The following is a 70889-nucleotide window of genomic DNA, read 5'->3' on the forward strand; positions in this document are numbered from 1 at the left end:
TACAATTTATCACATGGCTCTGCAGTTTATCATATGGCTCTCACTGCCACATATGTGGTGTCTGTACAGCTATATAATTACAGAGTTGATTTCCCACCAAGGTTAGTACTGCTGCAGAAATGTATGTTAGAGGTTTTGAAAGCTCCAGTTCAAAAATAGAGGAAGAAGTTACATTTTTGCAGTAAGAGAGGGTTTTGTGACAATACTTCATAGAACGACTTCTGATCCTAGTTTCCCTCACCCCCTATTGGGTGCCTTGCTGTAAAAAACCTCAAGAGCCCTTGTCTTATTATAAGCTTATTATAAGTGGGAAGGGACCACCTTTTTGTTCTGTTTGTACAGCATCTAGCACAATGGAGTACTGGTTCATGACTAGGGCTCCTAAGTTCCTCAGTAATTCAAATAATAAGAGCAAACATTACTCCAAGGTGTAGTTATTTCAACAGAGAAAAGAATGAGTAGATGAAAGAAAGGGAATGTTATCTTTATCTGCTGAAATACACAAATCACACTAGCAGGGAACACCCACCTAAGGCAATAGAGAATCTGAAATGTAAAGACAATAAGTCATGGATGTTCATTTCAGATTGTCACGATAAATAACAGGTGTCAGATGTGTTCACCTAATACTAAAGGACGCTAGTTTTCAACACTCATTGTTCTAAATCATAGAATTGACCAAGGGCAGGTCTACACTACCCCTTAATTCAATCTAATTTACATCACTCAGGGGTGTGAAAAAGACACCCCGAGTGATGCAGCGACCTAAGTGCTGTACACACCGGTGCTATGTCGAGGGGAGACGCTCTTCCATTGGCATACAGCATCTTCACCAGATGCGCTACAGCAGTGGTGCTGCACCCATGTAGCGCTTCTAGTGTAGACCTGTCCTGAGTATGGTCAAATAGATTGCGAGTCAATGCATAACTTGGTGTTAGATGTGCTGGACAAATACAGTATATAAAAACTGACAAGGAGGGAACTGGCCATTGCTGGTCTCACACTGAGATTGTATGGTCTTTAAAATCTAAAGATAATAGGATGAAATTCAGAAATGGAAAGCTAAAGATGAATGCCTCTGGGACATCTACACTTAGATGGTACAAAACACAAGAAAACAACCGGTGGGAAACCTTGGAAGAGATATGGACCTGATGATCCAGAGGTCTCCTCCATATTCTAATACTAATTTCTTAAAAGGATATGAATGATCATATCTCCACTGGTTAATCTAATATTACCAATTAAGGTGCAGTGCCTTATTTTTTCCAATTTGGTCATATGATTAACACATTCAGTAGTAGATTAGAAGATGAGCTTCGCTTTTAAGAATGATTTATTTACACTGACATCAAAAGACCTGGAAGTGTGTGCTTGGAAGCGGACATTCAGCTGGTAATTCCCATAGATTTCCCCAAGGAACAGTTCCACTATTCTTTACTGAATCTTAAATACATTTTGGTTTCTCTCCATTATTTCCACAGGTAAATAATGAAGAAATGGTAGAGAAGAATCAAGGACCGGGACAGAGTTTGTTCGCAAGATTTTTATGTTCTTGGTCTCTAGATTTTTGTGAGTGATCTGCAATCTACAGATTCTTCTGGTGGGGTGTTTTTGGCACTTTCTCCTATAACACTGATGGGGAATTTCTGCATGACTGCATTAATAAAGATTAATTCTCACCTGCAGCGCTGAGTGCCCCTCCTTAAGTTTGTTTCACTGAAGGGGAAACTTTGCTTTTAAATGCTGCTATTTTAATCACTTCCCTCCTCTGTGCAGGTCTCTGCTAACCCCTTGCAATTCTGTATTCCTGATGGTTTCCCTGTGCTGACAGGAAAAGACGACCAGTGTTCAAAGAGTTACAAAAAGTATCTTCTTCTCAGTTGCTAACGGAAAAACATTGGGGGTACGGAACTCTGCAAGGTACTTGTGACTAAATTTACTAAGTTAGCTACCCTCTATGCTAAAGGTTAGAGTACTCAGTCAGCTTGCTCTCAAATAAACAAACAAACACACAGCTGAATACCTCAGGGCTACTTTCTCTCCTTTGCCTTCATGCTATTTAAGTGTCTCCAGATATTCCATTCCTCTTGGCCTGTGCTTTAGTGATATAATTAAGCAGTTTCTCCCCCAGTCCAAAGCTTTTACCTTTTTCATCTCTCTCTAGGCTCTATCATGTGAGGTGCTAATGTTAAGTCAACAGGAATCAAGGGTGCTCAGCATCTCATGTGATCAGGCCCAGAGATATTTTAGAGCCTGCCTTTTTACTCACCCACCTTATCTTTTCCTCCAGTTGTATCCTCTCTTTCACCTTATTTAAGCCCTGAGCCTGCAACAGAATTAGAGCTTCTGTTGTTCAGAATTTATTAATTTCATTGTTGGGTTTTTGTTTTTAAAAAGCACTGAGATCTATGTAGATATAAAAAAAACCAAACAAACTGGGGTTTCGGGGCTCTTTTATATACTGTAATGAGTAGGACCCTACCAAATTCACAGCCATGAAAAACACATCACGGACCATAAAATCTGGTCTTGTGTGCTTTTAACCCTATACTATATAGATTTCACAGGGGAGACCAGCATTTCTCAAATTGGGGGTCCTGACCCAAAAGGAAGGTGCGGGGGGGGGGGATCACAAGGTTATTTTGGGGAAATCATGGTATTGCCACCCTTACTTCTGCACTGACTTTAGAGCTGGGCGGCCGGAGAGCGGTGGCTGTTGGCCTGGCTCCCAGCTCTGAAGGCAGTGCCCTGCCAGCAGCAGTGCAGAAGTAAGGGTGGCAATACCATATCATACCATACCATGCCCCCCTTACTTCTGCGCTGCTGCCTTCAGAGCTGGGCAGCTGGACAGTGACGGCTGCTGACTGAAGGCCCAGCTCTGCAGGCAGCGGCACAGAAGTAAGGGTGGCAATACCATCCCATGCCATCCTTACTTCTGTGCTGCTGGTGGTGGTGGCTCTGCCTTCAGAGCAGGGTGCCCAGCCGGCAGCCGCCACTCTCCAGCTGCTCAGCTCTGAAGGCAGTGCCACCACTAGCGGCAGTGCAGAAGTAAGGGTAGCAGCAACTCCTCAACAATAACCTTGCGATCCCCTCATAACACCTTTTTGGGTCAGGGCCCCTAAAATTACAATACTGTGAAATTTCAACTTTAAATAGCTGAAATAATGAAAATTTACAATTTTAAAAATCCTATGACCATGAAATTGAGCAAAATGGACCGTGAATTTGGTAGGGCCCTAGTAGTGCGTGTGTGACTGAGGGCTCTACTCACTGGTGGATGGCACTGCCTTGTGGTGGTTCTGGGGATTAGCTCTGCCAGGTCAACAGCCCATCCGGCATGCTATCTCTTCTCCTCTCTAGTCCCAGGAACCGCAGCCTCCTCTTTGTGACTAAGACCAGGTCGCTACATTGTTTCCCTTTCCGGGGGTGAGTCAAAGTCTCTTCTCACCAGCAGTCTCAGGTCTGGTCTATACTACCCGCCTGAATCGGCGGGTAGAAATCGACCTCTCGGGGATCAATTTATCGTGTCCCAACGGGACGCGACAATCAATCCCCGAATCGGCACTCAAACTCCACCAGCGGAGGTGGTAGTAAGCGCCGCCGACAAAAAGCGGCAGAAGTTGATTTTGCCGCCGTCCTCACAACGGGGTAAGTCGGCTGCAATACGTCGAATTCAGCTACGCTATTCACGTAGCTGAATTTGCGTATCTTAAATCGACTCCCCGCTGTAGTGTAGATGTACCCTCAGACAACCTTCCCATTCACTGCCCCAGGTGCCACTCCCTCAGTGGCTGGTAGCAGAACCCAGGTCCACCCTCTACTCGGGGTTCCAGGGCAGGGACACTAGTCAGCAGTCATCTGTTCCCTCCTGAACCTTGCTGCCTCCCCGAGCTGCTTCTATACCTTCTAGCTCTCCCTACTCCTCTGGGTTTGCAGCCCAAACTCCCACCTCCCAGGGAATAACCATAGGTTACCTGCCTCTGTAGCCCCAACCACACTTCCCTTCTCCCAGGGAGTGACTGCAGACTACTTCCCTGGAGCCCTTTTCTGTTGCCAGATTCCTGGCTTTATAAATCTGGCCCAGCTCCTCCCACAGCTGGACTTCCTCAGCCAATTAGGCCTTAGCACTCCTTGGCTTTCCTCCAGGTGCTGCTTATAGGTTAATTGGCCTAATTTACTCAATCAAGCCTTGTATGGGGTGGACACCCCCCATTAGTGTCAAAAAAGAGTGCTTCAGGATTTGAGAAACATCTACAGCTTTACACTTGGTGGGAGAAAAGTGTCTGGCTCCAAAAAGAGAGAGGGGTGCCATGGTTTAGGCTGAAAAGGGATCAAGGATCCAGAACCTTGACAATCATCTGGTTGAAACAAAAAAAGCTAGCTTGCCTGTAACCTGCACTGCCCTGGACCTGATGCAGGAAAGCTGAGAGCTACAGTACCAACCATTTATTAAGTAAGAGTAGAGAGAGAACTTGGCAGAGTCTTCTAGGCAATAGCAGCTCCTCTGCTTTTTCAAAGGGGGAGAATAGCAGCTCCTCCTTCTTTCCTTTTGACCCAAGCAGACAAATGTTCCGGTAAGGGTTCAAATGCCTTAGCTCTTAAGAAGAAAGGGGAAGGAAACAACCAGAGAAAAGTTCCCACCAAGGAAACTAACATATCTGGGGGGGGAGGAGGAAAAAAACAAAAACAAAAAACCACCCCACCACAGATCAGGTCACGAACTAGCAACTAGAAGCTCTCTGGTTACTCAGCTCTGCACAGAAGAATGCATCGTTCTCTTGGAGTAGATATTGACTCTATTGGGACATTTTGGGGAAGGAAGGAGGCATCACCATTCTAGACATTTTAGGAACAGAGGGAAAGGAACTACCAAACAACATGCATCAACTGACATTTCAGGTTGATTGTAGCTTTCTGGTATCACAGACATACCTACCCTCCTTTCATTTTGTAAAGATCCCTGCACTGATAATAAATCATCACCCCTACAGGCACAAGGATCAGCGCACCAAATTTACAACACAGCACTAACAATGATTATATCACAGATTTTTAGTTCTATATCCCATAATGGCTGTTCTATTAGTACTCGCAGTGCTTCATGGGTGCTATGTGTTAACATTATTGCTGCAAAAGGCTTTGGAAATTGATACTAGCCTTAGCTGACGGCTGGCAGAATTCCAAAGCCTGTTCTGTCCATTTCTCAACTCCATAGTGAACACTCATGCTGGGTGTATGGTACCTTTGGATAGAAGTATGGATGCTGAAGTATACACAATTATATACAGGCACTCCTTAGCAGTTGGTTTGATATTGGTGCATCACAGTAGATGAAGGTATTGCACATGATCAGCATGTCCTTCCAACTGTCATTTTTATTTTTTTAAATTTATCCCTTTACACAATAATTTGCTTTGAATAGAGACAACTGTGCAAAAATCTTTCAAATGATTAATTCCAAAAGGGTGGAGAGGCACTGTAATGTTTAGCTGACATACACTGCTACTCAGCACATGCCAGTTTGAAGCAGCAGGATGTATCAGTGTACACATGTTTAAATACTACACTTGCTTCTGCTGAAGTGCTTTCTTCTAATGAACACAAAATAACTTAATCTCTTCATACTCTGACAGTTGCGATCAGAGTAATAGAAAGATTCTGTCTGCCCAACAAAGGGCCAGGAGCTAAATTCTGCTGTTATCAGATACACCAGTGTAAATCCAAAGCAACTCTATTGAAATGGAATTACTGTACTTACACAGGTGAGAGAGACAGAAGAATCCGGTTCTGTGTGATTCACTGAGTCAGCAAATGCAATCCTGATGGGTACTCTTGTTCAGAAAGTTGTTACAACTCAATTCACTTTCAATTAGATGTTTCTTTTATCAAACCAGCAGCAAGCAAGGAAGGGGGGGGGGGGGGGGTTAAAGCTTGTTAACCAACTGGGAACAGAATTATTTACTCTCTGAATGTTGGGCTTGTTTTCCTCCAAGACGTACAACAAAGGCTGAATGGACTCTGAGCAATTGAAGGGCAGATTTCTATATGGGATGAGCTAACTGGGAACTAGTTAGACTCTCTTCCTCCGTTAAAGAGTCCCTAAGGCAAAGAGAAAAAAAACTTTGTATAGAAACTGGTCATCTCTCTCCCATACTTGAGTACTATGAACAACAGTGACCAGACAAGATTGTATTAATCTGTCCCAGGCCATTTCCTTTTTCAATCAAATTCACAACAACTCTGATAAAATTGTTGAGCTTTTACTCTGGTTTATTTGTGTTTTAAACAGGTGTGGGGCAAGGTGGGAAACAAGCAGCACATTTTTAAAAAACTTGTTGTGTGCTACATTGGTAAATAAATAAGCTTTAAAAAAAGTTAGATTTATGTATGTATGTACACACACCAAATTAAATCCAAACCTTGCATGAGGCCTGTCTCTTCAACACAATAAAGGAGGGGTCCTATTTTACAGCAGGCACAAAAGCTACAGCTGACTGCTCCAATTACATCAACCTGGTCAGAAGAGGCTGAGAGGAGAAACTAATGAGAGTAAGAGAAAGAAAAACTAGGTAACAACACAGATGTAGCTATAACATTTCTACACACAATTCTGCACATCCATCTCTGCTTGGTGCTCTTAGGGTGCATCACCTGCTGGGATCTCATAACACATAGTGCCCAATTCTCCATTATTCACACTCTGCAGTTCTCTCATTCTTCTCCTGCATCTCCCTCTTTTCTTCCCCTATTCATCCTGTGCCCCACAATGCCTCTCCAGTTTTTTCAGATCAGATTTAGATCGAGTGTCCAGTTAGGGTAGTATAATTAAAAAAGGGGGATGAGCTCTTAAGACTATTTCCACAAACAAAACAAAAAGGGGTTTTTTTTATTTTTTTTTTAATTATATTATAAAAGTCTGTTAAAATTCTGCAGACTTCTGGCAAGAGAAAGCTGTTCAAGTTTGGTAATTTGGCCCAGAGGTCTTTGTCTTCAAAACCTACAGACCACTGAAACTCAACTGGCAAGAAGCACGCAGTGCATGGAGCAAATACCTGACCAAAAGAAGGATGGGATATGAATGGGAAAAGGCCTATAACATTGAAACAAAATACTGTGAAGCAGCAACTGGCCATGAATGAAGTGTCCTATTTATGCTACACGGTACGCTTTCAAGAGCGTGAATTCCTTCCTGTTGGTGCGGGCCGCCCAGATGAAGAGGGCAGCTGCCATAAACTGTAAAGGAGCAGATACACAAGCCAGGCAGAAGGACCAGCCAAATTCACCCTGCACCTCATCAGGTGGGTGCAGCTTCTTGTGGAGCAGCTCAATTCCAGCTACGTAGCAGCCGACTGAGCCCAGCGTACACAGACCTGGGGAATAAACAGTAAAGGACAATCAGCTCACCGTACAGATGCCCTGGCTGACACGGTCAGGGAAGTTACACTGCTAGGAGAGAGAGAGAGGGGACCGGAGCACAGAACAGGACCTACCTGCAAGGAAATGTAGGACTCCTATGGCAATGGCAGGGTAAAGGCTTCGACAGGCACAAGCACAAAGGCCAATCAAAGCCCCAAAGCACATCAGCCCTAGGCTGACAAAGGGCAGGAGGAACTGCAAACGCCAAAGATCTGTGTATGAGAGACATCCACAGGTATGTTAAAAACATGTCAGTGTCTGGCATTCTCCTTGCCCATCTATGTTCATTCCCATACACTACGCCATCAGGGACCTTCAACCTGAGCTAGGAAGGACCCACTGCCTCCTGTGAAAAGAGAGAGAGGAACCTGAATGCGTGTTCACTTACTGAGTTTTCCCACAACAGTGTTCTCTAAATTAATCCTTTCCTACAGCAAACAAACAAATCTCCTACCCTTGCCTTCAAGTCATGACTAAAACCCAGGATTATTATATGAAGTATTAGCTGAGGTGGGCAGATCAAAATAGAGTTACTTCTCTCCTTATTCTCTCACTAATGATTGAATCTGGAAATGAAAATGTCCTCTTTTCTTTTCCTTCCCAGCCTCCTTTATCCCGCACATCTGCCAGAGGTGAAAGGCACTTACAGGTCCGGTTCAGGTCACTACCACTATTGTGGTTCCCAGGCTCCATGTACTTCTCCGCAAATTGATCAGAGAGGGAAAAACTGACGCAGTTTCTGACCATATCAGTTTCTGGAGGGAGGGGGGGAAAAATGCAATAACCACCATCAGTTTTATTCCTTATTTTCATTTGACAATGCTGCTTCATCCAGTATCTGCTGTTCTTTTTACATGAGAAATCCCTTTACTTCTGAGAACTGTTCTCACCCTAAAAATAGTTAATCTTTATAGAGACTAGCCACTCCCCCTTATCCCACTTCTTCCTGGATCAATTCACATCACACATTTACAGCCAAAGCAATAAATACCATAACTCCTTCACAGTTCAGCACTCGCAGTGCTCTTAAATCAGGAAAGAAATATGTCCCCTTGTCAGAAGGATAAACAACTTTGTCATACTCTCATTTTAATGAGTCATTATTAGGAGTTACAATAGTAAACTGCATTTACTAGAGATTAATTATTACATCAGAGGAATATTGAAAAATTGTGCTGGCATATACAGGTCACTCAAGTTGTGTGTCAAGCTAGCTTTACAGCCAGCTGCCTCATCCCTTACATGACACCTCAGGAAGGTTGTTGTGGTAGCTGAAAATAAAGTATCTAATATGCGTGAGTGCTGACCAAATTATTATAGTGAGTGCTTAACTATGCAACCAATAACTTTTTCTTTATACTGATATTCCATTAAAATAAACGTATTGTGCATTTATTTCAATGTGTGACATAAAATTAAAATATGCCGCACCCCCAAGCAATCTAGAGGTCTACGCCAGCGCTTATTGATACAACAGATTGAAATAAATGTGATGCAAGATACCCAAATATTGTATGGTCAGTGCTCTCCATTCTTTAAATTAGACATCCTAACAAAGCAGCTGTGTTTAGCTCAATGCCTTGTTAAACATTTCATGGAACATAAGTACACTTTTTAAACACTTCTATTTCTGTTTGGTTTTTTTTTAAACAATTTTTTTTTTAATATTTCATGGTATTTATTCCCACTGAAAATTTGTCCATCGCCACTTTGAAGTTCTAAAAGAGGCTTTTGAGTTGAGCTGGTTGAAATTTCCATCACAAAGATCCTTCATTAAAAATGGGGTTTCACTGAAAATGATTCCATGGGAAAACGTTGTGACAATTTTTCATAAAAAACAGTCTCTAAATGAAAATTTTCAGGAACACACAATTTAAGCATATTCAAAATTTTTCATTTAGAAACTGTGAGAAAATGCCAACCTTTTCAACCACAATGTTTCCTCTAAAAAAGTGGGAAAAACAATAAAAAATTTTTTTTAAAGTGTCAGAAACAATAACATTTTCACTTTTGCAAGGAATATTTACTCTCACTTTTTAAACTTTAAGAAAAAGCAACAATGATATTTCTCTCAATTGGAAAACAAAGTGCAGAAAAAACCAAATTACACTGGACTCACTTTAAGATGAAACTGAGGCTTGGTCTACACTACCACTTATGTTGGTATAACTACATCACTCATGGGTGAGGAAAATCCACATCACCCGGTGTAGACAGCACTATGCGAATAGAAGGTATTCTCCCGTTGACATAGCTACCGCCTCTCAGGGAGGTGGAATCCCTACACTGATGGGAGAAGCTCTCTTGTCGGCATCGGTAGCATCAGTGCATCTGAGCCACTGTAAGTGTAGACAAGACCTTAACATATCAAATCCTGGTTCTCTAAACACTCACTAGCAGCTGCATAAGGCTTTCCTTTTGCATCTTCAAAACTTTATATTTGCCGTAACTGCTTATTAACCAGAGAAGCTTTCTGGAAAAGAGATCCATTTTGAGGAAATACTGTTTGATATCCAACCCTTAAATTGCAGCTCAAGGCAGGAAAGAACAGGGAAGGTGGAGGAAAATGCTATTTGGAGGATGGACTAATTTACCTGGTGGGCTATACCAGTGAGAGTTTTTGGGAACAGTGATACATCTCCGCCACAATCCAACTGTGCCATTGCACCGGAACAGTGCATCTGTATAAGTCTTCTCATCTGCGTCCATACTGATGAATTCCTCCAAAATACTTCTGCCAAGTTCGCTGGCATTTCCAGCTGGGCTATGATACTCATACCAGAAATCTGTACCGATTGAGGCTGCCATATAAATGGTGGAAATGAGGCAGAGCACGCAGGCAATTACTAGAGCTGTAGCAAAGCGGTTATCCATCATAGTGTTCCAACTGCGGGGGGGAGGAGGAGGGAGAGAAAGGTGAGAAACTCAGAGGTTCAATTAATAATAATGGTAACCCCCCGAGACCAAACGCAAGGTTGACCCTGCTGGGATAAACTGCTCCCTTTATCCATCGACCAATCCCTCCCTGGATGCATAACAACATCTCTTCCTTTTCTTGTTCAACATGCAGCAACGAAGAAGCAATGTTTCCGTCCAAATCCTGAACCTTCAGTTGATTATAAACGGCTCAAGTGTTCAGTGACCATTTAAGATGAAATATTAACCAAGGTCCCTTCTACCACAGTAATCCTACTTCACTTGTCTGTCCGGCCCATTACAATGCCCACACCCAATGCAACTTCATTTGCAAAAGACATCCACTCATGTTCAATTACCACAGGTGCATTCGTTTACAGAAAAGAAACTGTCATGCTTCTAGCCCCAGGCAAGACTCAGTAGGAGTAGGAAGCAGACACAGTAAAATAACTGCTTGGGAGAGAACACGAGGAGTACAATGCACACTTTTAAATATTTATGTCATACCATAAAATCCTTTACAAATGGTCAGTTATGTGCCAAAGCATATAGGAAGTGCTTTAATTGAGATTTAAAGATAGGAAGGGACTAAGTATATGTCTACACTGCAATTAGACACCCACAGCTGGCCAATGACAACTGACTCAGGCTAAGGAGCTGTGTAGTTGTGGGGGTGTTCAGGCTTGGACTAGAGTCTGGGCTCTAGGACCCTGTGAGGTGGGAGGGTCCCAGAGCTCGGGCTGCAGCTCAAGCCTGAATATCTACACCGCAATCAAACAGTCCTTTAGCCCGAGCCCCGTGAGACCGAATGAGCTGGCACCGGCCAGCTGTGGGTGTCGAACTGCAGTGTAGACCTACCCACAGTGACTGGGAGAGTGGAGGGAATTATTACGATTTATAAAGCTTGGTAGTGATGTGTCTCACTTTTCTCTTTTGTCCACAAGGATCTAAAATTGCTTTACAGAAGGTATATTTAGTAGCACTGAGTGTGTCAGTGTTCTTGGTTCTATACAATTTGGGTAGTGGCAAGAAGTAATAAGTGAGCTTAGAGTCTAAAAAGGGATGATGGACACAAAACACAACAACACAGCAGCATATGGACCCTTAAGTACAAATGCTCTGTCAAATATTGTTTTGTTTTTATGTGTTTTTATTAAAGTAGGTAAGGGAGATTGATGTACACTGATTACAACAATAAGAGAAGTGAAGTGAGAGAATGCCCAAAGAATGGAGTAGGTGAAGGAGAAACTGCACACAAGGAAAAAAAAAAAAAAGCTATTTTCACAGCAGTAAGTGATGAAACCAGGGATGAGGTGATCAAGTAAAGAATGGAGTGAAAGCTTTCAGCAAGCAGCAGCTTACATTTCATATAGTAGAAAAGGGAAAGTCATCCTAGAGAGCTGAAAAAAGGGGGAAGTCACAGTCAGAGTAACAAGAAAGGAAGAGAATTTTACGAAAACATTTTAGTAGGACTGGCGGATAGGAAAGATGGGAGCATGCAAGGCCAAAGAGGAGGTGAAACCAGCCTCACAACCTGGCAGGGTTCTAAGTGAAATTACTCCTGGGGGAATTCTGCACTGCTATGCAGCTTTCCTCCCCACCCCACAAAAACAACATTCTGCTGGGGAGGTCCTGTAATTACAACTGTTGCCCAACAGGGTCTGCTGTGGTGCCAGATGACAGAGCAGGAAGCTCCAGGCTGGAGCAGCCAGTCACAGAGTGGGAGAAGGAAAGGCTGCTTTCCTCAGTGCCCTGCCAGTGGGACCAGGTGAGGAGGTACTGGATAAGGGTGGGGTCAGACAACGCAGGGCAAACAAGGCTGCTGTGGGGGTCACATAGACTAAGTTCAAAAGGGCAAGGGGGGTCGGAGGGGACAGGTGGGGGCACAGGAACTAGTAGGGTGACAGCATTGAGCCAGGATCTGAATGGGAGTGGAGATGCAGGGGCACAAGGAGACAGGATATTGGGGGGTTCAGGGACACATTGGGATGGGGGAGAGGCTGAGTGGGGGTGCAGGGACACACGGGAACATGTGTAGATATGCCTGACAATGCGAGAGACTATGGATTAGCTAGGGTCTGCATGGGGGAGGGTCCCCAACTCCCTAACAATCCCTCCCCCTCCAAAAAACCACTCCATACGTCTCCCACCAACACCCAACAACCCTCCAGATTCACTCCCAGGCTCCTTCCCAGCAATTACTTCCCTCTCCCTCAGCTCCTCTATTGCTCCTGACTCTCCCATGCCTTTGCACTGCTTCTGAGTAGTGTAGGAAATTGAATAATACATTTCAGTATTGTATTTAATTTAAAGTTCTATATTAATATTCCTGTTAAAGAATATTTGTAAAAACACATTCCTGAATCTTTATCATCTGTATTATTAGACATATTTGCTGATGGGTATTTTGAAATGAATTACCAAAATAATTGAAACTGGCATGATTATATTGTGTTATTTTAATAAAATATGCAGAATTTTAAAATACTGTGTGAATTTTTAATTTTTTGGTGCAGAATGCCCCCAGGAGTAAATAATATATCCAACTGGAATAGGGAGAACGTAAATGCCCTAACTGAAATTTGCTCAGGACACTAGGGAAAAATATCTTGGGTATTGATCAGGGCCTTAGTTTTACACCTGTTAACAAAACAGTCAGAAAGTGGGGGGGAGGTTCTCTTGGTTTTTTCAATGGTTTGCATGCAGAGGGGGTGGGACTCAGTTTCCCTGGGTGTTACTGGTTTAATGAGGTGATGGAAGAGGGAGTTTGTTGTTACAGAGGACTGGCGATGGCACTTGGGACCCCAGCCAATGGCCTGGAGAATGGATACCCCAGCAACTGGTGACCCAGCTCGGGAGTCACAGCAGGTTCTGGCCAGTGGGGTGCAAAGGATAGCTGAGAGAAGAGGAAGTCCAGACAACCCTCTTTACCTTGATGGAAGACAACGGACAGAGATGGGGCTTGGGGGAGGTGATATCAGATGCCCAGCTGGAAAGGACGGGGATTTGGGACTGGAGAGGGAGAGCAGGCAGAGCCCACCTGGATGCAGGAGAGACTTAGATGTGCTGTGGGAGGCCAGGCCTGAGGGCCCTGAGAGTTTCCTATGCTGTGTTCAGACACTCAATAAACCCTCCTGTTTTACGCTGGCTAAGAGTCACTCCAGTCTAGAGAACAGTGTTGCATTATTCCCTCTCAAGAGTGGAGGCCCCGGGGTTCCAGAGTGAGTGGACTCCCTGAGGGGGCCCATGGCGAGAGACAGGTGTGCTAGGGCTCAGAGAGGTGTGGTTCCAGGAGGTGGAGGGGGTCTAACCCCCGAAAGAGAGTGGACCCCTGAGAAGGGCTGTCACACTGAAGGGGGTTCCCTCCAGGGGCTGTATGGGCCAAGAGTGGGCATGACCTGTGAGTTTGTGACAGACTGCACTGAATCTCATGGGACCAAAAATCCAGGAAAATAGCACTCAAGAGAATTTAACTGAAGGCAGATAATGAAAGAACTCAAATTAGCATTGACCCCCCCCCCACCCTTCCCTAGCCTCCAATTAACAACTTTCTCCTGTTTCCTCTATTGCACTAAAATCAGCATGCCTCTTTCACATTGCAGCATCCAATTTACACAAAATCTGCTTCTTTTTGGAAGTGAGGGAGGAAAATCCCAGAATACCCTATTTACCCTTTTGTACTTTCTTCAGAAGTCTTACAGTGTGGTGATCCTCCCTCTGTATAAGGAGGAAAGCAGTGCCCTGTTTTTAAGACCCCAAGAGGAAGGGAGGTTATTCAAAACTAACTTAAAATTCTGCCCCTGAACTGCCCTGGGATCACTGGTGCTGAGTTCACTGTGGAGCAACTTATTTATCGAAGGTACTGAGCATTTTGTTTGTTTTTTTGTAGCAAGCAGAAAAATGTAGCAAGTTTCCCATCTGCCCTAACGGCTCCATTCATTCAGCTTTCTTTTATACACCATCATTTCACAAATGATGATCTATTTAGAGGGACATAAATGAGGTAAAAAGCAACAGAGCCCTGTGGCACCTTCTAGACTAACAGAAATATTGGAGCATAAGCTGTCGTGGGTGAATACCCACTTCGTCAGACGCATGTGGTGGAAATTTCCAGAGGCAGGTATAAATATGCCGGCAAGAATCAGTCTAGAGATAACGAGGTTAGTTCAATCAGGGGAGGATGAGGCCCTCTTCTAGCAGTGGAGGTGTGAACACCAAGGAAGGAGAAACTGCTTTTGTAGTTGGCTAGCCATTCGCAGTCTTTGGCATCAACCTCCACTGCTAGAAGAGGGCCTCATCCTCCCCTGATTGAACTAACCTCGTTATCTCTAGACTGATTCTTGCCGGCATATTTATACCTGCCTCTGGAAATTCCCACCACATGCGTCTGACGAAGTGGGTATTCACCCACGACAGCTTATGCTCCAATACTTCTGTTAGTCTAGAAGGTGCCACAGGACTGTCACTTTTTACAGATCCAGACTAACACGGCTACCCCTCTGATAAATGAAGTAGTTTAAGCCTACCATTTAACTTCTATTTTAAATAACTAACCTTACAGAATTGTTAATTTAAAAAAAGTCAATGAAAACATTTGCTTGAATACAAAAATTCCTGTGTGTAGTCCTAATATTGCACCACCATGCTCACACCCAGGAAGCAGGAGGTGAAAGTAGCCAGTCCAGTTTCACTGACCAAGATACATGAACCATAAATGAGTGAGTGAATAGCTAAGTTCCTCAAATTCTGTCCTGATGATTTCTCAGATAATCAGTGACGCTAGTAAGGAAATTTATGAAAGTTAACAAAAGGAGAGAATACAACTTTTAACCTGACAGTGTCCTTTATCTCACACAGGTGGCTAGCAAGGGCAATGGTGGTGTTGAGAGGTATTTCATTATATTTAATTGGCCAGGGAGGCAGGGTAGAAGGAGAAACATGACAGGCACCAGCCTCTGAGAGAAGATTATTGTAGGGATTTGAGAAGGGGTATGACTCAAAGTGAAAATAAACAAATAAAAGGGAATAAAAATCAATATGCACAAAATCATCAGAAGAGGAAAAAACCCATTACCGCCCCCCCCCGGGTGCCCTGCCCCGCCCCTCTTAAAATAAATAAGTAAGTAATGGAAATATCTCATCTCCTAGAACTGGAAGGGACCTTGAAAGGTCATCGAGTCCAGCCCCCTGCCTTCACTAGCTGGGCCAAGTACTGATTTTGCCCCAGATCCCCAAGCGGCCCCCTCAAGGATTGAACTCACAAACCTGGGTTTAGCAGGCCAATGCTCAAACCACTGAGCTATCCCTCTCCCCCCCCATGCCCTTCCCTCTGTCCTCTCCCCCCCCTCCCTCTGTCCTCTCCCCCCACGTGCCCTGCCCCCACCTCCCTCTATCCTCCCCCAAGCCCTCCTCGGTGCCCTCCCTTTGTCTGCCCCCACTTCAGCACCCTGCCCCCCTGTCTGTACTCCTCCTGTTACCCCCTCCCCCGTGCCCCAACTACCCATATCCCTCCCCGCCCCGCACTCACCGTCCACCTCCTCATTCCCTCCTTCCGACTCTGCGCTGCCGTTTCCGTCTCCCACCCCCGCACCACGCGGGGAGAGGGAGCAGCCTGGAGATGCTCATCCACCCCCCGGCCGCCGGGCATCCTGGGACTTGTAGTGTCCCGTTGGCTCCTCGGCGCTCCCGGCGGGCCCGGCGCGGGGCATCCTGGGCCTTGTCGTTCACCTGGAGGGTTGTTCGCAACGCATCCCGGGAGTTGTAGTCTGCAGAGCGCTCGGCATCCTGGGAGTTGTAGTCTGTCACTGCCTGGGCAGTGCGCCCCCTAGGCGCTGGTGGGGCAGGGAGCAGCTACATTTGTGTCTGGGCAAAGCAGAGTTAGGGACTCCTCACATGCATCTGGTTGGCTCTTCTCCTCACCCCTGAGGAAAGAGAGCAAATCCTCTGCAATCCCCCAGTGTGGCTGGGCACCTGCAACTCACCAGTCAGCATGGTAAAAATCATAATTAAAAAACATTCCTTAGATGATGTCACGTCTCCCAGATGTTCCCTACCCCATTCACATGGAAGCTGATTCTCACACACTGCCCTGGCTGCTTGAGTTGGTGCTTTAAGGAAAACAACAAAGTGTGTGAGACCAGCAATAAATTCACAAGTGTTGACAACAATTACCTCCCCAACCCATTTAATAAAATCCCCACCCCTCCTATACATCCTGCACAGGTTAAATGAGGGGCCTATAATGGGCAAAGGAATCCATATGTTAAGTGTGTTTTGATTAGAAACCTAGAATCTAACTACTCCCAGCTTTGGTTTTACAAAACCAAAGCTGACCAACACAATTGTGCAAAACTAAAACAGAAGCCTCCATCAGAGATGCGTTGTGGGATTGGTGGGAGGGGCGGCACATGAGGTCAGATGCCCCCAGGATTTCTGCCAGGGTGTATATGCCCTGCCCTGAACCCTGCTGAATAGCACCAGAATCTTTAAATTCTCCCCCCCTGCCCAATCAAAAGTGCCTGTCCTTCCTGCCCTTCATCCTGGTTTTCCTCATCTCTAATGGCTTTTCATAGGACAGTCCCATTCAACTCCACCTCTTGACCAGCTGGAAAGCCTTCCACAGTCCACATGACCCAGAAAGCTGTTGACAATGGGGGAGAAGGGGGGAGAGAGAGAGAGATTGGTTTCAAAATAATATTTGAAGCAGAATTTTATTTTTTACAAAAGTTTTCACACACATTTGTTTCAATATTTTAACATTGATTTTCAAACATTTTTGTTTAGCATTGTTCATTTTTTAAATGGAAATTTTTAAAAAGGATTTATTTTAAATTTTGAAACATTTTTTCAAATCCCATCCACATGGGATTTTTTCAAATCCCACCATTAAGATGACATAAAAATTACACGGATGACAACAATTTTTTTTCTTCTCTGTTTTTCATTTTCTCTTATTTCCCCCTTTCCCCTCTGTATAATATTTGATTGGTCATTTTAGCCACATAGCAAGATTTTTAAAAATGTATTTAAAAATAAAAAAAATTGGAACATTTGCTATTTTTAAAATAGTAAAAAATGATTTTTTTTATAATAAACAGTGATTAAAAGTTTTGCATAAATTGGTCTTTTAAAGAAAAATACAGGTTCTGAATAAGATTTGTTAATACTTGTATGGTAAGATAATGAAGGCTAATACAACAGTTTTATAAAAAATAGCAAAAATAGATTTTTAAAAAAAATATCTATATAAAAAGAGCATTTTTAATCAAAAAAATTTGGTTAAAAAATTGTAACCCACTCTAATGACCATCATTTCAAATCCCCCTAAGCCACAGTAGAAACGCCAGTAGACTCCATTAGAATTTTTCAGATAGACTCTTGGATTTTACTGCTCACTGTTGGTTTCTTCTGTCCTCTTTATTTTTATCAGTGGCCCAGGACCCAACCACCCAACAGATTGATTCTGTTTTTCCAAACCCTAGTTGTCAAATGTAATTTCCACTAGGAGAGAAATCCAATGGGGGAGAACGTGCCCTACATCTGCCACAACCATCCAGAAGAATAGCCTTGGTTGGCACCTCCATCCACAAAACTACCCCCTTGCCTATATATTGACTCAGTGCCTGCAGTTCTTACCCTAACTAGTGTTACAGCTTCCCCAGTGTTGCAAGACCCTACGGAGGACAACATGTCCTACATCTGGCATAAACAGCATTTCAGGTATCCTAAACTGGTACCAGAGAAAATGACCCCTCTCAGCTGGCATGCCTCTTGCTATTACAATGACAAGTGTTAAAGAGACCCCAGGCTGGAATCTGTATTAGCTGGGTGCCTGCAAACTTGCCATAATCAGCGTCAGCAAGACTATAAATTCTTTCCTTTTTAATGGGTGGGCAGATCCTGCTGTTTTTCCCCTTAGTGCAGGCTTCTGAACTGTATCCGGTTATGAGTTATTGCATTCTGTTTTATATCTGAATTTACCTCTGTTCCCCTCATATTATCTCACTGTTTATTACTGTCACTTTTTATTTGATGTATTTATTATTTCATTTTATATAAACACCCTGGGGCAAAAAGCTTGAGGCACATGTAAATTTACAAGAAAAGCACATTTAATAAGTAAATATAAATAGAGAGACTATCAGCCGATTAAAAATCTTGATGTTGGAAATGCTGAATCATGAATCTAAGATTACAGAAAACTTTATTTGCATTCAAGAAATTAAAATCAATATTGCCTTAGACTTCCTATGCCGATAGTGTGGCCATGTATCTCATTTCTGAGTTTATCACAGAATCAGAAGGCTAGTATCACAAATGTACTATCAGCCTTTCACCATTGAGAACAAGGAAATCAACTGGTATGATCGCTATTTTCTGCAAAGCTGCTGCAGCTTTAGGGGAAACACAATTACACTTCAACTTACAGCCATCATGCTTAAGAGCATCCTAATTTTGCCTTAAATTTCCTTGTTTTTTCCCATAGGGAAGACTGGGAATACAGTACTGCAAATATTGAGGTAATATTAGTTCTATATCTAAGGCAATTAGTACATTTTAAGCATGACAAACGTATGTAAAATTGTCCCAAGATGCCTTTTTGAACATTGCAAAAATATAACCATTAAAGGAGAATGGTGCTAATTCAAACTAGTGCGTAGAAATGACTGAATTTAGGGCCAGATTTCAGAAGACTTCAGCTCCCATGTGGCTGCATTTTCAAACGATCTTAGCTGGTCACAATGGTGGCTCAGAAGTACTGAGCACATTTGAAAAATCTGGTCCTAATTTAGGTGCATAAATGGGAGCTAAGCTCTATTGAAAACCTGGTTGTAGCTGTGGGTGCCTGAAAATCTGGCCCTACATGAATAAGAGTCTTTACTGAATCAACACAATACAAAAGCAAGGCTAATACATTCAAGATACCTTTTTGCTGCCTTTTTGACAATTATAGATCACTTTTTAATTATTTATGGTAATACTTCACATTGGACTTGTAAATGTTCTGAATTATTTGTAAAATAATTGTTAGTAATATGGTAACTCACAACAGCACCCAGAAAGCTTGCTAGATACTCTACAGAACAAATAGAAATGAGCCCTGTTGCAAACAGCATACACTCTAATTTTTAACTTAACAAATGTGCTTAACAAACTGTAGGGAAGAGATGGAGTGTGAAACTATAAAGGTACAACTATGTAGTTTTTCAATTTGGGCACATGCATATCTTGATGACTCAGTTAAGGTCTTTTTAAATATTTATGACTGATTCACTTCTTGTGAGCATTGTGGAAAAAGTTAATCTTAAGGAGAAACTGCTATTAAATCGTTAATGATGAGAGATGGGGAGAGAGCCCTGCATACATTTATGAGCGTCCCCTGAATCTAGTTCTAAATACACTATAGAGGAATATATCATATGTATTTGCTAGCATGCTGGAATTATTGTGGAGCTAATTTTAATTTAGCATATTTCCTGACACAGTGACTGAAGGGAAAGGAATGCCCATCCCATCCCATCTGGGTATACAATTTTGCAAGTGATTTTTGAAGGAAAAAGTCCCTTTGAATAGAAATGAATGAAACTGGCTCAGTTCTCAACTCACTATTAGAGCTGGTTGAAAACTTCTGAATTTAAACATTTTTAAAAGAAATACGGGGACAAAGTTTTGTGAAAATTATTCTTATTTTTCAGCCATCTCTAGTCACTGTGCCACAGAATCACAGAAATAAGAGATGGGAAAGATCTTTTATCTTGTTCAGTCCAAGGGGTCTCAAACCTTTCTATTCTATGATCACTTCATAACAGAGATCTTTTCACAGACCATCTCATATCCAAAAAACACCAAATCCCAAATCAGTTGGCTCTCAACATCTTTCATTCAGTGGACCAATGGGAAAGTTCCCTGGATCACTGATGATTCATAAATCTAGTCTATCCTTGTGCCTGGGAAGGACAGATACTACACTGTAACTATACTTTGTGGAGTTTGTGCACTATAATTTTAAATGTTCTAAGCTATGAGGCTTAGCCCATTTCTCTTGAAAGACGATTTCAGAATCCATGGGGCCACTGCAGATTTGAGGGTACTGGTCATCAGGCCTAAGGTGCATTGACAGAGTTGTGTGGTGGTGCAGGGCTGGAAAAGCTGGGGAGTTTGCAGATCTAAAGCTGCAGGGCTGAGTGGAGGAGAATGTTGGAAGAAGACAGAGGAGAGTGGCTGGAAATCAGAACTGAGATTTATTGGCTGGAAAGATTAATAGAATAATCAGATGTGTTGCTGTTTAGGAATATTGGCATTGGCAAAGCTGTACTGGAATCAAGGACTAAATCGAGACTAAGCAATGCTGACAGGGCTGTATGTGGGGTAGCTTGGAATTGGAATAGCAGCAGATGTTGCAGATAAGAGATTAAATGAATTAGCAAAGCTTTCAGTATGACAGCAAGAGAGAATAACATAGGAGCTACGTACCAGAACTGCATGGAATTTGTAGTGCCAGGGGGAGGCAAGACTGGAATAAACAGGCATTTTGGAGGTCAGGAGTGAGGTAGTTAGGCAGAGCTGGCGATGGGGAAGGAAGAGCAATTTTAGACTTGAAATTGCAGCAGAAAATGGAAACAAGGACCCTTTCTGATTCTGAGCCACACAGAGAGGAATCCAGAAATGGAATAGCAGGTAGTGCTGCAAGTCAGGACTGATATGCATTGACAAGACTCTGTGTGCAGATCCAAGGGCTGGAATAGCAGGATTTGCTGCTACAGATCAGAATGGAGAAGGCAGGGTTTTAAACAGCTTTTCCTTAGTCACATTTATATAGGTGATAGTCACTGTAACCAGAAAATCAGTTGACAAAATAAGCCAAGGTATAAACCTCCAAGCCTTAGAAAAATATATAAACAGACTAACAACAAGTTAGTCAAGAGAGAGGGAGAGAGAGAGAGAGAGAGAGAGAGAAAACAACATAATGCTGTATTAACCACTTCCTGGTTTCTCTCCATCATCTCAAACCTTCTCACCTATAATAATATCCCGCTTAAAGAGAAAGAAAGAAAAAAACCTTACCCAAACAGTTCAAAACCTTTAAAAAAAAAAAAGCCAACCTTAAAAGACATCATGGTCAAATGCAAAATGCAGATAAAAATCAGTTAGACAAAAAAATACAACTCAACCCATCAACTCCTACAGAACGTCTGACTTGAGTGGGTTTGACTAATCAGACCCTCCTTTTGCTTGTCTTTATATGATTGGCTGAGAGGGATGCAGAATTGTGAATATTAAAGTGTGTGAGGGGGTGTGCGGGGTGTGTATGGGGGTGTGGTTTTTTTTAAGATGTTTCTTAAGATCTTTCGGAAAAAAGAAGAAAGATCAACACTGCTATCTCTGATGATAATAGTAAGGGTGGTGTCAGCTCGTCCAGAGACGGGCTTCGATCATTTTTTTTCTTTAAGATGTCTGAGACACCTTTCAACTATAACGATAGCTATGAATATTTCTTTCCCACTGAGAGTCCTGAAGAGTACTGCCAAGCTCTGCACATGCCATATATGGGCATTTTCCTTCCTATTCTGTATACCACTGTGTTCCTGGTGGGAATCGTCGGCAATTCCATCCTGATTGGAGCCCTGGTCTTCAAATTTAGAGTCCGCAGGCTGATCGACACCTTTATCCTCAACTTAGCTGCCTCTGACTTTGTTTTCCTCCTCACATTGCCACTCTGGGTACACAAGGAGATCTGGCTGGGGGTCTGGAGGTCAGGCTCCTTTCTCTGCAAGGGCAGTTCCTACATCATCTCAGTCAACATGTATTGCAGTATCTTCCTCCTCACTTGCATGAGTGCTGATCGGTACCTGGCCATCATGTACCCCTCTGTAGCCAGGAAAGTCAGAACAAGATTCTACACTAATGGACTTTGCATCTGTGTCTGGATTCTCTCCTGCCTCCTAGGGCTTCCCACCCTTCTGTCCAGAGAACTCAGGCAATATAATGGCCAGGCTTACTGCACAGATGTGGAGCTCACACCTGCTAAACGGATTGTGTCACTGGTAACGTTAATTCTGGCCTTCTTTTTCCCCTTGCTGAGCATCTTGACCTTCTACTGCTCCATCACCAAGAAGCTCTGCATGCATTTCCAGAAATCTGGGAAACATGACAAAAAGCTGAGGAAATCTATCAAGATTGTCTTCATTGTAGTGGCTGCCTTTGTTTTCTCCTGGATTCCCTACAACATTTTCAGGCTTCTGGCTATCATCTCTGGGCTCCAGGACCTGAAGCCACCTTTCTGCCTTCCTTATGTCCTTGCCCAGGCGGGCATGGAAGTGAGCAGCCCCTTTGCATTTGCCAACAGCTGTGCCAACCCTTTCATCTACTACTGCTTCGATGGCTATATCCGCAGGAACATCTCACAGTGCCTGTGTCCATGCGTGAAGGGCCACAGCACTGGGAGCAGTTCTGACACCCTGGACACTCGCATCAGCTACTCTTTGTCCACTTTTATTCATGGGGAGGATGCCATTAGGAAACGGAGGCGCTCTCTGTCATTCTGAGAGGAGCGGGGACTTTGGAAGGAGACATTTCTTCCAATGGAGAGATGATGCGGGGAAAAAGGTCCACAGAAAAAAGCATGAAGGCAAAAAAAGAAAAAGAGTGTGAGAGTGTAAGGGGTAGAGAGAATGAGTGAGAGAGTGTAATATGGTAGAACTTCTAGTTACAGAGGAAAATATCATGTTAATTTCCTTTAATTATATAGTTATAATTGGAATATAACACTGTAACTATAGAGTAACTACAGGGTTCTGCAGATTACTGTGTAATTACATTGAGCAGATCTAAAACTAGCCTACAGAGAAATACACACAAATGCTTAAAATCAAAATCCCAATGCTCTGCACAAATAACTACAAACTATAGAGCAACTCACCAGATTCAGAACTAGCTTGTCACACTCAGGAAGCCTGTGAGCGGAAATGCTCATTAGAGTGAAGCAAATAATTCAGAAAAAATAATGTGTTTATTGAGTTTATCTTCTTTTTTGTTTGTGGAAAATCCAAGTAGTCATGATTTTCTCAACATGTATTTGTTATTCAAAATTTGTTGAGGTTTTTGATTTTGTGCATTTTGTTTATTCATTCCAGTGTTGTCAGCTCTCACAGTTTTATCACGATTCTCACAATATTTGATGTTTTTCTTAAAGCTTCAGCTTCTGGAAGCATGAAATTATGGGAGAATCCTAAATTTCATTTAAAATAAGTTTCTAGCCCTCACAGTTGCAGAGAAAAACTGGAAAATGTGACCCAAGTGTAACTTGGAAGCTCAAAGCTAAATGGCAAATAAAAAGAACCCAACATTTATTATTTTCATAAAATATTGATCTTTTGGGGCTTGACTCATGATTTTTGAATGCTTGAGTTGTCAATGCTGTATTGTTTGAAATCCAAAATTCAGCTTGTGTTGCTTACTGCAGTTAGTAATTTCAGTCACCTGGTATTGTTACAGTTCACACATCGGAGGAGTGCAGCTGCTGCAGTCAGGTTTCTGGTGCAGATGTTCGTGGAAAGCAAAATTAAAATGTATGTCCCACAAGTATTTGAATGCTTGAGTTTGGAATTTGTTTTCTGTGAGCATTCATGCTAGCAAGATTCAGTCACATGAATGTTCATAGAAGGGAACACAAAAGAGGGGAAAGTCTTAGTTTGTTAAAAAGGTGAGAGAATATTCACAGAAAACAGGTTTGCAGCAATTTTTGCTGGTGGTTAAACCACCAGTGATCTTTTAGAAATGCCTATGCCATAGAACTGTACATTTGATATGCTGTAGCAAACACATCAATTGTCCAAATAGTGCCAGCTCTAATGGCAAATAGGATTCTTTTTATCACTATGGGCAAAACTGGAGGAGCATGTAAATTCCACAGATTGGGACTGTAAATTCTGTAAAGCCAACTAATTTCATGTTTTTTCATTTTCTCCCCCTTTTTCAATTTTAAAAGCCCAGTCATGTAAATACTCACCCCTAAAAGCTAGCCCAATGTTAGGTTTATACAGTTAAAATGCTGAGAACTAAGGTTCTACCAGAAATGTTAGCTCAGTTGTGTTGCAACATGTCCCATACTCCTGCTTTACTTGTTAAATATGTAGCTTAATCTACTATTGCTTGTCATAAAAATAATAAATCTATACCATAAAGCATCCAGGATTTGCAATGTTTAGAGATTGCCATTTGAAAGATTAGATACTTCCCTTTTCAATTTCCTGAGTTTTTACAATTTTATCTTTCTTTATTCCTTTTTTTTTTCTTTTGCATTTAGCCTTTCTAGATCCAAAACTAGTTATTGCAAAACCCACAATAGGGTTTAGAGGACAGAAATAATTTGATAATCATCACCATATGATAAAATGAACATGTTGCAATTCATGATTTTCAATATAAGTAAAGAGATCTTATAGATATTTGTAACTATTTAAGGTGAAGAGATGCAGCTCTGCTATGGGAGGAAATCCTCCTGCACATGATGTGTTTAAAAACAACAAAAGTTTCTACGCTATTCCTCTGCTATGCTGCAAGCGGTTGCAATTAATGGGGTAGCAGTCATTAAGTTATTTGTTTTGGGTTTTTTTAAACAGTTTTCTCATCCCTAAAATGGAAATTTATGCTAAGTTTTGGGATGGAAAAGCGTGCCAAAAATTAAGCCTGTACAAAAGTGTGCTCTAGTTGCCTGGGGGATTAAGCCATATATGTGTGGCTAAAACCCCTAGACAGCTTTGAAAAATATCAACAACTGAATCAACTTCTTTTTCTATTAGAATCTGTCTCTCTCTTCTTCCTCTCTTTCTGATCTCCCTACCACACACATTCTCCCTTTCTCTGTGTCCTTCCCCTCCCCACAATTGCTTCATTTTGCATCCTATTCTTTGCATTTGATTTTCCCCCCCCTTGCTCCCTTTTTCAGACTCACACAGAACGAGTATGAACCCTATTATTCTCTATTTTCAAACCTACAACGGTTGAAATCAGGCAAAGCTTCCCTTCAGATTCTAATCCTGTCACATCAGAAATTCCTGGAGAGCACCGTATCTCTTATCTCTAAACAAGACTTCTACCTCACTGCATGACCCTCCCATGAGAAGGAACAAATGTAGAAACGTGAAAACAGTAGACCAGTCCAGATTTCTCAACAATACCCCTGCTTTTATCAACTCATTAAATGATGTAATTTATTATTAAAAAAAAAAAGAAGGATGAAATCTCTAGACCAGGAAGTCTATTCCTTATTTATATTCCACAAGAAGTGTCGGTGATGTTTTAAAGGAGGATTGCCTTAAAAAATCAATACAGGTAATTCTTTATCTCAGATCCCTACAATACCAATTATTTCCCTTAGCCTCTTTACCCACATTAAGCATAGAAATCTCTCTAGAATAAAATTAGACTAAGAACAACTAATAATTTTAAACTTTAGGTTACTATTTTTTTTCCTCTTGAAAGCTTTAAAAAAATGTCAGAGTTGAATACACTCTACCTACAAAATCTTACCATGGCTGCCTCCCCAGAGAATGCAGCATTTGTCTCTAACACAACTGAATGAGCTCACAAAACATTACAAAAGTTGAGCAGGGTCTTTCACAAAAGCCACAGTGAAAGCTTAGTTTAGAGGAGGGGTCGGCAACCTTTCAGAAGTGGTGTGCCGAGTCTTCATTTATTCACTCTGATTTAAGGTTTCGCGTGCCAGTAATTCATTTTAACATTTTTAGAAGGTCTCTTTCTATAAGTCTATAATATATAACTAAACTATTGATGTATGTAAAGTAAATAAGGTTTTTAAAAGGCTTAAGAAGCTTCATTTAAAATTAAATTAAAATGCAGAGCTCCCCGGACCAGTGGCCAGGACCCAGGCAGTATGAGTGCCACTGAAAATCAGCTGGTGTGCCGCCTTTGGCACGTATGCCATAGGTTGCCTACCCCTGGTTTAGAGGAATATAAAAGGGAAAAGGGGAAAAAAAACTAGTCCAACAAAACAAAACACTTTACACTTATAACATGATGGCTTGTGCCCAATAAAAATATAACAATATATTTTGAGCATGCTTATTTCATTCAGACAGTGTGTGAAGTTGATTATATGTTTTTTTCACTTAAACAATATTTACCTTATGTCATGACAATGGCAATTTTGCATATGCATTATTTCTGCTTATTTCTAATCATGAGTGTAAGTACCTGTAGGTAGGGAGCTGTCGATTTTTTATTAGTTTTCATAGAGCCATGTAAACCTATAGTGATGTATAAATTATAGCGATTTCAAATGTCATTTAGCCAGCTATGATGAGTAATGCAATTGATCTTTGTTATGAGACAAAAGTGATTACAGGGTGGTTTGGAAATTATGTAATTGCGATGTGAGCCCCAGCCACAACTTTTTAAAGTAATTTTTATTGCTCGTTTTTCATTTGTATAATTTTGAAATAAAGAAACAGGAAACCATGCAAGCGGACCTGGTAAGACTGGGAATTTTTTTTTAAACCTAACTTTTTCTTCTTTTTAATTAAAATTAAACAAAACAAATGGGAAGTATTTTCAGTTACATGGCCAAAGATCTTGTGTGACTACTGTTTCATTTTAGGGCAACTTAATTTTGGAAAATATGCAGCAACTGAATAGTAATTAAGTTTCCAGCCGATTATAGCGCTGGTTGAAAAATACAAATGGTGACTGAAGATTGTTTTCAGAAGTAGAAGTGGGGAGGTTAGTTTGTTACTATTTGAATAAGGAAGGAAGATCTGGTGGTTAAGGTACTGGCTGGCACTCATGAGACTGGAGGTGAAATACTGACTCCACTGAAGTCAACAGCAAAACTTCTGTTGTGTTTAATAGGACAGGATCTCACCCCATGCTTCCAGTCCCGTTCTGTAACAAATTCACTGGGCAGCAAGCCACTCAGTGTGTCTGTGCAGCTATGAGGTTTTTTTATTGCAATGTAGACATACCAGTAGGCTCTATCACAGGGGTAGGCAAACTGTGGCCCAGGGGCTGCATCCGGCCCTCCAGAAGTTTTAATCTGGTCCTCAAGCTCCTACCGGAGAGTGGGGTCCAGAGCTTGCCCTGCTCCGGCGCTCCAGTCAGGGAGCAGGGTCTGGGGATTGCCCCGCTCCACACGGCTCCTGGAAGCAGCGGCATGTCTACCCCTCCTCAGGCTCCTATGCATAGGGGCAGCCAGGGGGCTCTGCACGCTGTTCCCCCCAAGTGCCATCCCCGCAACTCCCATTGGCCGGGAACCATGGCCAATGGGAGCTGCAGGGGCGGCGCCTGAAGACGGGGCAGCGCGCAGAGCCACCTGGCCGCGCCTCTGCGTAGGAGCTGGAGAAGGGACATGCCGCTGCCGCCAGGAGCCTGCACCCATGACCCCCTCCTGTGCCCCAACTACCTGCCCTGATCTCCCTCCTGCCCTCTGAACCCCTCAGTCCCAGCCCGGAGCACCCTCCTGCACCCCAACCCCTCAACCCCAGCCCCACCTCAGAGCCCAAGCCCTAGCCCGAGCCCTCACCCCCCCCCCCGCACCCCAACCCCCAATTTTGTGATCATTCATGGCTCGCCATACAATTTCCATACCCAGATGTGGCCCTCGGGCCAAAAGGTTTGCCCACCCCTGTTCTATCATAATACAAATAATAAATAATAATTTGTAGGATTGTGTTATTCATGAGTATTCAGAAGCCCAGCAGATATCCATTGAAATGTTTGCAAATCTTGAAAGTTAATCAGGAATTTAAGCACAAATTATTACACATCCAAAAATTCCTATAGGAAAATGAGTTTGTTACTCTCCTATGTAAAACGTTTCTGTCATCCAGCAGGGAACAACTCCATGTGACACTGCAAATATCGCAGAGCAAATAGTCCAAATCAGTGGCCCCCAACACGGTGCCCGCGGGTGCAATGGCGCCCGCCGGGGCATTTATGTGCGTCCACCTAGTGCCCAGCAGGGGAGAGAAGCTGCGGCCCCGTGCCTGACGGGGATAGAGAACTCAGGCTGCGGGCACGGTGTTCTCTGTTCCCGGCAGGCGCGGGGCCCGCCTAGTGCCCAGCAGGGGAGAGAAGCCGGGGTCCCGCGCCTGCTGGGGACAGAGTACTCCAGGGCTGCGGGCGCTGGTGTTCTCTGGCCTCGCGGCTTCTCTCCGGCTTCTCCCTTCTCTCTGGAGTCATATATTATGTAATATTAAGTATGATGTTTTTTGTATTATTTAATGTACAAATACAAAATAAGCCTTGAAAAATTGTTGGCGCCCGCCACACTCTTCTGAAAACATGAATGTGCTACTGGCCACAAAAAGGTTGGGGACCACTGGTCCAAATGAACAGTTTGCCTACAATGTGAAATTCATTTGCATAAACTATTTACTGAATACTAAGGAGTAACACAGCCATTCAAAGAAGCTGGGATTGGTTTGTGAACAGAAAGAAGGGCTAAATTCATAATGCATATTAAACACAATTAAAAACTCTGCCAACTCTTGATATTTCTCTTAGTGGATCCAAAAGTAATTACCATGTTACCTGGAATCTAACTTGAAAAAAAACAGAATCTGTCCTTTATTATCCCCAGTAATAATATAATCATTACCATACAAGTCTCCAGCTACTGCATCATAATTGCCATTTAAGGTTCAACAGCAACTAACTCCAATTTTCGAATGTGGGCACCTCAACAGGACACCCATAATCCAGTGCTAGATGCTCAGATCAGCATGCACACCTCGCTTTTCAGACAGCCCTAAGGGAATTAGCTGTCCAACTCCCAGTGAAAGTCAATGGGATTTGTGCACCAAACTCAGGCTCCTTTGAAAATCCCAGTTATAGAGTTTGGATTTACAGTAAAGAGGAACAAGAAATAAGATTGTAGAAGGGCACAAAAAAGCAAGGGGTGTGAGAAACCCAGAACTTCAAGAAATATTGATTGTTAGAGGAAATTACCTAAAAGAGGATCCACTTCTCCTGTGATGCCTACAAGAAACTGCCAGCTAGCAATGGCCAGGCAGAGAGCCAGTGGGGAGAGCTGATATTTATTTTTAAAATATTGACTGTAGGTTTTATCCTTCTCCCTCACCTTTCATATGCCGCTTGTCTTCGATTGCAAGTGCTCTGGGGGCAGTGACTGCACCTTCTTATATATTTAAAGAGCACACAGCTTATTGTAGCCCCTACAGTAACATAATAGCGCAGAACAATTATACCCCCAACTTCTTCAAACTTCCGAAAACTTTCTATCTGACTTACAGAGAAGAATCTGAATCGACAGCTCCCATCACTACTCCTGATAGTATAAGTTATTAGGCAAGGTTCTTTTATTGTTAACACATTTCCTAAAGCATGTGGAATTGTGTGACAGGCAAGCCAACAACCAGTGGAGAACGTTTTTCTCATTTAAACCTAGAATTGCTGCTTTTTTATGTGGGGTCCTAAGCTAAGATTTTAAAAAATGACTAGTGATTTTGGATGCCTCAATTTCTGAGCGCCCAACTTGTGATGTCTTAGAGAGGACTGATTTTAAGAAAGTGCTGAGTAGCCACTACATTTGAAAATGTAAGACTTTTGTTGCTGAATCTTTGAAACCTGGTAGGTAGTTCGTTCATATTAACAATATAAGATCTGATATTACATGAGGCATGGCCTTTCTTTTACCCACTATCTGAGGCAGAGGAAAACCAAACTGTGAACCTGTGTGGCACATTAGTGAGTTAGAGAATGAAACTCAATCAGTGGTTTCAAACTCAATTCAAACCTTGAGTTTGCCCCCAAAATAGATCATTTGGTCTGGAAAGCGGGTCTTGAAAAGCATTTCTAGTGAGGACACTGTCTACAAATACACACAATGCACATTTGTCCTATATAGTAGCATACACATCTGCTTGACCCTCTCACACAATCTCCCTCCCCTGCCTCCCTCCTCGTCAATGACTAAACAGCTGCACAACAACCACAAGCTCACCCATCAACACCTACTTCCTCTCACCCACACCACCCCTCCCTGACAGAACCACACAAACATCTATCCACATCCTTACACACACAGAAAAAATCTCAAATAATGGGGAAAATATATGTGTGTACTCTGGGCAATATGGTTTGACAACTTTGACAGATAGAAGTAAGGACAAAAATAATTTGTGTGAGAAAAAAGAGGGTTGGAGAAGAGAGCACAGAGTCCTAGCATAAACATATTTGTCTAACTTTTCTTCATAATTATAACCAATTATAGAAAATGGGATATTAAGGACAGACCTCACTTAAGGGTGACACATTAAGCATGCTCGACACTTCCCATTATCAGACCCTGTTTTCAATTGCTTAGAACTTTGCAAAACTTTGACCTCTTGGGCTGAAATTTTCCCTGCCAAGTGTCTGCCTCAGTCTGATATTTTTTAAAAAAGAAAATGTCAGCCAAAATGGTGCAGCCATTTCTGAGAATGAGCCTAAAGAAAAAGATATTGTTTTGCCCACGTTAAAAAATTCTGAGGACCTTTTCTTTGATATGCTCTACCACCCCCTTGCTTTGGGGCAGGGACTTCAAATATGGCCAGGGGTTGGCCTTTGTGTCAGTGAATTGTCTTTTGCCATCCCTGTAAAAATCCACCCAAATTTGACCAGCTCTAATTTTTTGGGGGAAAAAAAATCACATTTTGCACATAACAATAGAGAGTTGCTACAATTTAGCAGCCAAAATCTCTGAAGATTCCATCCTCCCTGAGTCTGCTCCAAAGCCTCCATCACATCACAGCTCCTACATGTGACAGGACCATGCAAGTGCCTTCCCCACACAGCCACCAAGCATGCTCCAGCCCAGGGGGGCTCAGAGGGACTTTCCTTGTAAAGGCTGGTCTGGACTGGGGTGGACATTGGACCGGAGAGCAGGCAGCTTGTGCTTTCAGTGACCCCCCACGCTTGGCTGTATGGAGCAGGAACCAATCTTATCTGACTGCAGAGGGGACAACAGCTGGATCAGGAGGAAGGGAAAGGAGTAGATTGGGATAAGGAGTCTGGTAAGATTGGGACTGGGTGGGAGCAGATAGAAACTATTATTAGGAGTTGGAAAGAGGAGACTGGGACTTGGAGCTGTGGGAGAGGGGAGACTGGGACTGGTTGAGCAAGGAGACTAGGAGCCAGTGAGAGAAACTGGGGTGGGGACTGGGTGTCACTTGGCTTGGGGGGGGTGGGAATACTGAAATAGGATGAGCAGGTGAGAGGATGGGGAAGACTAGGACTGGCTGCACAAGGAAATGGACTGGTGTGGGGAGATAGAGAGACTGGGACTTTGGCAGTGAGCCCAGATGTGGAGGTGAGGACTGACTGGGCAAGCATAGCAACTGGCACAAGTAACCTTAATTCTGGCACTACTTAGATTGAGTGCTTGATTTTGAAACCTGAATAATGGTTAACATAGTTGTTTGTGAGTAATATTGTTCATCTTAGAGCATGGCCTCATTATGCTAGGTACTGTAGACATGCAGCATAAGATACAGTTCCTGCCCCAAAGAGTTCACAGAAAGAAAGACAAGGGGAGAGGAGAGAAACAAAGGCACCGAGAGGTGAAATGATTTGCCCAAGGTCTCATAGCAAATCAGTGGCAGAGCCAAGAACAAAACCCAAATTTCCTGGACTCATAGTCCACTGGCCAACACTGCTTCTCACTACCTCTAGAATCTAAGAGCTAAATAATTTGGTATCCTTAGGGAACATCATGACAGAGAAGAACTGAGAAGCAAAAACGTTCAATAAGTAAAGGAGCTAAAAAAACAAGGAGGGAGTTTTGGCGATGCAGCTTTTTCATGCAGACAGTGGAAAAGGTTTCGAAAGACAGACTCAGAATATTAACATATAACATCTAACAGTGAATTCAACTGGCAATGGGGGTGTACGTGTGAAATGTAACAGGGCACAGCCACTGAGAAGAGAGATGGACAGGCCTAGCCTGGATCTTTCTGACACCAGTGAGGGATGAGCAGTGTCCTAGATCAGGGGTCAGCAACCTGAAGCACGTGTGCCAAAGGCGGCACACAGGCTGATTTTTAGTGGCACGCTGCTGCCAGTCAGAGTCCCAGCCGCCGACCCTGCTCAGCCCGCTGCCGGCCTGGATTATGGAACCCCAGACCAGCAGCGGGATGAGCGGCTCATCCCGCAGCTGGTCTGGGGTCCCGGCCGCTGGCCCCTTGCCAGCTGGGATCCCGGCCGCTGGCCCCGCTCAGCCCGCTGCTGGCCTGGATGGACGGAACCCAGACCGGCAGCGGGCTGAGCGGTGCTGGCGGCCGGGACCCTGGTTGCCAGGGGCCGGCGGCCGGAACCCCAGACCGGCAGCGAGCTGAGTGGCTCAGCCCACTGCCGGTCTGGGGTTCCGTCTGCTGCCCGCACTGCCGGTCTGGCACGCGAAACCTTTTACTGGCATGCAAAACCTTAAATTAATGAAGACTTGGCACACCACTTCCCAAAGGTTGCCGACCCCTGTCCTAGACAAATCTTTCTCTCTCCATAAAATAGCTTCTAATGCCCAATTCCGTGAGAGTAATTGCCAAGCACAGGGTGGCTGCTTCATTTGCTGAGTCACTATGCAGTCCATATCCATTTTGTTCCTGCATGACTCCTCTAGCATACCTGGATGCATACGAAAGGAGCTGTAGAAAGCCACCATGCTGCTCATGCTGCTATACTCGTATAATTAGGGTAAGAATTACAAATTACACTCTCATTTCCTTACCCGTTTTTGCTTCAGCAAACACCAATTGAAGTCAACAGGCAAAATCCTGGTCCCATTGAAATCAATGGGAGTTTTAAACTATTAATTTTAACAGGATCAATGGCAGTTGGGCTGAAGTAAGGACTGAAAATCTAAGCCCCAGATCATTCACCCTCTGGTGGAGAAACCTGTAGTCCAGGCATGAAGAGATGAAAAAGTCCATGGAGTCCCCATGCAGAGCTTCCTACTAACCATTCCTCTCAATGAGAGGGAATTGGGGCTTCGTGAAATTTGCACACCTGCATTCCCCCCCTCATCTGTAAAGAGAGGAACCGTTCACATGGACTGCTGACTGCTCCTGGCTCCACTGCGTCAGGATCCTTGCTGGCAATAGCAACTGTAGGGTAGGGTTACCATACGTCCGTTTTTTCCCGGACATGTCCTGCTTTTCGGCACTCAAACCCCCGTCTGGGGGGAAATGCCAAAAAGCCGAACATATCCGGGAAAATGCTGGCCAGGCACTTCCCCTCCCGCGACGGCTCTGCTCCTCCCGACTCTTTGGCTCTGTTTAAGAGCCGAGCTGCCCGAGCGCTATGGGCTTCAGGCAGCCCCCTTGCCTCCGGACCCCAGCCACCAGCTGGGCACTTCCCCTCCCGGGCTCTGGCGGCGCAGGGTCTGGAGGCATGGGGGCTGCCCAAAGCTGGTAGCGCTGGGGCAGCTCGGCTCTTAAACAGAGCCGCAGAGTCAGGGGAGGAGCATAGCCTCCGGCCGCAGCTTCGGGCAGCCCCCATGCCTCCGGACCCTGCGCCGCCGGAGCCCGGGAGGGGAAGTGCCCGGCTGGGGGCGCAGGGTCCGGAGGCAAGGGGGCTGCCCGAAGCCCAAGTGCTACCGGCTTCACGGTTTGCCGGGCAGCCTCCAGCCCCTGCGCCCCCGGCTGGGCGCTTCCCCTGCCGGGCTCCAGCTGCGCTGGGGAAGTGCCAGCCGGGGGCGCAGGGTCTGGGGGCTGCCCGGCAAACGGTGAAGCCGGTAGCACTCGGGCAGCCCTTTCCGCATGGCTGGGAGTGGGAGGGAGGAGGGGGTGGAGTTAGGGCGGGGTTGGGGCGGGAAAGGGGCGGGGCTGTGGCAGGGATGGGGGTGGGAAATGGGCGGGGCCAGGACCCCGTGGAGGGTCCTCTTTATTTATTTGTTAAGTATGGTAACCCTATACACTGTAGGGCAGGAGTCATGGGAAGTTCATGCAGCTCAGTGAGCATTGACTCCCAAATCCATGCGATTAGTGGGAATGGAGCGTGACAGCTCCTCTCTCAGTCTCCAGTTTGTTGCAGAGCCCTTCCTGCATGCAGCACTCATGAGAAGAGGGAAAGGTGCCTTCTGATGATTACTAGGAAGGTGAGCACCAGCAAAGGGAAATCCACATTAGGAGGGCCCCCTTAATATGTGGATCCCAGCCTACACTCCAGACCTGAGGATTTGGCTCCCACGGTTTACTTGGCTGTTGTTAGCTAGCTGAATGCTGCCCTCACATAAATGACTGAAGGTTACTGTAATGTGTAATGACTGAAGGTTACTGACGTTCTCTCTTGGTACCTGCCTGCTTCAGAAGTCCCTTTCATCCCCACTGAGGAGCTCTCATAGACCTTTGGCCTCTCTTGACAAGTGCTGAATCGGGTCCCTGATTTGTTCTCTTTTTGGTGACTTGTGGTTGCCTGGTTCATAGTCTCTTTTCTCTCTACTAAGATATTGCCGTGGTAAAGGAATGACTCACCAACACATTCAAATATCACACCACAGATACTGTACTCAAAGTATCAAAAAACATCTATGAGAAAGCAACTTTCAGGGTCTGAGGGAAACACGAACCAGGACACTCAGCATTAGGCTGAAAATTCCAGCAGAGATTCTTGCTGCAGGCTGCAGCAGAAAGGGAAATATAGCAACAACCTTACTCCAACATTTGGATATTGCCCTTAATTCAAAAAGATCCCCAAAATGCGTAACGGACAGAATCCGGATCACATCCCCTATCACAGAAATGCAGCCACCTCTGGCGTGGCATGCCCTGCAGCACTATAACTTTTCCTCTTCAGAAGAGCATGCTCAATCAGGGAAAGGGGAGATTTAATGGGTCTATTAATATTCCCACCCCCCAGTTTAAAAAAAAAAATACAGGAATTGGTCAGTAAGGCAGCCCATGATACCACAGTATTCTCCTTGTGGCTGATATGCTCAAAGCACAGGGCCTTCCTCATGGCAAAACAGCCTTGTGAATCACAGGAATTCCACAGGTTTGGAAGATCGGAGCCCCTACCAATTATGGGGGGCAGGGACCAACCCTCCCTTCCTCTGCCTCACAGAACAATCAGGCAGAAACTGTCAGTGGGGACAGCCTATTTGTTCCTGTTGACGTAGCTGAAAGAGACAAATTTTGCTTAGACTTTCAAAAATAAAAAAACACCTTTGGACTGAGAGCCCGGCCTGAAAATCTCAGACCCAAATCAAGTTCTCTGATTAGGTTCCGAGGCACTGAAAAGCGGAGATAAGAATGGAAACAGGATCTCCGCTACAGAGCGTACACTAGAGTCGATGCTGTCCATCTTATCACTAAACAAAAAGCAGATGTCATTTGATGCGAGCTGGATTCAAGCATAGCAGGAAGTGGCCATGCTGTTATGGTTAAGAACACTACAACAAGGATTCTCTCACAAGGTTAATATAGTATCGGTTATTGTGTGAAATGCGGAAAGGGTGGAGGAGAAAAATAAGAGGGTGATGCACTTCGCTGAATGCACCTGGAAAACACGATGGTGGTACAGTGTGCTGCTTGAAGCTAAAGGTAGTAGAAGTCACCAGTGTTGACAGAACATTATCCAAGGTAAAAGAAGACAAAGTATGACATTTATTATGTTTTTCCTTTACATCTTATTACATCAAGACTAGAGTATTTGTTCCTATTTAACTCACAGATTGTCGGGCCAATCATTCAAAAATAGTGCCAGCCACAAAATAATCATAAGATTTAAAAAAAGGTGGAGAGGTCTTTTTATTTGCTTTCTGGCCTTTGAGCCATTAAGTTATGATTGGGTCACATTTTTAAGCTTTGCTCTGCAACCATGAAGACTAGGAACTTTAATAAAAAAAAAAAAAGTAAAATGAGATTCTCATGCAATCGCTTCCCTCCAGGAGCTGGGCTTTAAGGAAAACACCAAATACTAGGAGAATAACGATAAAATCATGATAATTGGCAACACATGGTCAATTAACTCAAATTAGCTGAGGTTTCTAAAAGCTGGGCTAGAGCCAGGACACACAACCACCAAACCACAAATGTGGGTGTCCTGTGATAAGTGTTTGTGGAGTGTTAGGTAACTTGAGTTAACCAATGGCCAATTAACTTGCGTTAATAAATACCGATATCAATAAACAAGTTAAAACAGGAGAAAAGCCCCCTCTATTCTAAACACACTCTTAAGTAATAATAAATGATTAACTGGAAGTGCTAAAGGAGTTGAGGGCTGAAGTAAAGATTTTAAATCTGCCCACTTACCATGAATCATGAAAAGAAAAACATAGAATTTAAGCGGGAAAAAGAAGAACTTTTTATGAATAAAGAATCACAGACTTGTAGGACTAGAAGGGACCTCAAAAGGTCTTCTACTCCAGTCCCCTGCATTCAAGACAGGACTAAGTATTATCTAGACCAGGGATCAGCAACCTTTGGCACACGGCCTGTCAGGGAAAGCCGCTGGCGGGCCGGGCCGGTTTGTTTACCTGCAGCGTCCACAGATTCAGCCGATCGCAGCTCCCACTGGCCGCAGTTCGCCGTTCCAGGCCAATAGGGGCTGCGGGAAGCGGCGTGGGCTGAGGGATGTGCTGGCCACTGCTTCACGCAGCCCCCATTGGCCTGGGACGGCAAACCGCGGCCAGTGGGAGCGGCGATCAGCTGAACCTGCGGATGCTGCAGGTAAACAAACTGGCCTGGCCCACCAGCGGCTTTCCCTGACGGGCCGCGTGCCAAAGGTTGCTGATCCCTGATCTAGACCATCCCTGACAGGTATTTGTCTAACCAGCTCTTAAAAATCTCCAATGATGGAGATTTCACAACCTCACTAGGCAATTTATTCCAGTGCTTAACCACCCTTATGTTCAAAACCACCCTAAAGTTTTTCCTAATGTCCAACCTAAACTGGCTTTTCTGCAATTTAAGCCCATTGCTTCTTGTCCTATCCTCAGAGGTTAAACAGAACATATTTTTCTCCCTCCTCCTTGTAACAACCTTTATGTACTTGAAAACTGTTAAATGAACAGGAGTACTTGTGGCACCTTAGAGACTAAAATTTATTTGAGCATAAGCTTTCGTGGGCTACAGCCCACTTCATCGGATGCATAGAATGGAACATATAGTGAGGAGATATATATATATACAGAGAACATCTAAGAGGTTAATTTTGCACCAGAAAAGCTTCAAAAAACAGACTCCAATGAGAAACTGCTGAACTTGAATTGATATGCAAACTAGATACCATCAGTTTAGGCTTAAATAGAGACTGGGAATGGCTGAGCCATTACACACATTGAATCTATTTCCTCATGTTAAGTATCCTCACAGCTTCTTGTCAAACTGTCTTAAATGGGCCATCTTGATTATCACTACAAAAGTTTTTTTTCTCCTGCTGACAACAGTTCATCTTAATTAATTAGCCTCTTAGAGTTGGTTGGGCAACTTCCACCTTTTCATGTTCTCTGTATGTATATATATATCTCCTCACTACATGTTCCATTCTATGCATCCGATGAAGTGGGCTGTAGCCCACAAAAGCTTATGCTCAAATAAATTTGTTAGTCTCTAAGGTGCCACAAGTACTCCTGTTCTTTTTGCGGATACAGACTAACATGGCTGCTACTCTGAAACTTGAAAACTGTTATCATGTCCCCTCTTAGGCTTTGTTGTCAGACGCTTCCGGTGTGATGCTCTGCTCTGTTCAATGTTGATATTAATTGGCTGCGTACGAAGGCACGTCGGCCAGGTTTATTGTCGAAGAGAAAAACAGTCTCCAGCTTTCCCTGGCAAACGAAGTCCAAGGTGCTGCTAAGGTGTGGCTAGCCAGTACTTATGTGCTCCCTGACAATGGACTCAGCTCAGTCAGTGGCGGGACTTTCCACTGCCCCCTAGGCATATCCACTCAGGGATGCATTCTTATACACAGATATAAACAAGTTACACATCACTCCTGACGTATTGAGGTGCAACCCCTCTACGCAGCAAGGTACAACCCCTTTACGTAGTAAGGTGCCGCCTCTCACCTTGTACATGTTGGTTTGAACAAAACAACTCTATCCATCATATTCCCCTTTTGGCCCTGTCATTGGGATGGGATGGGCTTGTTCCTTGTGTGTGGAATGTACAAGTATGCAAATGTTATGATATCTGGTGTCCAGTACCTTTTAGGTATGTCTCTTTGCAGCATCAGCCCTTTCCTTGCCAGCTTCTGTGAGCAGGGCCTGCCTCACAGCTTAACTTTGCTTTATGTTAGCAAAGTCTTGACCATTACTTTAGTTCAGGCCTTAGGCCTCATACCAAGCCTCTGATTTGGGTTTATGTCTCAGGGCCTCCTCTTACTACAGGCTTCTCTTCTCCAAACTAAACAAACCCAGTTTTTTCAATCTTCCCTCATAGATCATGTTTTATAGTCTTTTAATCATTTTTGTTCTTCTTCTCTGGACTATCTCCAATTTGTCCACATCTTTCCTGAAATGTGGTGCCCAGAACTGGACACAATACTCCAGTTGAGGCCTAATCAGCATGGAGTAGAGCAGAAGAATTACTTTTCGTGTCTTGTTTACAATACTCCTGCTAACAGAGTCCAGAATGATGATGGCTATTTTTTTTTTTTTTTTTTTTGGCAACAGTGTTACACTGTTGACTCCTATTTAGCTTGCGATCCACTCTGACCCCCAGATTCCTTCCCACAGTTAGAAGCTGACCTTTTATATTCTCTTTACAATATTGGCTTTTTCCTAGCAGAAAATCTGGCACTGTAGCTAAAAGCAGGAGTATATTCTGACGTCCCATTAGACTTATAATAATTGTTGAAGAGTCAAGCTATTTGTGATTGTTTGAAGGCACAGTTGGTCACTGTACCATATATTTTAGAAACAACGCTTCATGCAAAATGCATTAGATGCTGTATTAGATTAGATAGATAGAGAGAGAGAGAGCACACGCTGGCTTTTTGTGGTATCCTAAAAATTCTTTCAGTTTGAAAAAGAATAACCTGACGATAGAATGATTGATCTCAGCATTCAAGGAGATCTGATAATTGTATCTTGTAAAATTAGATTTTGCCTTTTACTGGACCAATATCCTTACTCGTTAGCACAACTCTGACACCCCTTCTAACCCTAAGCCCCTACCAACAATAACAACAAAGGCAATTAAAAAAGAAAAAAAAATCAAAACCAAAATCTCTGCCTCCAAACAGAGTTTTGACCTCAAAAAGGAGAAATGCCGGAGGCTTAGAGTGACCAGATGTCCCAATTTTATAGGGACAGTCCTGATTTTGGGGTCTTTTTCTTATATAGGCTCCTATTACCCCCCACCCCCGTCCCGATTTTTCACATTTGCTGTCTGGTCATCCTACGGAGGCTCCATGAAGTCCACTAAGGACTTCACTATTTCTATTGTTTTATATAAAAGATGCTCAGATGCTATGGTGATAGGTGGCAGTACCTACCCCTAAGGCCATGTCTACACAAGGAGTACTCTAGCAGTATAGGAATATGGGCATACGATACCAGTAGAGCACTTCTAGTGTGGACACAGAGCTATGGCGTCAAAGCTACACTTTGTACTGATACAGTAAAACAAAACCCCATTAAGGAAAACAATTTATATTGGTTAAAAAAAAAAATAACCAAACAGCTTTGTCCATAGAGTTGCATCTATAGTAGAGGCTTCTGCTGGCACAGCTATGTCCGTCAGAGATCGCAACTCTTCACACCCATGACTGACAGTTGTGCCAGCAGAAGTCTGTAGTGTAGACCTGGCCTAAGAAAGATAATGTACTCAGTGACTCCAGTGGCAGTTTGCCTGACAAAAGAATGAGTAAAATTGAGAAAGAACCTCAGGATTTGGTTCAGTATTATTAAAAAGATTTTTGTTTTTTAAGAATATACTTCAGAGTCAGGGCTGGCGTTAGACTCGCTGGGGCCCAGGGCAGAAATGAAGGAATGGGCACAGCCCACCGCCCGAGGCTGAAGCCTGAGCTGCCTGCCATCGCCGCTTACTCCCCCAAATGTTCCTCCAGACCCCCTAGGGGGGCACACCCCACAGTTGGAAAACCTTTGCTTTAGTGAGATTAAATTACTGTAATACTCGCATTACATTTACCACAGGGACTCTGTAGATCTGATGTAACAGCTTTGTGGGGCTCCCTGGCAATTGCCCTGCTTGCTACCCCCAGCGCCAGCCCTCTCAGAGTTACGCTGAATGCAGAACAGATTATTCCTGGCTCTAGGTGGATCAGATAGATGACTGTTCTTATGCCTTATGTTAAGTATGCCATAGCACTTGGCATCGTCAGAAGGCCTTAAACTTCAAAAGAGAAGGAACAACACTCAAAATTTTGAACTCTTGTCCCTGTGGTCTGGGTTGTTTGGGAAGATCTAGTTCATGCAATACTAAAATAGGAAACATATATCACCATTAGTAGGAAATTGATTAATTCTCACATTGCACAAGTGCCAGGGATGACCTAGCCTTGAATTTTTTCTTGTTTTGTTTTGATTTAAATACGATAATTTCTTTTCTCTCCTCTCCAGGCATTTATTTCAAAAGTTTTCTTAACATCCATGTCTTACACATTTTCTTTTCAACCAACCACTCTCTTTAGGTGCAGCTCTGTGAATGAAGCAGTTAATTATTAATCTAATTTAGGGCTTCCCAAACTTCATTGCACCATGACCCCCTTCTGACAACAAAAATTACTACAGGACCCCAGGAGGGGGGACCGAAGCCTAAGCCCGCCCAAGCTCCGCTATCGCGGGGGGGGGGGGGGAGAGGGGCAAAGCCAAAGCCCCATTGCCCCAGGCCTAGAGGCCAAAGCCAAAGCCCCAGGGCTTCAGCCCCAGGCCAGGGCCTGTAACCTGAGTCCTGCAGCTTGGGCTTTGGCCTCAAGCCCCAGCAAGTCTAAGACAGCCCTGGCAACCCCATTAAAATAGGGTCACGACCCACTTTGGAGGTCCCAAACCACAGTTTGAGAATTGCTGTATTTCATCTACGCTCCCTCTCTCTCTCCCCCCCGCCCCATTACAATTCAGGGTGAAGCAGCTATGCAGATAATTTATCTGCCTTTTTAGGTGGCCTATATATGTCAGCACACTTTAGGGTGACCAGATGTCCCGATTTTATAGGGACAGTCCCAATTTATGGGGCTTTTTCTTATATAGGCACCTATTACCCTCCATCCCTGTCCCAATTTTTCACACTTGCTATCTGGTCACCCTAGCACACTTGCACTGCTCCTTTGCATTGTTAAAATCTTTAGTAGATGGTGTAAGTACAGTTTGCTGGGTACTTCTGGTGTAACCGATTTTCATGGACAATCTTTGCCTGGGATGCCCAGCTTATTGCTTTCTACTACAAGATGCTATGCATATATAACTAATGTCATAGGAAACATTGCATACTAGGTCATCTGGGAAATAGTACGTGATCACATAATTAAAGACTGTATAAGATATACCTTCAAGGTGATGGGTTCAAATTTGCACATGCAACCTTAAACTTCAGCATTCCCTCACTTTTGGAAGCTTACAATGGTGAAAGCTTAATATCCTACCAAGGTAACTTTTTCTAATGGAATATCCTAGGAGTCTTCCCTCCCTCCAAAAGAATGGAGAAAGAAGAATTCCATCACCTGGGGCCACTCAGCTTGACATCCCTAGAATGCCCTGTTCATTGCAATGTGCATCTTCACTCAGTTCAGTAGAGCACCACCATATTCACTATGCACCTAAATTATAGGATACCCATCCCCATTCAAGCCATACCTTAGCAATTATGCAGCTAGGTTAGATACCTACATACGTGCAAGGCAACCTTTTCTTGCTTTTACTATCAATGAACTTCAGTCCCAAGGACTTTACTGCACTAGTTCTGATTTTCAAACTATTATAACTCAGTCAAATCTAAAGCAATTTCCCCCAGAGCCTGGAAAGGGACATCTCCCTCGAGTAGACTATTATGACTGTAATTTACCTATTCTGCTCCAAACAAATTCTGTGCACACTCTATGGGGTCAATTGTATTCCTTTCCTAGGGTTTGCCTTTATTAACAAACTAATAAGAACATATCTACCTCCTGCCCGACCTTTCTTTGCTGGAGTGGCTGGAGCAAGTGTTTGGATTGAAGTAGGGTGTGAATTTAATGGATAACTATTCCTAAATAACTCCATGTGAAGATGCTTCTGATTCTGTGAGGAGTGCCTTATTCCTATTTAGCTTAATCCATGTACAAAGTGGATTAAGCTAAACAGGAATAAGATACTCCTATTTCAGAATAAAAGTGTCCACAACATGGAGTTAAGTTTTTGGAGTAACTTTAGGTGCAGAGAAATACTTCTGATCCTTCTCTGCACCAGATCTTAAATTCCTCTACCCAGAGAGCCACTTCTACTTTTCCTTTCCATGTTCCTTATAGCCAGGTTGGAATTAACAAGCCACACTTGAGTCAGCTGGGACCCCCTAGGCCTCCCAGCAGAATTTCAATATCTGCTAGCAGAGTGGGTTCAGTAGAAAGACCTTTCCACTCTGGTACTATCTACAGCTGTTTTGGTGCTGGAGGTACGTAAATAAAAATTCACAGCCATTTTTTCTTTTTTAATAACAAGGAAAAGTTGCTACTCCTGTCTCTCCCACCTCTATTTGTTCAAACTTTCCAGAACACAACACCAAGCAGAGGCCAGGCCTGGAGAATTTCAGCCCCACAGGTGAAAGCTTCAGAAAATGGATGAATTGAAAGTAGCAACCAAAATCATAGAGGGTGGTGTGCTTCCCCCACGCATCTCGGACCCGAGAGACGAATAGAAGAATTGAACTGGAGGTTGTTTTTTAAAGAGTTACAATCTCCATCCGCACTTGTAAAACACAACCACCTTGAGAGAAGCAATCAAGGAAAGGCACTTGTGAAAACCAACCAACACCTCATTCCACCATTGCAAAAACTCTGGCTAGTCTCAAATCCTACCTGAAGGATGAAGGTACAGAACAGCCATCTCCTGCAGTGCTTAATGATACAATGAAATAGTCTATGGTTATGCAGAGATTGGGGGGGGGGGGGAATTGCGTGCTTAGAACACACAGAAGGAAATATTGATGGGTTTCCCCTGTGGCACGCTGCTCAATGGGCTAGCATCGCGTGCAAACTTTGAAGAACCCTAAGGCCTGTCGTGCTTGAGCTGAGTCAATTCTCACCCCCTGAGAGAGAATCGGTGAAATCTGAGCCGAAACGGGCAGATGCTGACTGATCTCTCTCCCCGAGCCTTTGCACGCAAAGGTTTTGTGCCCAAGGAAGAAACCAAGGAGAGTCTCTCTCCGTTTCAGTTCAGCTTCCTAACCGTCCAGATAGGCTACAGCAGAGTAGCGGGGAAGTGAGTACAGCAAGGCAAAGAAAGAGAAATGCATATATGAAAGACAGCTAACCGCTGCAGAGAGATCGCGAGATAGATGAAAGAAAAGCGTGCGGAGGGGGGGAAGCAATGCACACGGGGAGGACTGGGCGAGGCAGGGAGATAAAAAGAAAACGGAAAAGCAACGTGACGGCAAAAAAGAGAGAGAAAGAGAGTTAAAAGCTGCAAGACAAGAATCAGATCGAGTGGGAATGAACACTGGTATTTGATCTCTATCTTTGAAGTAAATCTAAACACCTGCAGCATTTCCCTTCTAAACAACCGGCCCTGTGGATTCTCGGTACCTCACTCACAACTCCCGCTGGGTCGGAGTTGGTTTGAGGGGCAGCAAAGGGGGCTGCAGGAATCCAGGAAGAGCTAACGCCAGGCATCTCAGTGCAGCCGATAGACAGGACAGTGGCGCTGGAACATTTTGTACAGTGGGGGTGCTGAAAGCCAGAGGGCCCCACCCCAAACTTTTTACACCCCCCCCCCCCGAGTTGGGGCCAGGAGTGGGGCGCAGATGTCTCCTAGAAATCAGTCTGCAGGGCACTTACAGCTAGCGGAAGAATAAAAACAGCTGCATGCCATGGTTCTAAATAGATCTACTTGACATTTTTCATATTAAAAACTTTGATTACAAGTGGCCTTTTTTCCAAAAACATTTTTACTTTTCCTGTGATTCTTTTGGTAAACGTTTTTAATTAAAAATGGTATTGAAATCATTATAGACAACTTTCATTTACCAAAAACCGAGTTTTCAGTAAGTGAAAACTTTTGATAACGATTTGAACACAAATGTTGATAATATTTTTCTATTAAAAATGTCACCAAAAACTCAGCCAAACAGATCTACTTCCAACACAATTAACCAAAAATAACTTCAAAATGTTGCAATTTTTCACAATAGTGTTTTTCTATTCTTTGGACATTTTTTGCAAATAAATTACTTTCAATTTGCTGGTATTCACGGTGTCAGCCATTGTCTGTGAACATGCATAGCTACCATTAGTCACAAAAATGCTCAGCAACCCCAACTTATGCAGACTGGAAATTTATTAGTCAGTCAGTCTTCATCCTCCCCAAGATTTCAGTCGTGCAATCAGAGCCCAAGAAGTATACGCTGTGAACAAGCATATGCCATCAATAGTCCAAATTCAACAGCTCACAAACAGTTCACAAACAAATTATCCTGCAAATCATTCATCATTATTTTGGGTGGATACTTTGAAATAAAAGGTGTACTGGCAGAAATCAGGAACAATTCATCCATCCAACCCACCACTCCCTTTCCCCCATGCAAATGTGTTGAAATTGTAGTTTCACGAATACTGTTGAACCAGCTCTACCTCAAACTTTCCCAAAGCTGCTAAATGAGAGGTAATAATGTTTTGTTTTTACAGCACTTTCTATCCAAGGATCTCAAAGAACTTCATGAACTTTAATGAAAATTAGTAGTTGAGTCAGGAAAGTGTTTTCATCTCCATTTTACAGACAGAAATTGAGTCACAAAGACATCAAGTGACTTGCTCAGAGTCGTGTGATGAGTCTGTGGAAATAAAATATAGGATCCCAGTTCGCTGTTTTTACTAATAGAGCATGAGTTACTGTTTCAGCTTGGGAGCAGATTTTTCTCCTTCCCCTGTCCCTGACTGACAGCTCTCTTAGCCATCTCTCCAGCTTTTTAACTATATCAGCAGATGATCTGAGCAAGTGGGGCTGGCCAGAAGCATGGAGGCAAGAGGCATCCACAGCCTTGCTTCTTGCCAGGGTCGGCTCCAGCATTTCTGCCGCCCCAAGCAAAAAAAAAAAAAAGCCACAATCGCGATCGGCGGCGGCAATTGGGAAAAAAAAAAAAAGCCGCGATCGGCGGCAGCAGTTCAGCGACAGGTCCTTCGCTCCTAGAGGGAGTGAGGGACCTTCCGCCCCCGAATTGCCGCAGGTGCCACCCCTCTCCCTTGACCGCCCCAAGCACCTGCTTGTTAAGCTGGTGCCTGGAGCCGGCCCTGCTTCTTGCAGACTATTCAAGATTAGCAGACTAATGGAGCTGCAAGCCACTGCTTTTTACACACACACGTGCACCAAAATAGAAGAATGACCAGGTAACTCAAATACAAACACAAAGAACTTTGGGCTTATTCAGATTTACCCATATACTAGTTAAATAGCAGAAATAGCTGATGAACATTTACTCACTGTGGGCAGGTCTACGCTATCGCTTATGTCGATATAACTTACGTCATTCAGGGGTGTGAAAAAGCCACCTCCCGAGCGACACAAGTTACAGTGACCTGTCTACTCTGGTGCTATGTCTGTGGGAGATGCTCTCCCGCCAATATAGCTTCTTCTGGTCATTGTGGGTGGTTTAATAGAATAGCTACACAGGAGACCTTACAGCAGTGCAGCTGCATTGGTACACCTGTGCTGCTGTAAGGTCTCTAGTGTAGACATGGCCTAGCCATAAGATTTGTGGGGAGGGGGCAGGCAGGGGGGACATATTACTTGAGAGGAATTGAAGGGCTGCCACTAAGGATGTTTGTGAACATCAAAAACTTCACAGATTATTTACCTGAAAATTCATACTGGAAGCACATGATTTGCCTGCTTCAGTCATCCAGCGTTTCTTCACACAATGCAGTCAACCTGTGGAACTCTTTGCCAGAGGATGTTGTGAAGGCCAAGACTATAACAGGGTTGAAAAAAGAACTAGGTAAATTCATGGAGGATAGGTCCATCAGTGGCTATTAGCCAGGATGGACAGGGATGGTGTCCCTAGCCTCTGTTTGCCAGACGCTGGGAATGGGCGACGGGATGGATCACTTGATGATTACCTGTTCTGTTCATTCCCTCTGAGGCACCTGGCACTAGCCACTGTCGGAAGACAGTATACTGGGCTAGATGGACCTTTGGTCTGACCCAGTGTGGCCGTTCTTATGTTCTTATCCAGTGAAACAGAGGAAAAAGAATACTATGTTGCGTAGGTGTCTTAAATCTCATGACACAACAAATAGTGTCTAGCTGAAATGGAGAGGTCATGAATAACTTTTAGTCCAAAAACTGTTTGTCCACCCATTTGTCAAATATATAAAAATATATTCAGAAGAAATCAGGATTCATTCCTGAACAATTTACTAAACAAAACAAGGTATATATTTGAACATAGTTCAGCCAGCATTGCTGGCCACCAACCTCTATTGGTGGATTCAGGTTCTTTCCTGCAGACCCTGGATTCCTAGCCCTAGAAGAAAGAGCTACTTCCTCTTTTATGCAGGACAACAGGTAAGCACAACCCAGAGAAAAATCCCCTGGTCGTTTAAAGACCCAGTAGGCCAGGAATGGTTTTAGATTACTGAATAAAAACTAGTGAAAGCAGAGCGTGAGGGAAGGAGAAAAAACAGGGTGAGATGTCACACACAAGTAGGGTGTTTTCATAATGAAAGTAGCTGAAGTTTCTGAATTTTTCATGTGGTAAGCTCCAACAAAAACTGAACCCTGTTACATCTTCCCGTACGTACCAGAATATTTTCATATACGTACGTGTTTGCGCACATTCCTGCTTGACCAAGCAAGCCTCAATCTAAATGACAGCCACAAAGAAATCCTCAAAAGAGCAGCAGGGAAATCAGAACTAAGGCAGCGAAGTGCACAGCACAGTTTTTGGCTGTGTTGTAGAGGGAACGGATCCAGAGGTACTGTTTAAGGATCTGCAAAATTGGTTCCAAGCTGCTGTCCATAGCCTTAATCAGCCTGCTGTAATCTGGGGAAGGTAGAGTGAGTTTTATTACCCCAGACAAATGATCAGCTGAATAGTTTTGGTAGGTTGTCCTTTAGGTACTTCAAAAATTACAGTTCTGAATGGACTGGGGGTGTTATTTCCCCAGAGAGCACCCACCAGACCCTCTGCAACCCTCCAAGTGCTCTGTGAGAACAAAGCTGCTGGAGGGAGCCCATTTTCAGGGGCACAGATTTTGTGAGAGGCCATTGACGGAAGGTTGGAAGTATCAGACAGTGTTTCAGGCAAGCCCCTCTGGCCTGTGGTGCTTAAACACAACATTGAGAAAGGGAAGAAAAAGAAAGAGGAGAAAAGGATCACAGACTCTTTCAGGCTCCTGGATACACAGAGGAATAACCATTCTGTTAGAGCAGGACACTTTTTTTTTTTTTTTTTAATGTTTCCAAGGTGATAGAGATACCATAGATCAAGGGTGTCAAACTCATTCTGTTGAGCGGGCCAAATACCATTATTAATTATTGTCTATTGGCCAGGCTACAAGCTTTAGGACTATGTAGAGTAACTCCTCACTTAAAGTCATCCCGGTTAACGTTGTTTCATTGCTGATCTATTAGAGAACATGCTCGTTTAAAGTTGCGCAATGCTCCCTTACAATGTTGTTTGGCAGCCGCCAGCTTTGTCCACTGCTTGCAGGAAAAGCAGCTCATTAGAGCTAGCTGGTGGGGGCATGGAACCAGGGTGGAAGGGTGGACCGGCAGCCCCCCTGTCAGCTCCCCTAAGTTACCTGTGTGGCAGCTGCCCAGCAGGCTATCAATTGCCGGGCAGTTCAGCTGTCCCTCCCCCCACTGCCATGTGCTGCTCCTGCCCTCTGCCTTGGAGCTGCTCTTGGGAGCCTCCTGCTTGCTGTGCAAGAGGGGGCAAGAGGGATGCTAATGTCAGGGTGTCCCCCTCCTCCCCCCCACTCCTTTACTCCATCTCCACAGAGTGGGGCAGGGGGGCACACAAGGCTCAGGACAGAGGCAGCTTGCTGGCAGCAGCTGCTGTCTCAACTTGCTGATTTACTTAAAAAGGCAATGTACTTAGAGTGGCATCAGCGACCTTAAAGGGGCAATGTGCATCTCTCTCACACACGAGGTGTGTCTCTCTGTCTCTCTCTGCCATGCTGTCTCCCTTTCCTCCATTTGTGCTGCCTTGTTGAGTGTGAGGCTACATTAACAACAATGTGTTAACCATTGAGGGTTCAGCCAAGTATTAGTTCATTATTTAGCAGTAAGGCATTCCCTGGGAAATATCCCTCCCTCTTCCACCCCCTAACTTCACCACCTCAACCAAGCTTCACAATCATCATTGCTGTGTACAGTATTAAATTGTTTGTTTAAAACTTATATACACACACACAGAGTATAAAATATAGTCTTTTGTCTGGTGAAAAAAATTTCCCTGGAACCTAACCCTACCTCTTTACATTAATTCTTATGGGGAAATTGCTAAATTCCATCTGCTAAAATGATCAACCATGACATAGTTAATGCTGACATTAAAGTGACATTGGGCTTTACATTTAACACCCCAATGAAGTGAATGCCCTGGTCCCCATTAACACATCCCAGAATCAGTGCTGCAAACGGACTTGGGAAGACATCATTGCATTGATTTATACCTGCCTCATATTTGGAAGGTTAACGTCTCATTTTTAATAAAAGCTTTTTGTCCGTCTTAGTAAGGAGCTCCTAACCACTAGGCCATCCAGCCTGCCTGCTGGAATGATAAGAGAGAATTAAGAACCAGACTACCTGTGTACTATTCCAATTTCTGCCACAAACTGCCTTGGACAAGTCACTTACCCTCTCTGATCTCAATTTACCGACCTGTAAATTGGAGATACGCTTCCCCACCCCACATGAGGGTGTGTGTTGAGGCTGAGATAAATTACTGTTTTCAATTTGTATTTGTAGATAGAAGGTGCTTTAGTGTGCTAAACTGTAGTATTTATCCATTGATGTGTGTGTGAGTAGTTTCTGGTGCTGGAACCTATCTGACAGTGTTTGAAGCAGCTACAGGACTGTCTTTGGACTGTTACAGCTGGCATGCTACCAAGTGCCCCCAAAAGACTACACCACAGGTCAGGTGACCCCCTACGAGGAAGGTGGTGAGGGGAAGTGTCTGATTTTGGTTACACTTGTCTGGCTGATGCTTAGTATCACTGATAACAGTTGAGCCTTATCACTTCCCTTACATCATATCCGCTCTCACACCAGCAGAACAAGATGTTATAAAACCACCACCCACTTAAACATTTAATGCAAAGGAGGAAACAACTGAACTATAAACACATCCAAAACTTTATTGGGGTGAGGTGGAAGGTCAAGTGACCCAATTGTTGAAGGAGAAATTGGCTTTCAAGATTCAACTACAGAATCTGTCTTCCTTCTATTCCCTTTCCCACATCCAGCAGCTACTTTGATAGTGCATTTCCTCCCTCTCCCACTCCCTGCCCAGGGAGACAGGTTCTCTGATCTTTGAAGCTGGTATTCCCACCCCTTCTAGTGACATCATCAGGGACAACAATTCTATGGTAGTAGCTGATCTCAGTCCATAAGGAGAGGGAACACTGCACATTCTAATTACTTATGTCAAGCGGCCTTGTGACTTGTCTCAATTCTACTGCTGGGCTGGGGCTTCCTCTTTCTTCTTCCACAGACCTGTTAATTTTTCCATCAGCTGTTCTGCCAGCACACTGATTTTAGAGGTCTCCTTCATCAGGAAGTTCCTGTAGGAGACAGTAACACATCAGTAAGGTACATGTCTGGGTGGGGTACCCGCTGTTTCTATTTTCATAGGGCTGCCACTCTCTCATATTTGCCTGTGGGACAAATTAGTCCTGGCAAATGAGTCCACTAAATATGGCTGTGGGACTCTTGAACTGCCCTATAGGGATTCAACTCAGGAGGCAAGGTAGGTGTGTGGCTGTGAGTAGCAATATGGAACTGTGTATCCCCCAGGTGTGCACACTTCTTGTTTCTGCCTGCCATCATCCGTTACCTGGGGAATAGAGATTTACCACCGGAACCACCCCTGCTTTCCTTGTCAAAAATTTCAATTTTTCATTTGAAAACTGAAAAATTCTGCCCAACCCCCTGATTTTTCTCATTTTGACAAAAAGTCAAAATTTTCCAGGGGGAAGGAGAGATAACAAGGTTAGTTCTAGAGCAGGGGCAGGCAAACTTTTTGGCCTGAGGACTGCATCGGGTTTCAGAAATTGTATGGAGGGCCGGTTAGGGGAGGGGGTCGTGGCCTGGCCCCCACCTCCTATCTGCCCCCCGCCCCCCGGGACTCCTGCCCCATCCAACACCCCCTTTTCCCTGATGCCCCCACCCCGGAACCCCTGCCCCATCCACACACTCCTGCTCCCTGTCCCTTGACCGCCCCCGGACCCCCGCCCCTGACTGCCACCCACCGCCCCATCCAACTCTTCCTCTTATTCCTGACAGTCCCCTGGGAATCCCTGCCCCATCCAACCCCCCTCCTCCTTCCTGACTGCCCCTCCAGGACCCCTGCCCCCATTCAACCCCCTGTTCCGCCCCCGACCCCTATCTATACCCCCGCCCCCTGACCACCACCCCGAACTCCCCTGGCCTCTATCCAGCCCCCCCTGCTCTGTGCCCCCTTACCGCGCTGCCTGGAGCACCGGTGACTGGTGGCACTACAGCCGTGCTGCCCAGCTGGAGACAGGCCACGCCGCCACTGCCGCCATCACGCATCTCAGAGCACCGGGTCAGGCCAGGCTCTGCAGCTGCGCTGCCCCAGGAGCTCACAGCCCCACCGCCCAGAGCATTGCGCCGGTGGGGAGCGAGCAGCTGAGGCTGCAGAGGAGGGGAGACAGCGGAGGAGGGGCCAGGGGCTAGCCTCCTGGGCCAGGAGCTCTGGGGCCGGGCAGGACGGTCCTGCGGGCCGGATGTAGCTCGCGGGCCATAGTTTGCCCACCTCTGTTCTAGAGTCACTCTTAGAACAGAGATTTTCTGATTCCGTTTCTTCTGCTTTAAGCACTTGATTACATTTCTTGGTCTAAGTAGGAAGGACTGACCAAGGGGGGGAGGAGGGGGGAGAGGAGAAATATGCTTTGGTACATGGGTTTCATAATGTTTACTCTATGATGGGTGGTTCTTTTTGTTGTCCCAAAGATCTCTCTGTATGGAAATGTAGTTAATCTTCCCCATTTCCTCACAAGCCACCCCAGGAATAGAGGAAACCTTTTCATACCTGATCTCAAGGATTACTGGAGTCTGAACAGCTTCCGCCAAGAACTGACCAGCTTTAGGGGACACTTTGTTCACAGATTCGTACATGTAAAATGCAATTGAATCCGGTACGATCAGCCAGTCACGACGGACGTGTCTCTTTGAGATTGCCTTAGCACCCACTTCTGGGGAGGAGGAAGAGAATATTAATCATCTTTAATGACCATTTTCCATGATAGCACTGAGCTCTCCCAAGAGGTGCAGTGGAAAGAGACCAGCTGGAAGACTGTAGCAGGATTCAAAGTCTCCCCAGAATTCAAAGGCCAGCGTCTAAGTGTAGGATCCACACACTAGAACAGAAGTGGGCAAACTACGGCAAACTACATCCTGCCCAGTCTCTGAGCTCCTGGCCTGGGAGTTAGTTCCCAGCCCCTCCCCTGCTGTCTCCCCTCCCTTGCAGCCTCAGCTCGCTCGCTCCGCCGCCGGCGCAATGCTCTGGGTGGTGGGGCTGTGAGCTCCTGGGGCAGTGCAGCTGCAGAGCCCGGCCTGACCCAGTGCTCTGTGCTGCATGGTGGTGGAGTGGCCCATCTCCAGCTGGGCGACGCGGCTGTAGCACTGCCAGTGCTCCAGGCAGCGCGGTAAGGGGGCACGGAGCGGGGGGGGGGGTTGGATAGAGGGCAGGGGAGTTTGGGGTGGTGGGCAGGGGACTGGGGTGTGGATAGGGCTCGGGGGGGGGGAGAACAGGAGGTTGAATGGGGGCAGGGGTCCTGGGAGGGAACTCAGGAAGGAGGGGGGGTTGGATGGGGCAGCAAGGGGCAGGAGTTCTGGGGGCAGTCAGGGGACAGGGAGAAGGGGTGGTTGGATGGGGCAGGGGTCCCGGGGGAGCCATCAGAAATGAGAGGAGGGGTTGGATGGGGTGGTGGGGATCCGGGGGCGGTCAGGGGACAGGGAGCGGGGGTGTGTGGATGGGGCAGGGTTCCTGGGGGTGGGGCATCAGGGAACGGGGGGGTTGGATGAGGCAGGAGTCCCGGGGTGGCAGATAGGAGGTGGGGGCCGGGCCACGACCCCCTCCCCAACTGGCCCGCCACACAATTTCCGAAACCCGATGCGGCCCTCAGGCCAAAAAGTTTGCCCGCCCCTGCTCTAGAACACTGGTTCTAGGCTACAAACCTTCAGTCTCTACATGTTGCAGAAACTTAAACAGCACAGCCAGCGTTCTCATACCTGTGAATGCAGTGGGACTTAGACAGCAGAACACAGTGCTAAGATACTCCCCACTAGGCCGTGTGTGTGGGAGGATGCACTAGTAACTGGCTTCACACTCCCAGTCACAATGAAAATTCATGCACTCTACCCTCTACCTAATCCTAGTTCATGGCTGGGATAGACTTGTGCAAAGCAGGTTAAGTGCATATAAAGCTGAGGAATATCCCCGCCAGCCTGAAGGGTTTTAAGACTTACCAGAAAGACTGGTGCCGAGGAGCAGAATCAGAGCCACCGCCAAAGCCCTGGACTGAAGCATGGTTTGCAGCACAAGCTCAATGCAGTACCCTCAGAAACCAGCTGGAGGCACAATTAAACACTTTGATACTGACTAGAGAAGAACAGTATACCCCAAATTAACAACAGGCAACAAGTCAAAGAGAGACATCAAGATCATTCTTGCATTATATCCTTTACCTCCTTAAAAGATGAGGACATTCAATGCAAAAAGCTAATACAGTGTTATTTCACCAATGTGGTACCATGAATACGCATAATTAGTAAGAACATCCAAGCGTACATTAGCTATGTTAAAGCAAAAATGCTTTATCCTATATAAGTTAATTCACATGCTTCAGGGTAAAGCCAACCACTAACCTAACACAGGGGTCAGAAAGACACTTCCCCCATGGGCAGGTTGCTTCTTAAATTGTACATTATATTCCTGCACCTTCCTCTAAAACATCTGGTCCTGTCTACTGTTGGCCATAGGATACTGAACCAGATGGCCTGAACTGATCTGTTGTTTGTATTCCTATGGTTGAGAAATGACCTGCCTGGGCGTCCAAAAGAGTTTCTCTTGGCATGTTCATGCTGGGGATAATTAAGAGCAAAAACATTGTTTATGCAGTTAACGCTCTAAGCACAAATCCTGCTTTGTTCTCATCCAAGCTTCTTTCTCTGGACATTATTTTCTGCTTGGTCAAGTGAAAAGTTAATATGAGGCCAAGCCATGGGGGTAAAATTAAATAAGCTTTTAAAACACAGTGGATTTCAAAGGGCACATGCTGGAAGATAACTCGAAAGTTAACATGCTTTGATTTAAATTAAGTTACAACATCTCTAGTCAAATCAAATCATTTCAGTGCTAGGACTTCCCATGGCAGGGAAGGCTGCTGGGCTGCCAAGTCTGAGGGTTTTGCTAACCTAACACCAGGTGGCTACCAGGGGATTCTCACCGTTAGCCTGCATACCTAAGGCTGCTTCTCTCCACAGCACCTTCCTAGTCCACATTAGAAGCTATGCTGCCGATGGCAACCAGACAGCTGCTGGTTACTAGCTATCACTTTGACAGCTATTGCTTAGGTAGCTTCCTCTCTGTTAGTCCTGGAGCCACATTCACTCCTACGGACCTAAGGTAGAATATGCATCCATGTGGTCATGAAGGGGTAGGGAATCTCTCCTCTTTAAAGCCTAGAGCTCCGCTGGTGGAGGCTGCTTGGGAAAAGCACTGAATCAGCACACCTCTTCCTGCATTGGCACTACCCAGCTTTTGGAAATGTGCCAGCTGACTCCAGGTCCCTAGTGGGAACAGGGATTGCAGATAGTTTTTGCCAATGCACCCCCATTCCAGGGAGCATTACTGCCTTGGGGTGGTGGGCTACCAACCTGAGTGAATCCAGCCCTTGGTCTGTAAGAAGAAATGAGGTAGAAACAGCCTCCCTGTTCTACTCCCTCCTGTACATTCCATATAGACACCAATCAGTTACAAGCTTCGCACAGCTGGAAACAGCAGATGGAATGTTGCTCTTACCTCGCTCTCTCTCTCACTGGCAGAGGCAGGGGTAGAAGTGTGCCTGAAACACAAGCACTTACACAAAGTTAATATAGAGATAGCAAGTGGGTCAGAGGTCATGCTTGGCTTCACATTGGCTCTTTCACAACAAGGGTCAGATGAGTGGGATGGGCAGGAGGTGCAGAGTCCCAAGTCCTGCTCGGAGTGGGATTTGGTAATAAAGGGTCAGTCCAGCTGAGACTAGATCCTGAGCCTTTAGCTAGTGTTTGCTTCATACCCTACCCCCCATTCCCACTGAGCACCTATGCAAACAGCAGCTATATTCTCCTCTTCTTACACTATGTATTTTTGTATTTCTAATGAAAAGTCAGTTTTCATTTAATTTCATTTCATTTCTCTATGAGCGGAGGGGTGAAAACATTATCTATTATCTTTTCTTCTCTCACATGTGGAAAAAGCAAAGAGTTCATTTAAAAACAAGACCCAATTAATAAGCACATCATAGTACTATTTACCTCTGTTGTCACTTATAAGCTCAAAGCGGTTTACAACCAGAGGATAAGTATCATTATCTCATTTGACAGACAGTGAGGGAAACTGAGACAGAGGGATTTGTAAAGTGACTTGATTAAAGGTCCTGTAATTCTGTCAAAATTATTTCTTGATGGAGATTGCGTTTTAAACAAAAGCAAAGCCCTTGTCCTCAAAGTATGGATTTCATTGGGAATTTGGCACCTCAATACGAGTAATGGGAAAATATTTGTGGATCGGGGTCTAAGTGTCTGCTTTCCTTGAAAAATTTCAATTTTTCATTTGAAAACTGAAAAATTCTGACCAACCCCCTGATTTTTCTCATTTTGACAAAAAGTCAAAATTTTCCAGGGGGAAGGAGAGAACATGGTCCAAGCAGCTCTAAGGCTAGTTCTAGGAACAAAGATTTTCTGATTCCGTTTCTTCTGCTTTAAGCACTTGATTACATTTCTTGGTCTAAGTAGGAAGGACAGACCACAGATACAAATGGCTAGAAGTTCTCATTTATTTTAATTATACATTTGACAATCACTCAAAAACCAAAACATACAAACATCCATTACCATCTGGCTTTTCATTGTACAGCTGGCACAGTGGAATGACATTGTAGAAAAATAGTACAAGGCACATTGTAGAGATTAAACGAGATGCAGAACTACAAAAGGGCTTGTCTTCACTGCAGCATTAGCTCAAGATAATTTGAATGTTGCCCCTAACTTGACTCCCACGCACGTGCAAAAATCTCTACCTCAGGTTAACTGGTGCATTAAACTCAAGTTAGCTGGTCCCTCGGAGGTGTAGGTAGAAGCTCAAGTGCTGCTGGGTCTAATAATGCAATCGAGACATAGCTACACTGTACTGCTAACACAAACACTCTGTGCTGTTTGAGGGTTATTTTGCTGTGTGGCCCTCTCACTTGAGCTGAGTGAGCTCTGCAGTAAAGACAAGCTGTAAGATTGTTCCTGGGCCTTTTTGCACTCTTGGTTATGGGTTGCGCAATTGCCAACAGTCTATGTGATTGTTTACTTTGCTTGAACAACTCAGCAGTTACACAAAAAGCAGCCTCTCGGCCTCCAGTCCTGGAATGGTGCCTACCTACTGCAGTGTTAGGAGCTCTGCAAATGCATAAGAGAGCCAGGCACATGGGTCCATTCTTGTTCAGTGAGAACAGAAGATTTTATACCACTCATGGCTCTATAGCAATGAGTGGAAAGCAGTTGCCAGGATCAATATCTGCCTGCCCTGCAGGCCAGGAGAGCTTGCAATGGGAGGTTCACGCATACTCATTACCCACAAGAAAGAGTCTCGTTATAGCAGAATCACTTTGTACCCACTTCATCTCTATTGATACAGGAATTTTCTTGTATGCAAGGGATATTCCTTTGACTGTGCAACACGATCCACAGAGACTAGAACTGAATCAGCAACTGGAAATGAATTTATACAGTTCACCTCCTATACACAAGCTCATTGACTTATGAAGTTGTTTGCTCTTTGTAATTATTTGAAACTTTTTGTGCAAACAAACTGCAGTCTGTGGATTTCTCGGACTCCATTTTGTGCAAGTATGAGTATTTATTATTTGAACTGCATGTTTTGTTATGTAAACCACATAGTATTGTTTCCAGTCCCCGACTGGATAATCTAAACTACTACTGTCCACCATTTAATCACAAAATTAAATGTTTCAGCTACAGGTTTGAAATTAGTTGTCCCAAAAACATACATAGAAGCAGAATTTAGCTCATGTGAATGTTATCAAAAAGTGAAAAATAGGGGCCCAAACATGGTCAAAACCAGAATGAATGAACTATTCACAAATAAATAATTTCTTCATCTCTACTACAGAGCTGATAGGGAAAGGGAAGAAGAGAGCTCACTTTCTCGGTGTTAGGCCAAAAGCCCCAAGCTGTGTCAGTAATACAATCATACAGTTCTGGCAGTCATCACAAATAGCACATAGTTACATGTAACCTTCATGTTCTTTTTCCACAGACTACGTCTACACTTAAAATGCTACTACAACACAGCTGCATGACTGTAGTGCTTGAGTGTGGACACTTACTACAGCAATAGAAGGGATTCTCGCATTGCTCAAGTCTAGGTAAGCTAATCCCTCTAGGAGAGGTAGATAGGAATGTGAAAAATCCACACTCCTGAGAGACATAGTTAAGATGACCTAAACCTTGCTGTAGACAGCTAGGTAAACAGAAGAATTTTGTTGTCCTAGCTGTCTACAGCAAGGTTTAGGTCATCTTAACTATGACTCTCAGGAGTGTGGATTTTTCACACTCCTGAGAGACGTAGTTATGCTGATGCAACTTTTCAGTTTAGGAAAGCCCTTAGCATGTGAACAAGTTTTGCCTCTTGGGAAGACATGCTGTGTTAGGCTGGGGTTATAGAAGACTGTGTGTAGAGGCAGCTTTGGGGGAAAGAAGCAGCTGCGCAAAAAGCAGTTTACTATGTGCCTTGGGCTCTTATTAGAATCAGTTCATGGGGTGCAGTTGCTCCTTGGGAGCCGGGCACTGCTCTGGGCTGAGAGAGTAGGAAGAAGAGAAGCTGTTTGATCATCTCATTTCAGAATTAGGGTGCATGTAGATCAAGCAAGTTACACTGAATATATCCAGAATCCGTATTATTGATTTTTCCTCCCTGGGAAGTCAACCTGCTCAGCCCCAGACATCTGCTTCTGCAGAGGGGCACTGCTGAGTACCAGGACTGGTCTAGATGGGGAACTTACAAAGGCATAGCTACAGCTTTCAGGGGTGTGAAAAATCCATATCCCTGAGCGACATAGCTGTGCTGACTTACCCCCCAGTGTAGACAGGGCTAGGTTGACAAAAGACTTGTTGGGGAGGTGGATTACCTATGCCAATGAGAGAACCCTCCTGACGCAGTGTAGACAGCGGCAACGCCGCAGTGTTCCAGCTGGGCCACTGTAGTGGTTTAAGTGTAGACGTACCCTCAGAATGGGATACTGATGCGGGAAGAAGGGGCAACAATTCTATTCTTTAATATCAATTCAGTTGTCCACCAACTCTTCTTATATAATACAAAATCATTAGCCAACCACACACAGAGAGAAATGTATTAAAACCATCAGAATTACACAAGTACCACTACCACCAACATATCATTAAAATCTCATCTTTAAATAAAAATTTTCACAGATCCATCCAAGGGAGCCGGATTCCACAGAGCAATTGTCTCTCTTTTCCATGGGGAATGGAGCCCTCATCCTTACATTCTGGTTGCTGCAATGTCAAGGCTAGCTCACAATGGAAATACAGAAAATTCTTCTCTAACATAAAATTAGGCAGTCCCTGCCGTGTCCCTCACAGGTCTCCAGATGAACTTGATTCCACAGATGTGCAGCCGTGGAACAGACCCAGACGCAATACGAGACCTGGGAGCATCATCCTCAAGTTCTGTATGGAGCCAGCTATTCCAGGTGTGGGGCACGGGTGACGTAGTCATCCATACAAGTGATACATCCCCCAATCCAGAGAAGAGGTGAGTTTGTTAGTCTCCTGCAGTACAGCCTGGTTCTTGATCTCAAGCTTTTAGCTCTAATAGTCCCTGTTTCAATCCCTGCTGTGCTGGCCAAGATGATGGTGATTACATAAAATGTTCCATCAGCTGTTGGCATTGGTCTCCAACTCTTTCAGGATAATCCAGAAAAAAAACCTCTTATAGAACAATAAGAGGGAGCTGGATGTTCATCCTTCGCCCTCAGTTTGAGAGAAGAACTAAGAAATGGCACTAGTTCCCAGGGAATTGTGGGAATTTGACTCCTTTCACAGTGGCCGTAGGTTACCAGACAGCCTTTCAGAATCCACTCGCAGCCACTGCTTCAGACAGCAGAGCTGGGAACTGTGGGACAGTACACCCAGAGAAAGCACTGCTACCATGATGTTGTAGTACTGCCAAAGTGTGAGCAAAGGGAAAAACCACAAACACAAAGAACACACCTAGTGTGGCAACACCACTCCATTGATACTTGCACCAGTGTTATCCAGGAGTTCTTTTATCTGGCCTTCACACAGCCCCAGGGAGGGAGAAAAAGCACTTTATATGAATTCCAGAGAGAGGTTCCCCACAAGAGTGCAAGAAAGGGTCATTTTCAAAATCACTCCTGTAAGCTAGTTTCCCAAAGGAAGTGGCAGGCACTCCACTGACAGTTTTAATTTTAAAATGTCCTGTAGAGAGCAATCCTGTGCCAACTGGGAAATGGACTGGATGAAGTAAGAATAGGTCTTGACCAACCTTTAGGTGTTGCGAATTACAAAATAATATACAAGCCATTTCCAAAGCTCCACACAAAGAGCTGAACCCTACTGTCAGCAGTTCACAAAGTGCCTTTAGAAAGCAGCTTTACCATGGTGATCAGAAGGCTCTTATCTCAACATCCAGAGAAAAGGATTCTTTTGTCTCGTTTTTGCAACACAGTCAAGAAAAAACAGACTGACCTGCTATTCTGCCTATTGCAATTGGTTTCCAAAGGAAATTCTCTCTTTGCTTTTAGTTACAGGGTAATTTATAGGCAGGCACCTTAATCCAATAGTAACCAAACCACAGATCTGTTGAGCAACAAGTTTAGGAAAAATGCAATGTTCAGGGTAAAGATCAGCTCCCTAATAGCATGTTAGGAGGGCAATAGCAAAGCAAGGGACAAGACTTGTCTTCTAGAGCCCATTTTCCCCATAAGCACCTCAGGAAGACAGAGGCCAAGAAGGAAAGCAGAGCATGTGAGATGTTCAGGAAAGGGTTGATTCCTTAAAAAAAAAAAAAAAAATACCTACAGAGGTCATCATTTTTGGAGGTGATAGGGTATCACCAAGCTCCCATTGACTTAAAACGAGCATGAACTTGATAACTTTGAAAATCAGGCCACTGTTGCCAAGATGGCAGTTACCTATAGCTCAGCCCCCGAAAACAGCATAAACCTATGGTAACAGAACCTTGTAGAACTCATGAATACACTAGAGTCTGGGTCAAATGGCTAGGCAGAGCCTCTCCATGTCCTTATTAAGGTATGTGTCAATATAAACTGGAAGCATTGGCAATTTTGAGGCGTTTTTCCAAGCACAGAAGTTGCTGTGCGCTCTTGTAGAGTGTGCATGTAGATCCGCGTGTGCATGTAGCATTCTGACGCTTCCTTTACTGCACAGTATTGTTTGCTTGCTGGTTTCATCTAGGGCTGTACGACAGAAACTCACTGAGGCAAAAGGAAACAACCACTTATTAGTCACAGTGAACACTCTAATGTTTGGTGCTGAATCTCAGGGCCACATGCACAACATTTGGAGATATTCGAAGTCAGAGAGGGAGGACATACTATTTGTTCAGTGCCACCAGAAGCTCTACTCTCAAAGGGACCATGTTCCACAATCAGGGTCTGTTTGAAACCAAAGTCTCTAGAGTAAGGAAGGAATAAGAAGGTTTTCAGATGTTATAAAGCCACTGAACTCCTGGCCCCCTTCGCACAGATTCATCACTCGTCTCCACTACATTTTATTTTATCCAGTTGTTGCAGGTCTCCTGTTCAGTCAGAAATAGCCGTCCCAAATTACACACTGGGAGGGCAAAAGGGAGCCCCAAAGCAGAACCACTGGGAGTTTCGGTCCTTCCACCATGGTATTAAATGACCATGCTTTTCCCACTGCGGGAACTTCCTTTTTCCTGCAGGAAAAAATAAAAAAAGAGAGTCACAAGTGTGGGGATAACATAGAAAGCATGTCTCCCTACCCCACTCTGTAGCAAAGCAGCAAGGACCTTTGTACCAGCAACAGAGTTCAAACTGGACCCGGGTTTCCCTTACAGAAAGGTATCTTTGTAGCTCTGACAGGAGAGGGGACAGAGGAGGGGAATACCACATTGCTGTGGGGCATGACCCCTTTGACAAGAGCCCTCTGTTTTAAGATCCTACATCTGAGGGACTTGGAGGTCACTTGTTTCCCCACACCTCCTAAAAATTGGGATGTATTAAAAAAAAAAAAAAAAAAAAAAAAGTCAGGGGATACAGGGGGTGGGCTGGATAAGGTTGGGAATTGGATATGAAGCCTTTTGCCCCTGCATTGCCAGTTTAAATACTGCCCCAGGTTGATAGCTCCCAAAAATTGTTCTCAGCTAATCCCTGTTCAGTGTGAAGCAAGTTCAGTTCTCAGTCCAGGTATGTGCAGTAGAATTGGCACTAACTGCTCAGCACCTCTGAAAATCGGGCCACTAGTTTAGGAACCTAAATATGGACTTAGGTGCCTAACTTTAGGTGCTCAAGTCTGAATGTTTTGGCCATATTAGATACAGGTATTTATAAAGGTATATTTTGCTCCTTACAAAATTATTGTTAATTTTCTTAAATAGCAGAGACTTATAGAAGTAACATGCCAATTGACATTTTTAAAAAATGGAACTAATCAAAATTAAAAAAAAAAAACAACACCCCTGTGCTCTGGGGCGACAGACACCCCTTCCCAAGGCTGTGCGTCAGAGGAACAATTTGATACCCCTCCTACCCTGACACACCATAACTATGCTGTGTGAGCACGCAATGTGGGAGAATTCAGCACCTCCCTCAACCAAGCTGTGTGGGACGTTTTGCACCTAACCCCTGCCTTGACATGCATCAGACTCCAGCATGCATTTGACACCCATTCTCCCACACACAGAGGGGCTAACCGTTCTCATCAGAGAGCAGTCAGGGACTCTGACTCACCGACTGCTGTCCCACGCTGCTTCTGTGTCTGCTGTCCTTGGCTGGGATGATTTCCAGTGAGCGGTAACTGGGCGGCTTGTCTTCTGGCCAGCCTGGGGAGCGACGGTGGCGTTGCCTATTGTTCCCCTGGAAGCGATCATGCTCTTCTGCCGAGCTCCACGACTCTCGTCGTGCCGGAGGAGAGTAGCTGCGATGCTGGCGCTCCCGCTGCTCCGAACTGCTGCCTTTTCTATTGGAGCGTTGATACTTTTGCCTCTCCAAAGGCTGCTCCCTGAGGTCGAAGCGGCGGCCCGAGCGCTCCCTAGCCTCCCGAGGGTAGAAGATGTCACCATACCTACTGCGGTCTGGCCGGCGCATGGGCGAAACATCCCGCCTGGAACTCCGGTGCCTGCCGTCATAGCTGCCCTCCCCCTGCCTCTGAGGCGGCTGGTCTCGTCCCTTGTCCCAGGATTCCCGATCGAAGCTGGAGTGAGAATCTCCATCCAAGGGCTGGTGTCTTCTCCAGTCCTCCCTCTCATCCTCTATTGTGGAGCCCCAGGGTCCTGCGGCATGGCCAGCTCGCTGCAGGTGTGACAAGTTACTGCTCCTCTGCGAGGATGGGATGAGCTCAGTGATGGGAGGCAGCTGGATTACCCTGCGCTCCACAACCTCCGAGCTCAGGGAGGAGAGCACGCTGGGATGCTGATTGGCCCCAAAGTGGTGGGAGGGTAGCAGGGGCTGGGATAGGTTGAGGTTCTGGATCTCAGACTCCAGATAGTCCAGGATGTTGTTTTTGGGGGGCAGCTGGCCCTGTGAATGCACCAGTGGGAGGCTGCTCTGCAGAGAGACATCTAAGGATAGGGGACAAGGGAGAGCAGCAGTCAGGGGGAGGCAATAAGGAGACATCTCCCTCCCTGCTAATGAGCAAATTGGTTCTCCTGAGTCAAAAAGGAGCCCAAGTAAGCTACCAGATACCTTCTCCCCTCTCTGCCTATTAGGCAAAGGGGCCCCTGCAAAGCCATCCAGCTCCCAAACCACATGCAGCAAGGACCGAAGCCAAGCTAGTAATAGGCTGGCGTGTTTTGGGGAACTTAGAGGTGATAAGTCACAGGGTCATTCAGCAAACCAGGAATGTCAGTTCAGGAGGTATTCTTCTAATTTATCTGCTTGAAAAAGAACAAACTGTTCTGTGTGGCTGGGACACCAGTTCATTTCCCTGCCAACTTCGTCAAAAGCCAAGTGTAAATTCACATGCAAAAAACTTTGTGAAGCTGGAGTTGATTCATATTTGTGACCTTAATACTATGAAGAAAAACAAGTACTATGAAGATTAGCATAAAGAGTAGCAAACTAATGAACTGTAATATAAGGGAAAACGTAAGAGCAACAGTGTGGAGAAGTACGAAAATACACAGAGACTTATGGTATTCCAAACAATCTTAACTCTGCCCGTCCTCTGCCAGCATGAACTTTCCTAACAGACATGTGTCATAGATAAGTGTCAGAGTACCACATCTTAAATCATGCCAGCCTTGGTGGCTCAGTCTCAAACTCATTTACTTACAGACAGAATGGGTATAATGCCTTGTCTACACTTACCAGGGGATCGACGCGCGGCGATTGTTCCATCGGCGGTCGATTTAGCAGGTCTAGTGAAGACCCGCCAAATCAACCACAGATTGCTCTCCCGTTGACTCCTGTACTCTACCTAAACGAGAAGCACAAGGGGGGTTGACGGGAGAGCATCTCCAGTCGACATCGCGTAGCGTGTACCCCACAGTAAGTAGTTCTAAGTACGTCGACTTCAGCTATGTTATTCACATAGCTGAAGTTGTGTAACTTAGATCGATCTCCCCCAGCCATGTAGACAAAGCCAAGATGTACAGTTTGGCCAGGAAAATGGGGCTTAACTCCTATAGCTGCTCACATCTTAACTGACTGGCTGTACAAAGACAGCATGCACAGAAGCATGGTGGGCAATATCAGTTAGCTGTAAGAGATCACCGGTTAGAAGGTCTTCCAGCAATAAGCATATACGCAGTTTATAATATGTCCTGAAATCACAGGAGCTAAATCTGAAGAAGCATGCTGTGCAGCTGTCAGGACAGTATTACAAAACTTGTTTCAAGTTGATGGCGAACAAGGGCAGAGTTAAAGTTGTTTGGTAAAACATCATGCTGCATTTCCTTATTTTCCAGTGTTTGCGTTTTTAAAGTTTTCCTATAAGAAATCCTACTCTGGTTTGCTAATCTTCATCTCTGTACAACAGTCTTTTAACCTTTTCCTTAAGTTATTGATACTCATTTACAACTTTGACTACTTTTTTGAGGGGGAGGGGGAGTGGGTAGGAGACGAGAGGGCCTGGAAATGGACATAAGGAACCAATAACAGGGAAGAATTAAGTTCAATGTGAATCCTCCCTTGTTTCTTTGTTAGATGAAATAGAGGTATTGAGGACCGTTTGTCCTCAATCATTTATACAGACTGGTGGCAGCATAAACAAATAGCCTTCTACTCATTTTGTGTCAGTTTTGACTATAAGGAGTTGACTATGAACAGCATAACCCCTGTAGCGCCCTCTCCAGGGCAGAGAGACTGGATCCCCTCTTACCCCACAGTACAATATAACTGAGTCATGGTAGGAACATCTCATCACCTCTGTGGCTGAGGAAGCACAGCCAAGTTACTAGACCCCAAGGAGTTACCAGACTCAAGTGCCTGCCTTACTCTCCCTGCACGGATACCCAAGGGCTCACCTTTTTGCAGCAATGGGTTCAGTTGGTAAGAAGAGAGTTGGGAGTTCCTGTCACCTCCCACGTAGAACGGATGGTGTGTCATCCATGGCATAAGTGTCCGAGCCTGCTTCATGAACCTATGTCGTTCCAGGGCTAGGCAAGAAGAGTCACAGTTACAGCATCTCTGCTCAGGGACACTACCTGCCCAGCGCTCTTGATACAAACTTTGCTTGGTATATGGCAGCATGTGGGTATGAGCAATAGAGAATTACTGGAGATCACCCACATGAAGGGCTCTCTTTGGCTTGGGGCAAAGTTGAAACAGAGCCAGAGAGGATCCAGCGTAATGAGCATGACCCAGGAAAGAAGAGAAGGTCTAGAGCAGTTGCTAGAAATGGAAACAGAGGAATTCTGCTGGGGTGCAAAACGATCTAAGGCAGATGGGAAAGAGTTCGCTTGTGAGGTATGGTTCTGTTATGTACTGCACCTTTTAATGTAAAAGGTCCACCTGTTTTTTCACTAGGGGCAGGGTTGTGAAGCAGTTCAAGATGGAGATTTGCACACAGTGAGAGAGGCACTTTACTTCCTTCTTCCTCTTAATCCCTCTTTAACTTCTCCATTCCCCATCATTGCTGACAACACTTCCAACCTCCTTTTTGCCCAGAATTATGGCTGGTTTGATGATGGGGAGTCACAGTAAACTCCTTGCTCTCTTTTGCTCCATCCTCGCAGACTGTCCAAATCATTTCCGTTTCATCTTCTACAATGTATCTCTGTGACGGGGCAGAGCGGCTCCGCACTGACGCAGCAGGGGTTAACCCTTCCTTCCTGGCAGAGGAAGCCCTGCTGGGCATGCTCCAACTGGAGGCTAGGTATAAAAGCCTGCAAAGCTGCTCAGTTGGGGCTAGCCACCGGAGGAGAAGGACACACACAGCCAGCTCCTGAGGAGGGACAGCCCACGCTCTAGGAGCCAGCCTAGCCGGCCCACACCCTGCATCCCAGACGGAGGACCCGCTGGAGGGGAATGGATCAGAACCCATGTCTCCGGAGGAGACCACGACATTGAAGGTAGGAAGTGACCCAGGGGAACTTTAGGGACAAGCCGCGTAAGAGCCTGGCGTGCTGCGGCCGGATCCCCGCCGAGCCAACAGCAAGGGGAACCCTGCCATTAGGAGAGCCCTGGTTTGGGACCTGGTGGAGAGGGAGAGCCCGGGTCCCCCTACGCCTCTGGCCGTTGGGCCACACTACCCTGCTACTGAGGGCGAGATGACAGATGGGACACCACCAGGAGGGGGTGCTCTGCTGGACAGAGCTAATTCCCAGAGACAACCAGTAGGAGGCGCCAAGTGGTGAGTCCCAACCCTGTCACAATCTCCAAAGCCATCCCTTCCTCTGTGCTCAGAGCGAAGGCACTCTGTCCTGCTCTGTCCAGCTCCTGTCTGGATTACGCCAACCTCTTTCTCTCTGGCTGATCCAACACCTGTACAGTATTGTACCCTTCCAATCGATGCACAGTATCACTGCTAAAATTATCTTCCTTGCTCACTAGTTTGACCATGTCATCCCCAACTTTGAATTTCTCCCCTCCCAAATTTAAACTTCTTGTTCTCACGCTGAAAGTGCTACAAACTTGGCTCTGGTCTACTCCACTGATCTTTCCTCTCATTGTATTCCCCCTGCCACTCCAACTCCTGTGCACCACCAAAGATGCCAGCCTCAAAATTCTTTTCACCTTCTCCCACTCCATACTGCCTCCGATATGTGGAATGCTCCCCCCATATCTGTTTGCCAACCACACACTCCCCATGCAAGTCCCTCCTGAAGACTTGCCTCTTCTATGGACACCCATAAGAAGTGAGTCCACACACAACAAATTGTGTCTCTTCTGTCCTCGCCAGCGTAGGGCAGAGTAAGCTCTCTGGGGCAGGGAATTTCTTCATTTTGCCTTAATCTAACAACTCACCTAGAGTGAAAACACCTGTTTGTTCTTTGTGTATTGCGGCAGCGAAGGAAAAAAAAAAAAGACAGACCCGATTGAGCTGCCGCGGATGTGCCGCCGAAGAGGAAGAGAGGGAATGAAGGACCTGCCACCGAATTACCGCCGAAGACCTGGACGTGCTGCCCCAAGAATGGACGGAGTGCCGCCCCTTTTTATTGGCTGCCCCAGGCACCTGCTTCCTTCACTGGTGCCTGGAACCGGCCCTGTATACGACTCTCTACATGCCCAAGCAGTACCTCCCACATCTACACCGGGACTTTTAGCAGGAGCCTTTTCTCACCAAAGAGAGAGGCTGTGGCAGTGAAGAGTCAGCAGGGAAAAGCTCTGGCAGCTCCCCTCTGCCATAGCTTTTCACTGACATGTGGCTACACACCCCAGTGTGGCTGCAACCTGTTTACACTGTGGCATGTAGCTACAGGTACCCTACACGCCACTGCCATTGGTGTGCATTTTAGACATACCCTAAGAGATTCAAAAAATCCAGGTCCTTAACCTTTACCTGTACATCAACGGCAGCTTTTCTTGCTTCAGATGGTGTGGGCTGCCCTCTAGTGGCCTAAGTGAACAAAGATACTGTATGTTTGGGGATGTCTGTCTAAAGAGCTGTGTTCTTCTGCCTGTACTGGGACAGTCCCAGTTTTTCCATATAACGTCCTGTTATCCCAGGAACTTATTTTGAGATGCCTCTAGCATCCCATTCTTTGTTTGCTTTGGAAGGAGACAAGTAGCTTTCTGGATGCTCAATAATAAAATTAATAATAAAGACCAAAAGGAATTGGGTCAGGGAGCAATGGAGCAGAGCAACAGCTGTAAGGACCTCTGAAAAGAGGCAGAAAAGGAAGAATTGCTTGGAGGGTTTCTACACGCATAAATCCCAGCATGCAGTTGAGGGAGAAGTGCGGAAGAATGGAGAGGACTGGAGAAGAGCACAAATTACAATTGAGGAATCAGAGAAAGAAGAAGGAGCAAACAAAAAAAGTTGACCCCTGCCCCTGGCCACCCTCTGCAGCCCAACCTGGACCAAACCTACATGGTGCTGCAACCCCCTGTGCCAGGTTGCAATGCCTGGAGCAGGAATCCAGACCCTGCCCTGTGGGACAGGAGCCATGCTTCAGGTGGTGGGCTTGACCTCCCACACTACAACATGAGGGCTTGCTCTCCAAACACACGACCCCTCCCGCCCCAGGGCCTCCCCTCCACACTCAAGCAGAAGTGTCTGTTTGTCTAAGGCCCAGCGATGGGGTAATCTGGCCTTAGTTGTAAACTGTAGCAGTTTAGAGCTAGCCATAGTGACACAAAAATTCAGCTTTTATAAAGCTACTTTTTGGAGCAGAACCACACTTTAAGGATTGTAGCTCTGTCAATGAACCTAAGGACAGGGTCTCTACCATGACTCCTGGGACAAGGCAGTCCCTGCCTACCTCAGCTGCTGTGGTAGAAGAACTGCAGTGGGATAGGGAAGAAATGACACTGAGCTAGCCATGTAAGGAAAATGGTGGAAGGGGGAGGAGAGAGATACGAGGTCAGGGTTGCTTCCTTTGGACCTGGGACAAAAAGGGAGGGAGGGGATGGGGACCATGTTTTCTAGACTCCAATCTCTCATTTTATAAATGTTGTTCTGAGGGTAACATTAGCCAGAGAAATGTCACAGGCTAGCTTGCTACTAAAAAGCCCTGCTTTCCCCATACATTGAGTGATACGAGACATGTTCCGTATCTGTGGATGCCATAGTACGTTGGATATACATGCCCATTTTTGCCTCACCTTCCTCATTGCAGCAGCAGCGGGTTGGGCAGCAGGCACAGCGGACATGGCAGCAGCAGTGTTGGGGGCAGCACTGGCACCAGCACACCCCGATCAGTATGAGGAGGAGGAGAGCACCAAGAACGATGAAGATCACCGTGAGCCAATCTGAGGAGGAGGAGAGGAATTAAGAGACCCCGATTGTATGTTGCTGCAGGTAGATACTGAGCACCTCCGAGAGACTTTGAGGTGAGAGAGAAAAGAGAATAGCAGGAGAGATTTACAGGTGGGTGGAAAAACAGAGTGCTGGTACTTACGCAGAACAACGAGCTTAACCTCTTTGTCTGGGTCGCCTGCAGTGTCTCCTGGAGACTCAACAGCACAGTAGTAGACTCCATGGTCCCACCACATCACCTCATTGATCACAAGGTCTGCCCCTAGGGAAGAAAAACACACAGTGACTAGAGGGCACTTTGGGACTGGCACTGCTCTCAGACCCTAGTGTAACAAATTCCTGTGCTACTGATCACAGACAGGTGCTGCACCACCACCCCTTCCTCTCTTGGGAAGCTAGACCCCTGGTTTTTCATCAGCAAAATATACAGGACTGCCACTTGAGCTAACCAAGAGCTCCCTCTGTCAGTTGCAGCAGCAGGTCCCTTATCCCTTTTGTGGACTCAGCCACTGGAAGGTAGACTTATTTACAAATAGTACACTACATCACCCTGTCCTCTGCAAAAAACGATGAAACCTTTACACTGTACACACCCCTCTATCTTTCATTTCTTTCTCTCCTCCTAATAAGGAGTCAGCCTATTATTTTTCCAGAGGAAAAATCAGTCAGCCACATCAAAGCATGTTATTGCACAATAAGAAAAATATCCCTAGGATTTATCATATCAGATTGAATCCAATATCACACCTCCTGTCCACATCAGGTCAGATCACTGATGCATTAAGTCTGGTATCCCACCCTCTGATCACACCACATCATTCCATCAAGTCTAGTAACCCAAGTCTGGCTGTAGCTACTACCTTGCTTCAGAGGAAAGTGAACTCAATATAATGCACCTGGTCACTTGCCACATATGGTGCAGAATTCCTTCCTAACCCCTGTGGTGCTCAGGTTGTGTGAGAGCATGAAATCCAAGTGCCCTTATCTCAGCTTTAGCTTGTGGAACTTGAAACATCCTCCAGTGGTGACATTCAACAGGAATCTGGCTGCAGGCCTTGCTCATAGTGTCTGTAAGTCACAGATAGAGTTGACCAGATTCATGTTTTGTGAAGCGAGGGGAGGCAGAATGTTGGGTCGTTATTGGATTCATGCCCTTTTTCCTCCCCAGTGGTCACTTACGGTTCTGGATAGTGATCTTGCGCTGTCTGTACTCTATGCCTAGCACAGGCTCGTTCTGTCCACGTCTCTGAATGACTATGCGCACCACCCGCTGGTTGTCATTACAGTCATTGGATGGGTCCTGGCCAAGAGCTAAACCAGCCTGGTAGGCTACAAATAAGCCATTAAACACAACTTAGATGACAGCAAGGATTTGAGTCAAGCCCTGATCTGAAACCCCAAATGTTATCACCTCAGAAAGGGTAGGGAGTCCCTTACTGACAAATTGTGTGGTTAATCCCTTGTATCTGGGTGTGAGTGAATATGTGATTATACAAAGTAAAGTGTGTTGAGTCTTTAAGAAAAAGCATACTGCAAAACAGGGAGGACAAAATCGTTTACGGAGGTAGAAAGTGAATGAGGCGGAGAGACTTTGAGAATGCAGAAGCTGCAGAGGAGAAGGCTCTTGTTTCCACAGTAATGAAGATGGCAGAGAGGAGCAGAAAGGAGGCCAGTTCTCAGTGTGCAGAGGGAACCACGAGGTGACCAGAGATATGCAGCCCATGGGACAAGTGGAACCTAAATCTCAACCATTTAAAAAATAAATTAGCTTCTTAAATAGAGTTTTGAGGTGAATAGAGTTGTACGGATTGGCTCCCTTTTCCCCAACTTTTCCATGATGCTTGTCTTGTGAATGGGGAAAAGGACTGTCTTTCTGTGTATGTGGTTCTGTGTATGTGGACAGAGTCTAGCACGTTGTAGGCACTAATAGAATATAGAATCCGGAGATGGACAGTGGATCCAGTGGAATTATTAGAGAATGAGGGGGAATGTGATTTATTCCCGAGAGCAAGCTAGCAGCATAATCCTCAATTTCCAGGTGTCTGGTGAGCTGAAACTTGGGGAGGCAAATGGAAGGGAAGTAAATCAGATATACATACAATCACCAACCTTAATCCTCTTTAAGCCCTAACAGGGTATTCCCTTGTAATCACATCGAGGGGAGGAGGAGAAGGAGGAGAGTGGATGTTAAAGGTTTGCTGTTCTGTATGTCCGTAAAGTCAGTCCAAAGGACCACACACAAGATACTTAATCAAGAGAGGTCGTCACAGGCACTAGTATGCTATGGCTCATGCCCCCCAAAAGTAGGCATTTGCTCCATTTC

General features: G+C 45.0%; 4 protein-coding genes across 9 annotated transcripts in view; 1 reads left to right on the forward strand and 3 right to left on the reverse strand.

Annotated features, from left to right (window-relative positions):
- Positions 1-5358: 5358 nt before the first annotated feature.
- On the reverse strand, positions 5359-15972 carry CLDND1 (claudin domain containing 1). 2 transcript variants are annotated; one of them, XR_008446650.1, is made up of 6 exons: positions 15863-15972; positions 10014-10306; positions 8067-8174; positions 7494-7631; positions 6423-7373; positions 5359-6102 (listed from the first exon to the last, which is right to left on the reverse strand). XR_008446650.1 is itself a non-coding variant. In XM_054043965.1 (5 exons), exons 2-5 carry the CDS (start codon positions 10294-10296, stop codon positions 7153-7155), a joined length of 750 nt encoding a protein of 249 aa, XP_053899940.1. In that variant the 5' UTR covers positions 10297-10306; positions 15863-15972; the 3' UTR covers positions 5359-7152. The 2 variants fall into 2 exon arrangements, 1 of the variants encoding a protein (XP_053899940.1); XM_054043965.1 differs by having other exon boundaries at positions 5359-7373.
- Positions 15973-21872: 5900 nt separating this feature from the next.
- Positions 21873-22880, forward strand: GPR15 (G protein-coupled receptor 15). Its single transcript, XM_054016513.1, has one exon. The coding sequence runs from the start codon at positions 21873-21875 to the stop codon at positions 22878-22880; it is 1008 nt and encodes a 335-aa protein (XP_053872488.1).
- A 26897-nt stretch (positions 22881-49777) lies between these two features.
- LOC128830548 (apovitellenin-1-like) lies at positions 49778-54774 on the reverse strand. Of its 5 annotated transcripts, none has more exons than XM_054016405.1 (4): positions 54708-54774; positions 53153-53285; positions 51714-51873; positions 49778-50223 (listed from the first exon to the last, which is right to left on the reverse strand). In XM_054016405.1, exons 2-4 carry the CDS (start codon positions 53211-53213, stop codon positions 50115-50117), a joined length of 330 nt encoding a protein of 109 aa, XP_053872380.1. In that variant the 5' UTR covers positions 53214-53285; positions 54708-54774; the 3' UTR covers positions 49778-50114. The 5 variants fall into 5 exon arrangements, with proteins under 5 accessions (XP_053872380.1, XP_053872376.1, XP_053872378.1 ...); XM_054016401.1 differs by having other exon boundaries at positions 51714-51876; XM_054016403.1 differs by having other exon boundaries at positions 51714-51876; positions 53153-53254; positions 54708-54753.
- Positions 54775-55701: 927 nt separating this feature from the next.
- Positions 55702-70889, reverse strand: part of LOC128845370 (immunoglobulin-like domain-containing receptor 1) — a 20431-nt gene continuing 5243 nt past the window's right edge. The window contains exons 3-8 of the mRNA XM_054043984.1: positions 69746-69895; positions 68709-68828; positions 68413-68559; positions 64671-64802; positions 61936-62765; positions 55702-60902 (exon numbers count right to left, since the gene is read on the reverse strand). Of these exons, the coding sequence (XP_053899959.1) occupies positions 60861-60902; positions 61936-62765; positions 64671-64802; positions 68413-68559; positions 68709-68828; positions 69746-69895 (1421 nt within the window). The 3' untranslated portion in view covers positions 55702-60860. The remainder of the gene's footprint in view (positions 60903-61935; positions 62766-64670; positions 64803-68412; positions 68560-68708; positions 68829-69745; positions 69896-70889) is intronic.

Source organism: Malaclemys terrapin, chromosome 1 (genome assembly GCF_027887155.1).
Source record: "Malaclemys terrapin pileata isolate rMalTer1 chromosome 1, rMalTer1.hap1, whole genome shotgun sequence".
In the NCBI taxonomy this organism is placed as follows: Eukaryota; Metazoa; Chordata; order Testudines; family Emydidae; genus Malaclemys; species Malaclemys terrapin.

Coding starts and splice junctions, on each gene's coding strand:
- CLDND1 (XM_054043965.1), bottom strand. CDS start 10,296: ATGATGGATAACCGCTTTGCTACAGCTCTAGTAATTGCCTGCGTGCTC. Junction 7,632..8,066: donor TAGTGACCTGAACCGGACCT/GTAAGTGCCTTT, acceptor TCTCATACACAG/ATCTTTGGCGTTTGCAGTTC. Junction 7,374..7,493: donor AGTCCTACATTTCCTTGCAG/GTAGGTCCTGTT, acceptor TTTATTCCCCAG/GTCTGTGTACGCTGGGCTCA.
- GPR15 (XM_054016513.1), top strand. CDS start 21,873: ATGCCATATATGGGCATTTTCCTTCCTATTCTGTATACCACTGTGTTC.
- LOC128830548 (XM_054016401.1), bottom strand. CDS start 53,213: ATGCTTCAGTCCAGGGCTTTGGCGGTGGCTCTGATTCTGCTCCTCGGC. Junction 51,877..53,152: donor CCTCGGCACCAGTCTTTCTG/GTAAGTCTTAAA, acceptor CCTCCTCCCCAG/AAGTGGGTGCTAAGGCAATC. Junction 50,224..51,713: donor CCAGTAATCCTTGAGATCAG/GTATGAAAAGGT, acceptor TGTCTCCTACAG/GAACTTCCTGATGAAGGAGA.